A 72,089-nucleotide genomic window follows, 5' to 3' on the forward strand; every position below is an offset into this window, starting at 1 on the left:
GGCACAAAACAACAGAGACAGCATCTGAGATTAGGAAAAATATATACATTTGCTAAACCTGGAGACTACCCCAGCAGGTTTGAAGGCAAGGCAGGAAAAATCCCTGGTATGCAATATGTATGATATGGCTGATGTTAAGAACAAAAAGAATATGATATTTCAACTATCTATTTTGAGAGAGAGAGAGAAACATTGAAAAAATGTGGACAAATATTTTGAAACATACAGTAATTCAGTATTCTGGATTCTTTTCACAATATCTGGTATTAATAATGATGAATATTAACTAAAAAAGATACATGAATAAATATAGCATAAATACAAAAACATGTTAGTATGTTTAGCTTTTCATCACTTGGCAGACTCTCTTTGCCTACCTACCTGTAGTTCAGTAGAGACATTGCCAACTCAGGAATTTTTTTTTTGTTCTTTATTTCACCTTATACAATTTCTTGTATTAGGAATTTGTTAGTTCTCACATACCCCTTGGGGTCAGAGCGCAGGGTCAGCCATTGTACAGCGCCCCTGGAGCAATTACAGGTGAAGGGTCTTGCTCAAGGGCCCAGCAGAGTAGGATCTCTTTTGGCAGTGACAGGGATTCGAACTGGCAACCTTCTGGATACCAGCACAGATCCTTAGCCTCAGAGCCACCACTCCACCCTTAATTTTACAAGGTTTGTATCATTTCATTGTTAAATGACATTTTTAAAGCAAAAGTGGTTGGTTAGCAACAATATGTTGATCTTGTACGATGACCTAGTCAGTCTCTCGATCAGTGCTTTTTTATTTTCAAAAATTGGGAGTGGTCTCCTGCCATTGAAGACATTTACCTCCATCGGTGCTTGCGTAAGACAAACAACATCATAAAGGACCACAGTCATCCAGCACGCCAGCTGTTCTCCTTGTTACCGTCTGGCAGACGATACAGGAGTCTGGCTGCTCGGACTACAAGACTTAAGAACAGTTTTTACCACCACTCCTCAACAGCAACACCTGAACACTTACATACACTTACATGACACCTACATTGCATTACATCGACATTGCACTACTCACACACAAACTGTACCTGCACACACTCAGAATACTGACTGGAACATGCATCTGCACTTTATGGAATATGCATCTGTACTTATAAAACATTATCTGTGCAATAACTGTCATTTGTACTTGCTGCTCATTCAACTCATATTGCTCTATAACTTCTTTTAAAACGTACACATTTTATTTTATATAGCTAGTCTATTGTTAACTTGTAATTTTTTTTTTATTTTTAGCTTTATTGGATCTAGGCTGAGTGACTTGTTTTTCTCATCATACACATTTCATTGTATGTTGACCCTGTGTTAACCTATATATGACAAATAAACCTAAACCTAAACCTAGACTTTCTCATGTACTCAGATATGGGGATGGATATTTGAGGAGTAAACTGCAAGACAATGATTATATTATGTAAATTAAAGAACCATCAACAACAAATCAAATTAATAATATATTGATCAATTATTATTAAAATAAAGTTGATTAAATCAGACTCTACAGCTGCATAAAAAAATCGAGTATGCTCAGGTAAAGTACCATTTCTGGTTGATGGATTTGGCCCAAATGTTAATAGAGATCTATAGTTTGGTGTAACGACCACATGCCAAATTTCATCCATCTATCTAGATTTGTTTTTTTTAGTTTACACACACACACACATACACACAGACATAATTCCAAAAAACAGTATTTTTGGACTTGGGGAGGTCTAAAACGTCAAGATTCATCTAAATCTTGAGGTCGAATTTATTTCATGATTATACTTTCTCTATATAGTGAATTACTGTCAACAAAAAGCAGGCACCTGCTTAAACTGAAACGTTACTCACTCGTGATTTTTCTGTCCATACGGTAAAGTTTTTGTTGACCACCATATTCCAGTTTCAGGCGTTTGAATTACATCTTGATATACAACAAGTGCAAAGAAAGGTGGTACGTAAATCACTTTCTAATCCACACGCTTTACACGCGTATTCTGCTCGCTCTGTCACCGCAAATGCTGTGTGAGCAGCCGCCCTCTTTCACCAGCCGCCAGTCATCCATCCATCCATTATCCAACCCACTATATCCTAACTACAGGGTCACTGGATGAATATATGTGGGCGGCTCGTAGTGGATGACTTTCAGTTTTAGAGTTAAAAGTAATAAAGGTTAAAAGCTAACAGCAAGAATATTCATTCAAAAACGAAAACTAAAATTATCTTAGTAAACTATTATTTTATTTCAGTTAGTCTTTCCAGCTACTTTAATAGTTTTGTTTAGTTTTAGTTTTTAATTTCAGTTTTGGCGGCACGGTGGCACAGTGGGTAGCGCTGCTGCCTCGCAGTTGGGAGACCTGGGGACCTGGGTTCGCTTCCCGGGTCCTCCCTGTGTGGAGTTTGCATGTTCTCCCCGTGTCTGCGTGGGTTTCCTCCGGGTGCTCCGGTTTCCTCCCACAGTCCAAAGACATGCAGGTTAGGTGGATTGGCAATTCTAAATTGGCCCTAGTGTGTGCTTGGTGTGTGGGTGTGTTTGTGTGTGTCCTGCGGTGGGTTGGCACCCTGCCCGGGATTGGTTCCTGCCTTGTGCCCTGTGTTGGCTGGGCTTGGCTCCAGCAGACCCCCATGACCCTGTGTTCGGATTCAGCGGGTTGGAAAATGGATGGATGGATGGAATTTCAGTTTTGTTAATTATTTTATTTCAGTTTACGAAAATGTTTTTTTAATAATAGTTTCAGTTTTGATTTTAGTATAATAACTATAATAACCTTGGTTCTGCTAATCCACACATTTGCAAAACAAAAGTGGCTATTATTGCAGTGATAAGGAGCTACAAGTTTCTTGGTGTATTTCAGGAAAATATAGGAAGTCAAAGAAAACAAAAATAAATTGTAAGCTTCAAGGATTCTAGTGTTAATAGCATTAGCCAGTGCAATGGGAAGTTGATGCAAATAGGAAGGAATGAAGAATCTGCATGCTTTAGTGTTGTGTTTATTTGGTAGTAATGATAGTGAGTGAACTAACGAAAAAAAAACTACTTTTCAGTTAGTAAGGTGAGTGACTGCTGATGAATCTGTGGGGAGCAAAGCTTAATGAATTCATACTTCCTATCTGCAAGAAAAATGTTCTGATACTTATTTCTATTACTTTTTTTCAGGAAGGCAAAATGGCAATTTGGTTAATAATACTGTTGCCTCACAACTCTGGGCAAATTTTTGGCCACAATAATCAGTCCAGGATAGTTGGTAAGACATTTTCTTAGCTGTCAGGGACACTTAAAAGACCATCACACCATTATAATCCAGCTCATTTTCCATTTTGACTTTAATTAATTTCATTGAATTCTGCAAAGTTCCTAAACATTTTTGTGATTTTTTAACTTGAACTGAAGTGAATTCAGGGGGGATCGGTCATCACTACACAGAAAATGTTTTTCTGAGAACAAGCCATTTAGCCTGGCTATCAGTTTATAGACACTGATTTCCCAAACATAAACAGAATTCAGGCCTAAACATCCTAGAGGAACTGCTTTTATCCACATTCCTCATTAAATGCTTTCATTTGTATAGAGTTTCTACTGAGTTGTCTGTCGTTATTGTGAGTTACACATTAAAATTTTCTTCAGTTTTTTTGTTGTTCCTCCTCTTTGAGGTGTTAACATATGTTATAAACCTCAAGAAGATATAAAGAAGTCTAATATAATATTTGTAGTTTTTAGGTCACATGTCTTATGAGCTTCAAATCTTTTAAGGGCGCTTGGGGTGATTTTTCATGTGTAGCCTTAATAACTAAAAGCGTTTTGGATATTTTGAAACAGATAAGAGATCTCAAAAGCCTGATGTTTATTTTTTTTTAATGCTTTCAAATGCAATTTGGGGCAAATTTCTATAATTGTCCTCAGGTGAGTCTTCTCTCCTTGGTAACAGGAGCAATGCCTGCTAGGTTTTTTTCTGCTTTGATATTATTACAAAGGAAATGCATCAATGGGTTTCTTGCTTTACCAAACACCATGGGACTCGCAATGCAAATTGGCATTCAACCTATTGCATGATTTTATCTTCAGCCAAATTTAATTCTTACTGTTCGAGTGTCAATTATCACTAGTTCAAAGGAAGGAGATGCTTTGAATTAGATTTATTTGGATTGCATGGAGAAACAGATGCTTCTTTTAGCTAATATTAATTGTTTGCATAGAAAAAGCTTAAAAGTCTTAATTGATATGCTGGCACAATTAACATGGATTTATTGTGTTTGAATCATTGAAAACCAAGTGCATTAAAAATCAGTCTCTGTAGACAGGTGACATGATAGTGCATTTCAATAAAAATGCTAAATAATTTCCAGCTACAATTCATTTATGTTACTTAAAGAACCAGTGATGAATTAATATGTTTATTTAGTTATTAAAGATCCATGCACTGTAGTTTCATATTAGAACTTGTTCTTACTGTTTTTCTGGTGTTCTTTATTTTTTCATGGAACATTAAGAAAAATTCTAGCTTTCATAAATTCATTCTTGTTTATTGTGTTTGCATAAGCATATAGGAAATCATCTTGTTCTTTTCTATGATGTAAAGAAAAAATAATTCCTCTAAGTGATGGATGCTATTTTCTAAGTTTATATAAAGACCTCAAAATCTCATGTGAGCTACAAAATATTTTTAAGGTAGATTATGTTGGAACACTGTAACAAGCCAGGAGAAAACTGAATATGTTCATTCAATCTTTCATTCTTTACAGATTCCTGTGAAGGGTCAGAACCTATCCCAGAAACATTGGGAACAAGCAAGAACCAATCCTGAATAAGGTGTCAATCTATCATAGTGCACACTTAATAATAAGGGCAAAATTTAATACAGCCAATCAGTCTAATGTATGTTTTTTCAGATATGAGTGGAAACTGAAATGAATGGAGGAGAACCTATGCAGAAGTGAAGGATATCATGTGAACTGAACACAGAGAGCTTATTTCTGAAGAGGCAGGTTCTTTTTGCACAGAAATGTATTCATCTGGTTTTTGATGCAACTTCTGTCTAGTAGATCAAATGAATTTGGGTGGTGGAAGAAGGTTGCAGTAAGGTAGCTCTCCACCACAACTCACTTTTACAATTTTTTCCATTTCTCCAACCTCCCAAAATCTCGCTGACATAACTAAATGACATAAATAGTCATCAGCATACTTAATTCCTGTTGATTCTGATGAGGTCATGTGAATCAAGCAGATCCTATGCAAAAGTCTCCAACCCGGTGAAGAAGAATTTCTGCATCTGTATCTGAAGAAGGTTTGATTTATACAAGGATGTTTTCTTTGAAGAAATAAAGAATTCATATGTATCCAGTGGAGTCTAATAAAGTTCAGAACACTGTACTGTAGGCCTTCATGATAAACAGACTAAGATGCTAGAGTGATGGATTGAATCTTTGAGTGCCAAGTCAACAGAGTTGAAGGACAGAATTCCATAAACATGGATAAAAGAGAATGCTGAGGATGTTGACAGTTATCAATAAACTGTGGTTGTGTTTCTGACTTTGCATGATTTTTTTTCCAGCTATGAAGAAATGCCATAGAATTTATACATTTAGTCAGAGTCCATTCTGTTTGAGACCTTTAATACTGAATTTTCAATATACATTAACCACCAAACTGCTCTTTGTTATGATCAGAAAACTTCTATTGATCTTAAGATGATAAACAAAAGAGTTTAATCCTTAATTCCAACTCGGTAACAGCATAAGATAGAAAGATTGTACCTTCCAAGATAAACAAATCATGTTAAGTAGGCCTGCAACCTTTGTTTTTCTATCTGGCATGTCTTAATCACAAACTTTGGGAACATGACCCAAAGCATTAAGCTCATTGACATTTTCTAGCCAACAAGCACATTTTCCTTCTACAAAATGACTACTTCTGCACTTTCTTTACTGTAATACATTTCCCTTTTTTGTTTTTCCTGGATATAAGATAGAAAAGTAAAGATCTTCATTTCTGTTGATGAGAGGTCATTTTATTGCATAGATTATGGCCAGCCATCTGGTTTTGTTCTGCCATTGATGGTATTTGAGGTGGATCCCCCATTCTGTTTATTTTGCTGAAACTGACTAGTGGCAGGGGTGATTTCTGGGGTAGGCTGTTGCTGTATTATTGAATGTTAGACATCTTTAGTATCAGGTTGTTAGGTTGGTCACATTGCTGACACACCAGTGGATCAGCCACTTTGGAGTCAAATGTTCTTAAGCTTGGTCACTCCCTCTGTATTGTGCTTATTTTTGGTCATTATTAGGTGCTATTACAAATTTACATTCTTTATTGCTTATTTCTCAATATCTTCTTGAATGTATTTTATTAATAATCTTTCAATATAAAAATAAAGCTTTGTTTTGTTTTTGTAGGCGAAGGTTTTACAGTTTTTACATCTCTCCCATTTTTTGTATTTTTTTAATATTTAAAGAATTTCCCCTTTCTATTGGAACTGGGCAGGTCATAAGCCTGCTTCTAGAATTTGGGGTAAATCTGATTTTGGATAGTAAGCCGCTACAGAGTGATTGAGGCCTATTCTTGGAGGCAAAGATTTTTGTGAGTGTGAGAATCAGAACAGCTAGGACAATTGCCTCGTCACAGAACTGAGGCCAATGGGTGGTTTAAATTGGGTTCCATAGGTCACACTTAAAGGCCGTATTATATAAATAGCAGGAAAAAGGATGATTTCGAAAGATAAAATACTATATCTTGTAAGTTTTAACAAAATACAAAGAAGCGAGAAGGGGAAAAATACAAACTACTAAGCATTTAAAAAATAATGGTACAGTACTATCCTAGCAGCTACTCCTAATGCAGCATCAGCATTTCTGATTCTGTAATTTATTACTTTTATGGAAATCCTATCAGTTCTTGAAACATCTAAGTCCTTGGCTTAACATATTATAAGATAATGTGTGGCATAAAAGATTTGACATAGCTAATTCTTGTAGTGTAGTGAAATTATTCTCATACAAAGAAATTGCACTTCAGTGGTTTTGTGATCTGCAGGCAACCTTTGGTTTTGTTTATCTTCCAACCCCATATTACCATCTTTTCTACCATATTTAAGTAATAAACTCTGAATCTGAAAAGCTACAAAATTTTCTCGGTATGGATACATGATCTACGTGAACCCTTGAATATGACAAACTTCCTGACCTACACTTTGTTGGCTTTCTATGTAAATTTATTTCAGATTTAAATCTTATTGACTCTCTTTGGCTGCATTAAAGTAAATAAAAATATTAAAGTAAGTACAATAATATATTTAAATAAACATAAGATACACAGTCTTGAATTACAGGAAACAACACTACAAACAGGTTCTAAACATGGTATGATGTTTTTTAGAATTCCTGTTAAAAAAGTGCCAAGTAATGCATCACTGGGGATGACTGCAAAGAAAAAAGTCATAATGTGAAAAGTATAATCCAAAAACAAATTCCCCAAAGGAAGAAAATAAATGAAGATCCTTACTCTGTATTTGTTCCCAGGAGGAAGAAGCTCTTTCAATAAATAAATAAATATACACAAACTGTAGTCTGAACACACACAGAATGATTAATAAAGAAGATTAAAATGGAAGAAAAACTTCTGATTTGGCAGTCCCAGTCACAGTGCATCATTATGCAGATGTATTGCAGTTGGTATAAAGGAGCCTCAGTCGTGTTTTTTGACACACTTTTGCTGAATAATTCTTTGGCTGAAAGTCATCAGTGTTAGTGTGTCAGAGAGAGGATGTGCAGCATTGTTAATAATGGCACTCAGTTTTGTTTTAATTCCCTCCTTTTCTAATACCTCCAGAGGGTCCAGAGTGCATCTGTGGAATAGCAAGTTCGTAGCTTGGAAATTAGTGGTCCATTTTTAAATAAATGAATAATTGTTTGGTTGGCAGCTGTGGGAGGTTGGTGAGGTAATTGGGGCGAGATGCACCTACATGTGAGAATTAATTGGCTTTCTGCAATGCTTGAATGAGTCTCTATGCCCACGAAGGCATATAATGGGGAGCGGGCACAAGAAAAGAGGAGAGGGGAAAAAAGGAAAGGAAAGGAGGTTAAAGTAAGGAGAGCGAGCCTTTGCAAGAGTGAGTGAGTGAGTGAGAGGGGATGCAGGCAGCCATGAGGAGAGGTCTAGGAGGAGAGCATGCAGCTGACGCATGGAGCTGCTGATGTGGATTTCACCTGCTGAGTGTCTTATGGAGCTGGAGTGATGAAAGGTGCAAGTGACTCTTCATAGAAGTCCATGAAGCTGGCAGCAGTCAGAGACTCGGATTGTGAGCCTTACTGAGGTCCATGGACGGTAAGGACCTGAGCTTGGGTCTGGATTGGGAGCCCTGCTGGGAGCCATGGAAACAGCAGGGATCTGGATCTGTAGTTAGAAGGAAGGCTGTGTCTGTCAGAGGGGCATCTCCTCGGCTTCGAGAGAGGTGAGCAGAGGAGACGTCCGTTTTTAAAGGTTTGCATCAGGGCTCATGTTTTTATACACAGCTTCCTGCACTATGTTTTTAAACACGCTTTTAATGGATCTATTAATTGGAACTTTTGACCTCTACCAGCACCTTTTATTTCATGGATTATTTATTTATTGACTGATGGAGAACTGCACTGTTTGAACTTTTGTTTGGAAAGCACTTATCATTTTCACACCTACCCCTTGCTTTGTGTGTTTGTTGTGTCTTCATCCGCAGGCTCATATCTCAGGTATGTTACTGGCAGTAGCGGGTTTAAGAGGCTCCCCAGAAGGACTCAGTTTCATGGGGCTGCCCCGCACTGTCACACCGTTCCAAAACTGAGTCTGCCCTTTTAACTAGAATGTTGATTCGGTGGGCCTCTCCTAAATTTATGTTACCAGACTAGCACACCACATTATAAAAAAATCACAGTGGCCATGACAGAGTTGTAGAAGATGTGAAGGATGTCACTTCCCACATTAAAGGAACTCAGTCTTCTAAGAATAAAAAACCTTCTGTTCCCTTTCTTATATTTTTCCTCTGTGCTGTGAAACTAGTCCAACGTGCCTTTGATGTGGAACCCGAAGAACTTGTAGGAGTACACCACCTCTGCATCCACTCCCCAGAAAGTGTCAGGACATTGTGACTCTGTTTAACCAGTTCCTTAGTTTACTGATGTTTAGTTGTAGACAATTCTTTTTGCACCAAGAAACAAGTTCTTCACCTGACTCCTATATTCTGTCTCACCTATTTTATCAATACACCCCATAAATGCAGGATCATTAGAGAATTTCTGCAAGTGCCAAGATCTGGTGTTAAATTTATAGTGAGGTGTACAGAGTGAATAGAAAAGGATACAGGACTGTTTCTTGTGGTGTTCCAGTGTCGCTCATATTCAAATTAAAAACACAGTCCTCGAGTCTCATACTCTGTTGTCTGCCCGTCAGACAGTCCATTATCCAGGACACCACAGGCTCATCCACCCACATATCTCTGAGTCTACTTCTTAACAGGGATGGCTGGATGGTATTTAAGGCACTGGAGAAAAAAAAACATAATCATCATAGTACTATCAGCTTTGTCCAGGGAGATAGATTGCATCCTCCACTCCAGTCTTTATTCTATAGGCAAACTGGGTCTAAGTGGTCTACCACAAGAGGACTCATATAGTCCAGGACCAGCCTCTCAGAGGTCTAGATGATATGAGACAACTCCATCTCTGTATTCCCGGCTCCCCCATACAGGTAGCTTGCTCAGCTGCCGAAGAATCCAGCAGCCACATGTGTAAGACCTCTCAGAGTCAGTTGTCCTTTTGTCTTCCTTCTTGCACACCTGGCATTTCTTGGATCCCCTTGGAGGAATCCACCAGCATTGAATCTGCTACACTGATAACTGCCCCTAGAGCACCGATCCTTCACTCTTCCTCGCTCTGCTCTTTCTTACTTGCTGGCTCTGCTCAGACACCCGATACTGCATTCTCATGGTTTTCTCAGCTGATCTCGTTCTATGTTTTGAGCCTCCTCTCTGCCATGTGGGCTCTCTTATATTCTGTACGACTGGGTGTGAATGAGTCACCTGACTGATCCGCTCACATTTGCACGTGAATGCATGATCAGGCATGCACCCCAATCAACCTCAGAGTAATACAGGCATGTGCACACCTGGGACCCGATTATTTATTTCAAATCACACTTCACCATGGACCTCTTGAAATTGATCCACTTTGTCCACAATTGGGAACAATATGGCTTTCTTTGAGCCCAGCTTACCCTTTTTTTATTGGAATATAATTTGTAGGTTTGTGAATTTGGGTAGAAATGTACACGCATTTGAGATTTGCACAAACCAAACAGTGGATGCACAGTCTTGGCCTTTCAAGTGGGCACAACATACTGGTTTAAAGTGTGAATACCTTTCACCTGTTCAAAACAGCAATAAAAGCTTTAATTTTATATATAAAATCCCATGTAGAAGGTGTACTTAATCTAGCAAATGCCACTATATTGAAAACTACAACCAGGTACATGTTCTAGTCTAAGCTCAGACTTCAGAAGTTCTCATGATGGCTCCTTCTTTAGCTGTTAGCTATCTTACAGAACAATTCATCTTAAAAATGTAGTTTAGCTAAAGATGAAATTAATGATGATATAAGATATGAAAAATCTTAAGCAAACACCTTAAAGCCTGGTCCATAAAGCATAATATAATGAGGTTATGCCAAACAATAATGGGAGTGTGGCTGGATGGACATGGTACTTGCCAGTTTATTCTAAACAGGATCCAAATCCTTTTCTTATTTTTCACTTCAAAGCAAGCTCCTCTCTTGATGATCTGTCCATTGGTCAGCTATACAGTGTAGGTAGTCCTGGAGAGACTTCTCCTTATTGAAACAAATTCAGATTACAGATTTTAAAAAGTTTGCATCTGTTATCAATGATGGCTAAATGTTAACGTTAAAAGCTACAGCACGACTCGGCCGTTACTGGATAAACATAGTATTCACTGAAACAACAGTTTTCAGAAGATGACACTTTTATGTTCTAATCTGTAGTGTGGCCATATTCACGGACATTGAACTGAGCAGACCTTTTACATAAATAATGACACAGTAAATGGCCATTAATAATGTTAGCAAAGGTGTCTCTCAGATGATAATTTTAGGAATTTTCAGAAATCAGGACCTCAATCTCTAAGATTGTGAAATTGTGAATTTTGTGAAATTGCATGTGCAGTGTATATTGTTTTTTGAAAGGTCACTGACTTTCTCATTCAAAACCTTAATGTTATTCCTAAGAAGATTACAAACCATATCAAGAATACCAGGAATGCCCATCTGCCTAGTGTTTTTGATACCATGTGCAGCAACATTACAAGAAGATAGAGGTCCCAATTGTCATGCCTCTCATTAAGATATTTTGGTGGATTCTTTTATCCTGCACATTTCAAAAGTATTTACAAATGTTTAATAAAAAACATTTTTTAAGTCACCAGCAAATATGTAAAATTTCTTACAAGTTAAAGAAAGAGCATGATAAGCACTTGAGACTGCATTCTTTATTTTGAATGTTCATGAAGATGATCTAATTTAGCTGAGTGTGAATCAAAAACAGTAATATTTATGGTTTACCTGACAAGCTGAAGTTGACAGGTGAAAAGAATAGGGTATCAAGGTGTTTGATTGCTGCAATTAACAGTAATGAATGAAGCGCTACAGGGAAATAGAGGCTATTACCAACCATGTTAAGAATTTACACGGTATTTATTTGAAAATTTTGTTTCCATTTGTAAGTGGAAAGTATTCACTTTAATGGTAAGACATTGACAAATGTTTTGCATTATCCTGACCATCCCAGCTTTCCAATAATAGCTAATGACACTTCACTTGCAGTGTTAGACTGCTGAGGCTCAGAGTCTCTCTACTTAGTATAAAAATCCACCATGGTCAACACATACAGTATTTGTTTTCGCTTACAGTTTCAAATAGTTTGCCAATGAAGTTCAGGCCCACAGACTTCCAAGCTTCTTTAGCTGAGGATATATTTGTCTTTTCTTAGCAAAAGTGTAGCAAGTAATGACGACAGGATGTAAAACTGGTGAAACTGTCATGATAGTGTCATTCATCTGGAAGAGGTGACAACATCTAACCTTAAACAACTGAATAAAATAACATAATTGATTGATTAATAAAAAAGATTTGCATTGGGTGTGACGAGGATGGACAGGATTCGAAATGAGTACATTAGTGGGTCAGCTTGCTCAGGTTGGATGGTTAGGAGACAAAGTCAGAGAGGCAAGATTGCGTTGGTTTGGACATGTGCAGAGGAGAGATGCTGGGTATACTGGGAGAACGATGCTAAGGATAGAGCTGCCAGGCAAGAGAAAAAGTGGAAGGCCTAAGAGAAGGTTTATGGATGTGGTGAGAGAGGACATGCAGGTGATGGGTGTAACAGAACAAGATACAGAGGACAGAAAGATATGGAAGAAGATGATCTGCTGTGGCAACCCATAACGGGAGCAGCCGAAAGAAGAAGAAGAAGATTGATTAATAAAAAAGAAATGCAGCTTCTTGTGTAATTAAGAGTTCTACTATACAGTATGTCATGCATATATGGCACATAGTATACATAATGAAATTCTATTTTTAGCAGTGACAATAATACAAGACTAACAAAGACTCACACAAAAAGTATACACAGAATACAACATATACACACATGATTATATACAAGATGTATTTGTGAGTATGTGTTTGTGAGTGTAAATATAGACAGAAATATACACACAAAGGTTTTTATGTTACAGTGTTTGAATTCTTATAATGGGTTGTTAAGTAATCTACTAGCTTGTGGATACAAATTGTTCCTGAATCTACTGGTGGGTGTGCCAAAGGCCCGGTACCATTTGCCAAAAGGAGTGAGACTTTGCAGGATGGCTAAGGCCTTTAATAATACAGTTTGCCTCTATATATCCTTAAGGGTGGTGGTAATATTCTGTGCCACCTTCAACACCCTTTGTAGAGCTTTATGATCTTGAGTTCAGAAGGTGTCAAACCAGTATGTGATGAAATAATTTAGGATGGACTTCACTGCGTACCTGTACAAGTAGTTGTCAGTGTGGTTTGCCTTCTGCTTCCTGAAGTCTAAGACCAGCTCCTTGGTTTTCTGACATTAAGGCAGAGATTACTGTCCTGGCATCACAGTGTTAAAAGGCAAATCTCTTCTATGCAAGCTGTCTCATCATTCTTGGAGAACAGGAAAATGGTGGTGTTGTCAGCAGGAAACTGCATGATGGCCTTGGAGCTGTGTCTGGCCACACAGTCAGAGGTAAACAACAAGCACAGAAGGGGGTTCAGCATACTACTCTGTGAAGTGCCAGTGTTGAAGATCAGTGTGGAGGATGAAATGCTGCCAATCTGCTCATGCTGTGTGGCCAATTGGTCAATCCAAAATTCAGTCCCGTTTTGAGGAATTTGGTGATCAGCATTGGTGGTACGTGTTTAATTCCTGAGCTGTAGTCTATTAACACAGTTCTGGTGTAACAGTTTTTATGATGCATATTTGGCCCAGGATGAGTATAAAGGATATGGTATCCTATATAGATTGGTTGTGATATGAAAACTGCAGGTGATCATGAATATCAGGAACATTCTGTTTAATGTTTCCCAGCACTAGCTGCTCAAAGCACTTCATTACTGTTGTTTCTTAGGCACAGGTGGAAGTGGTGAACACAGATCCTCTCGGAGATACTGTATATTAAAAATGTTACTGAAGACTGTAGCTACTTCGTCAGTTACAGGTACAGGTATTTAAAACAATGCCTGAAATTCCACCTCGACCAGATGCTTTATGTATGTTAACTCATGTAAAAGTTCTTCTTACATCATACACAGAAACAAAGGATGATTCATGTGGAACTGTAGGCAATCAGATGGCAGGCTGCTTGTTATATGGATCAAGACAGGGGTAGAAGGTATGATTTTCACCAGGGAAAAGCACAAGAGACTGGATAACAGTTTACCTTGTTGCTTATAAGCATCTCTAGATCCTGTCATGGTTTGCATGAATTATTGTTCAGTTATCAAATTCCATCTGTAATTTATTCCCGTAGTGATTTTTAAACACTTTTGTTACAGTGCAGAAGAGTTTAGTATTTATTTATTTTTTCTTTTAATACATTTTTTTATGTGTAGATGTTATTTCCTGAGGTTAAGAATCTGAACAAATCTTTGGTATCATTATTTTATATAGTATTATCTTTTGAATGATATTATGAATTTTCATTTTGTTTTCATGTTTCTGCTACACCATTTTAGTTTTTACCATGGAAGCTATGGGTTGTTCCCACAATGCTTTGTGCAGTTGCCAGGGATGGAGTTCCAGAATAGTGAAAATCCAGGGTTTTGAGTATATAAGCAGCTGAGATTGCAGTTTCCTAAATCAAAAACCCTATTTATTTCCGATAGAAGATTGCAGTTTGCAAAATTTTGGCAAGCACCTATAGCTTAGCATTTTTGGTGTCTGATTTATTGATTTCCCACTATTGAGTCTCATAAGCTCACATTTTATCTCCCAATGACTTTACTTAAATAAATTCACTATGTTATGTTACAGATGAAACAACTTTGCTTTCCTGAGCTCATATCTGCATTTCTTATATGTTTCCACATTACCATTTGAAAATGCATTACTGTGTACCTTCAGTAAATGCCTGATATCACCAGTGATCCACTGTTTCTTACTACCGTAGGAGATATGGCAGTAGTAGGAGTAGTAAAAGGAGTACAAGTAGTAAAATGTGACCAGACTGTGTAAGGAGGGGATGCAGTCGTGGGCAGTAAGAGTCTTTTATTGAGGTGTAGCAGTGCCCCAGAGTATTAGCAACCCTTGTGGGGCAAGTAACATGCTAATATGTATGGTAGAATTTCCTTAATTTTGCTTTGTTGAAGTCTCCATCAACAGTAAATAATCCCCGAGAATGAGCACACTTGTATTTTGTAATATTGTTGTACGGATCATTCAGTGCATTGTTTGCATTGACTTTCAGAGAATATAAACAGAAACAAGAAAACAGCAAAGAACTTCCTCAGAAGATAAAACAGAGGAGGACCTGATCATTTAATATTCGGGTGAACAGCTTTTATAGATTTTAACACTCATGCACCATGTGTTTTCCACCATCCTTTGCTTTTACCTGATAGCCCAGTGTGTTCTTCACACTGTATTGCAGTCTAAGCAGTTAACCATGTTTCAGAGAAGCTAAAAACACAGCAGTTTCTGATAACAACTACATTTATTTATATAGAATATTTGGGGAGGTGTGTTATTGTTACTGCTTTGCCAAACAGAGACCAGAATTCAATTCTTTGCATGTTCTACCATTGTCTATGTGGGTTTCCTCCAGGTGCTCCAGTTTCCTGCCACCATCCAAAGACAAGCAGGTCACATGAACTGGCAATGATAAATTGGCTCCTGATATATGTGTGTGTGCTCACCTTGCAATTGGCTGGTGCCTTTTTCAGTGGTTGTTCCAGCCTTGTGTTCAGTCCTTGCTCAGATAGGCTCCAGCTTCCATACAATCCTGCTCTGAAGTGGGTTTGAAAAATAGTGTATCTCAAAGTTCTTTACAAAATACAAAAAAGTTAGAGTTACACAAAAACAAAATACAATCACATACATACATATTACAAATAAGTAATATAATTAAAAGAATCCCTTAAAATAGGTTAATATTAAGTAGTACAGTTTTGACATCTCTAATGTAGTAGGGTGTTGTATTGTGTTAGCCATTATGGATACAGTATGAAGTCAAGCAAAATGACACCTTTTATTGGCTAACTGCAAGCTTTTGAGGAAGCTCAGTCCCCATCTTCAGGCAAGATGTAATTGTAAAAGATTTTGCCTGAAGAAGGGGCCTGAGCTGCTTTGAAAGCTTGCATATTGTAATCTTTTTAGTTAGCCAATTAAATGGTGTAATTTTACTTGACTTCTCATTACATCTCTAATGAGTCTGATTGTAACGGTATGGGTCCTGCTCCCTCTTCCAGTTTTGGGAGCCTCTTGAACCCAAAACCGTCAATAACGTAACCGAATGAGCTGACAGATGGGGACAAATCACACTTGGAGCAAGGGGAAGGTGCAAAGTGTTCAGTGCTTTCATTAAAAACAAAAACCAAACAGAGATCCAAAAAGAAAGGGTAGTGCTTCAAAATATCTATAAATAAATAATCCTTAAAAACAATGAAAATCCAAGTGTTTAAAACCAGGCTAAAAATGAGAATAAAACCAGCAACAGTAATTGGGCCAAACAAGCCTTAACTCCTTACATGTCTCCCCAGCTCACCCATGGCTTGCTCAACTGGTGGAGCCTTCAGCAGCTGCAGTCCTCTCACTCCCGACCCCCTCCTTGGCTGCCTCCGTCGAGGTCTTCCAGACCACTTGCGGTCGGTTGTCCTCTTGTCATCTTTCACGCCCATGCAGTAATCCCTCAGATCCTGGAGAGGATGCCACCTCGATCTCACCCACTCCTCAGCACAATCAGTGTGTGTGATCCATCCCTAGAGCGCCGATTCCTCACTCATTCACGAGACTTCTTTTCTCTCTCTCTCTCTCTCTTTCTCTCTCTCTGCACCAATGCTGTAATCTCGTTCTGCAAGTCTCTCTTTTGTTTTTTTTCCCCTCTTTCTGTGCCAGCCCATACTTATACGGCTCTGTGGGCACAAAGCCTCAATCATGCACCGCAGGATGCTGATGAAGTAATTGAGAACAATAACACCTTCACATGCAGTTGCGTCTCACCCCAGTTACCTCATCAACTCCCTGCAGCTGCGTGAGTGTGCCACAGAGACTGACACAGGCAAACTGATTATTTATTAAAAATTGGCCATTCGTTCTGAGCCACGGACCCACTATATCACACTGATGCTATGGCCAGATGGTCAGGGAGGAGAGGGGAACCAAGGCCAAAAATCCACACAAACCACAATCACTATTCTGCTGTAACGGGTGGCCAGGTCCCATGGCTGGCCGGGATGCCCCTGCTGCATATGTTCCGGGGGAGCAGCCGTGGGCTCCTCAGTACCTCCCCCGGGACGTTTGGTGGCAGCCTCCCTGGGTGACATTGGTGCCTCAATTTCCCGCAGGGCTCCATGGGAGATGGAGTTCTCCACAACCCTGTGGGGATCTAGGGTGGCCGCCAGGGGGTGCTGCATGGATCCTGGAGCTTTTGTGGACACCTCTACAGCCCCACCCGGAAGTGCAATTAGCAACAGGTGATCAAGCACCTGGAGCACTTCCGGGTGGGCTATAAAAGGGCCAGCATCCACCGCTCAGGAGCCAGAATTGGGAGGAAGAGGACGAGGTTGCCTGGGAGGAGTGGTGGTGCCAAGGTGGAGAGAAAAGTGTTTGTGTGTTGGCTACGTGCTTGGTTTGGGACTGTGTTGTGGCTAGAGGGATTACGGGGAAGACGTGCCCTCCAGCTGAAGAAAAATAAAAAGTCTTGTTCTGTGCCGGGTTGGGCGCAATATAGTGCCTTTATCACACTGCAAAATATAAATATACTAAAGTAATTCATTATTGTTATCTTGCACCATCCAAGAAGGTCACATGTAGTGAGTCTCATCAACAGTTGTAGCATCAGCATGAATTCCAATATCAAAAGTGACTGAAGAGTACTTTGAAAAAAAAAAAAAAAACAGAAATTAGTTAGCGGCTAGTGGAGATCTTTTCAGTATGTGAATATAACGGGGTTCAACAAAGTTGCCATTTTAAGCACTGTTTAAAACCATACCACAGTGTGGTTAAGGCTTTGGACTTCAAACCCTGAGGTTGTGGGTTCAAAACCCGCTACTGACGAGCGTAGCAGTGAGCGGAAGCACCGAGCAGAAGCACAGAGCAGCGGCGTCTCCCACAGGCACGTAACCCTTCGCAAACACCCGAGCAAGTTCATCGGAAGTAAAGCCGGCAGCTGACCAGAAGAAATAACCGGCAGTGAGAAACTTGAAGCCGACGGTCTCTGAAGCAGAAAGCACTTAAGTAAACTACAGAAAACGGAGAAGATGACATCACCACTAAACGTAAGTTCCATCTGCGCTCTGCCCGTTGAGGGCACGTTTATATGTTGTGTGTCCTGCAGCATGTACAGTTCAGGTTTTCCGGCCGACATTGTAGACAGCTTCACCTGCCAAAAGTGTTTAGTTAATTTAGAGTTGGTCGGGAAAATACGCGAATTGGAGGACCGCGTTAGGAATCTGATAGCGATTAGGCAAACCGAAAATTGGATCGACTCGGTTTGTTTAGACAATTCGGCTACTTCTGATTCGGCTTCAGTCTCTCCTGGCCCCACTGTAGTCAGTGCACGGCCAAAGTCAGCAGCACCAATTCAGCCACAGGGCGAGTGGGTAACAGTAAGACGGGGGTCTAAGAATCCAAAATGTAGTCCCCCGGCACCCAGGTCACCAATTCGGACCCAGAACAGATTCTTAGCACTCCGCAGCGCGCCTGTGGAAACTGAGAATAAGAAAGTGCTCATAATTGGCGATTCCATAGTGCGGAATGTTAGAATTCCAAACTATGTTAAACCAGCAGTTCATGTTAAGTGCCTCGCAGGGGCCAAGATTTCTGGCATAGAGGCCGCATTGGACCGTGTCGCCGACGATGAAGTATCTACCTTATTGCTGCATGTCGGCACTAATGATATTTATTCACAGCAATCTGAGGTATTAAAGAGGAACTTCATCTCTCTTTGCATCAAAGCTAAAAGAAAATGTCGGAATTTAGTTGTATCTGGCCCCTTACCAAGATTATATAGAGGGGATGTGATTTATAGCAGATTGCATTCCCTTCACTGCTGGCTAGAAACCTGGTGTGCAAACAAAAGCATAGCGTTTGTGAACAATTGGGATGATTTTTGGGAAAGGCCTGGATTTTTCAGAAGAGATGGTCTTCATCCTAACTGGAGGGGATCTTATGTATTATCCCAAAATATGGCAGCAAAACTGCCTGGTTGACTGATTAGAGCACCATCCAGGCCGCAGTCATGTGATCTTAAATCACAGGCTGTTGTTTATCCCACCTGTTACTTTCCTGAAGCTGTTACCCATAATCCTTGTCTTGGGGCATCCAGTAAATTTAGTCTTGATACAAACCTTAAATTAATTGATAACCAAAAAATAAGGTGTATAATTAGACCAAGGGATAAAACCAGACCCTCCACCAGGGGCATCTGTAATAGAAATTTACTACAAATTAAAACAAAAAGTATATCACCAATTCAGAAAGAAGCATACAGCTTTAAATGCTGCTTATTGAACATTCGCTCTCTTGGCACTAAAGCTGTTTTGGTAAATGATATTATATTAAGTACAAAATCTGATCTGTGTCTTCTCACCGAAACCTGGCTTAGTAAATGTGACACTGTACCCCTAGCTGAGGCGTCACCAGATGGCTACTCGTTCCTTCATAAGTCTAGAGATTCAGGTCGAGGAGGGGGCCTTGGAATAATTCATTGTAACAAAATGCAAATCACTTCTAAAAATTTAGGTAACTTTACATCCTTTGAAGCATTCATTTTAAATATTAAAACAGATTCCAACACAATTATAGTGCTAGTCTATAGACCACCAGGGCCGTATTCATTGTTCATGTCTGAATTTAGCAACCTTTTATCTGACTTGGCTATAAATTATGATCACGTAGTACTGATGGGAGATTTTAATGTACACATTGATGTGGAAACTGACACTTTTAGCAAATGTTTTACTTATTTGTTAAATCCAGTAGGATTTTGTCAGAATGTCAAAGGTCCAACTCATAATCATAACCACACAATAGATTTAATTATAACTTACAAAGTTGAAATTCAAAATTTAATTATTACTCCATTAAATGAAGTTATTTCTGATCACTACTTAATTACATTTGATTTGGTCCTGCCCTTGCGAACACACTCCCAGATTAAAACAAAGACAGTGCGACATCTAGATTATAATTCTGCTTCAAAATTTATAGATACTTTGAGTAAGTCGAGTGTAATTGTGGAAAACCATTTAGATCAGTTAATATCAAATGTAAACACAGAAAACAATTTAGATGAGCTAACATCACATTATAATGTGACCTTGAGAGATGCTCTGGACACAGTGGCTCCCCTTAAAACAAAAGTGATCAAAGCACATAGAAACTCTCCCTGGTTTAATGAAAACACTCGAGCTCTTAAATTAGAGTGTCGAAAACTGGAACGCAGATGGAGAACAACAAAGCTACAGGTCTTTCAAATTGCATGGACAGAGAGTGTTAATAAATATAAAAAAGCCCTCTTTAAAGCTCGGTCAGAATATTATTCTACATTAATAGATAGCAATAATAAAAATCCTCGGGTACTGTTTAGAACAGTGGCTAAATTAACAAATGGAAATTCAGATCAACAGTGCAAAATACCAACAGACATTAGCAGTACAGACTTTATTAACTTCTTCAATGAGAAAATTAAAAATATAAGATCCCAGATCTCTGCATCACAGTACAAACCAAATACTAGCTTAGCAGACCCTGTCTCACATTGCACTCAGCACTTTAGTAATTTTAATCCTGTAACTGAGCAGGAAGTCTTAAGTTTAATTTCTAAAATGAAGCCCATTACTTGTTCCGTAGATCCAGTGCCAACAAAACTAGTAAAAAGTGCAATGGATGTTCTTGCAGCGCCTATCCTAAACATTATCAATAGTTCATTATTGCATGGCACAGTACCAGATGCACTAAAAGTGTCAGTCATTAAACCATTACTTAAAAAGTCAGACCTTGACCCACATATACTAAATAATTATAGGCCTATTTCAAATTTACCGTTTCTCTCTAAAATACTAGAAAAAGTAGTCGCCAGTCAGCTTCAGACACACCTTATGCATTACAATTTATTTGAGAAATTCCAGTCTGGTTTTCGCACTGGTCATAGTACAGAAACGGCACTAACACGGGTTGTAAATGACATTCTGATATCCTCTGATGAAGGAAACTCAACTGTAATTATGTTGTTGGACTTAAGTGCAGCATTTGACACCATTGACCATTCTATTTTACTGCACAGGCTAGAAAATGATGTTGGGCTTACAGGCACCGTGCTCGCTTGGTTTAGTTCTTACTTATCAAATCGATTCCAATATGTACAGAAATGTGCTGACAGTACTCCATCATTATACACAGAAGTTCAATATGGTGTCCCGCAGGGCTCAGTACTGGGACCCTTACTGTTTTCACTGTACATGCTTCCACTGGGATCTATCATTAGGAAACATAATGTTAATTTTCACTCGTATGCAGATGACACCCAGTTATACCTTTCATTTAAATCAAATGAAGTTTCTCCAATGTTGTCTTTAATTAGTTGTGTTAGTGAATTAAAGGAGTGGATGAATAAGAACTACTTGTCTTTAAATACAGATAAAACAGAGATGTTAATTGTTGGAGGGAATGATGCTGATCACAATAATATTTTGTCATCATTTAACTCAGTGGGAATCCCAGTCAATTTTACTGAATCAGCCCGCAATCTAGGAGTTATCTTTGACTCTAGCATGTCATTTAAAGCGCATATTACAAAGTTGTCCAAAACATGTTTCTTCCATCTTAAAAATGTTAGGAAATTAAGGCGCTTTTTAAATAAACAGGATTCTGAGAAACTAATTCATGCATTTATCTCTAGTAGGATTGACTACTGCAATACGGTGTTCACTGGATGTTCAAACTGTTCTTTATACAGCCTCCAGTTAATCCAAAATGCGGCTGCGAGAATTATTACAAGAACAAGAAAATACGAACACATAACTCCAGTTCTTAAATCCTTACACTGGCTCCCGGTTAAGTTTAGGGCAGATTTCAAAATCCTTCTTTTAACATATAAATCATTAAATGGTCGAGGTCTGGCTTACTTGTCTGAACTTATCATGACTTACAAACCAGAGCGCACATTAAGATCTCAAGATGCCGGTCTGCTTATGATTCCAAGGATTAATAAAATAACAGTGGGGGGTCGAGCTTTTAGTTACAGGGCCCCTAAACTGTGGAATGGTCTGCCTGCTACTATAAGAGATGCCCCTTCGGTCTCAGCTTTTAAATCCCGGCTGAAGACTCACTACTTCAGTTTAGCATATCCTGACTAGAGCTGCTAATTAACTGTACAGACTGCATCTCTGTTGTTAGTCATTAGCACTTAAACATAAGTAACATGACAGTTATAATTGTATACTAACCCTCACTTATTCTGTTTTTCTTCTCGGTACTCAAATGTGGCACTTGGTGCCATGGCCCACCTGCCAAGTTGTTTTGCCTGCCTAAGGAAAAGTCATCCCAGATGGAGGATCGCAGGAATCGTGGGAGAGAGAGGTCCTTTCATCGGATTGGCTGGCCCAGCACTGTTTCAGCTGTGGAATGGCCAAATGGGGGAGGAAGCTTGAAGGATGAGGTCTCCAGGACTCTAAACAAATACAAATCTTATTATGGGATATATCATTTACTGTTAAATTCTACTCTGTACTTCTAAAATTTATATATATATTTTTTTTTATTTCTTACTATATTGAGAAATTGTTCTGTGTACTGTACTGTATTGTATTGTATTGACCCCCTTCTTTTGACACCCACTGCATGCCCAATCTACCTGGAAAGGGGTCTCTCTTTGAACTGCCTTTCCCAAGGTTTCTTCCATTTTTCCCTACTAGGTTTTTTTGGGAGTTTTTCCTTGTCTTCTTAGAGAGTCAAGGCTGGGGGGCTGTCAAGAGGCAGGGCCTGTTAAAGCCCATTGCGGCACTTCCTGTGTGATTTTGGGCTATACAAAAATAAACTGTATTGTATTGTATTGTATTGTACTGACACTGTGCGACCATGAGCAAGTCACTTGACCTGCCTGTAATCTAATTGGAAAAACAAATGTAATGTAACCAGTTATCTCTCTGAATTATTGTAAGTTTCATTGGATAAAGGCATCAGACAAATAAATAAATGTAACATGCAAAGCCTATGTAATCCTGAGCAAGGACATGGGGAGCTGCAGCATGGGGTGCAAGTCAAGGACAATTCTTGGATAGGTTGCCAGTCCAGTGCAGGGTAAATGCTTTCACACACACACATACCCATACACTTAAAGGTTAATTTGGCACTGTCAATCCACCTAACCTGCATGTCTTTGGACTGTGGGAGTGCCTGGAGGAAACCAATGCAGATTCCACTCAGGGTGGACCTGGGATGCAAATCCAGGTTTCCTTACTATGTGGCAGCAGGCTACTACAGTTCTATGATGCCCAAGTACTGTATCACATTATATCTTATATCTTGAAACAACAAATTCTCTCCTTATCAACTGAAGCTTTCAGGATCCATTCCATCAATGGACCTAGATTTAACAGACAAACAATAGTAGAAAAATTTCCTGCAATTTTGTTTATATGTTTAGAAAATAGGACTGTCTCTTCAGGCATACCGCTGTGTTGTATTTACTTATATGTGCCCTCAGGGTGACTCTCCATGTTGTCAGTCTTGCCTGAAAATTGCCAGGTCTATTATCTAGTAACTACACATTGGCCAGAAAAATGCTTGGTATATAAGCTTGGTTGCCACGGTATTTGGCTCTCACTTGAATGCGCACCAGTTATTCTTAGTTGCCAGTTGTGCTGTTTGAGTATAATTGGTGGGAGTAGCTCTGTATTTAATACTCTAAAAGTAAAATTCTAAAAACTTGTTCCAATGTTAAAAAGGATCTGTCAATCATAGGTAATAATCATAATAACTAAGTGTACAAATAACAAAAATAACAAAATTACATACAAAAGATTACAATTTTCTTCCGCCTTTGGGTGCATCCTTGTTGCTTTTAAAAAAATAGTCAATTTGATAAGAGTTTCGGTTAGTGGCATCAGAACGGGAAGATGGCTACAGAATCTTAGGCCCCTAAACTACTGCATCAACAATAACAACAATACTTATTTATATAGCACATTTGCATACAAATGATGTAGCTCGAAGTGCTTTACAGGATGAAGAAAGAGACAAAAAACAAAATATATAAAAAGTAAAATTAGGCAATACTAATTAATATAGAATAAAAGTAAGGTCTGATGACCAGGGAGGACATAAAAAACAAAAAAAAACTAATAAAGAAAAAAAAAAGCAAAATCTGCAGGGGTTCTGAGGCCATGAGACCGGCCAGCCCCCTCTAGGCATTCTACCTAACATCAATGATCTCAATCAGTCCTCATAGTTTTCAGGCTTCACATGTAAGAATTAGATGATGATGGTCATATGGACCTCTGGGCTTCAATCCATCAATGTAGGGACAGCATGGTGCTTTGATCAGGTGGTGGTGGCGCAGATCACCAGCACAGAAAACCAAAAAAAAGAACAGCAGAAAAAGTAGGGGTTAGTATGGATTTCAGAGCCATCATGAATGACAGTGATAAATGCATATACAGAATATCAGAGCTAAACTAAAATGAAGCTATGAGAATGCCAAGTTAAAATAATGAGTTTTTAGCAGTTTTTTAAAGTGCTCCACCCTATTAGCCTGGCTAATTCCTATTGGCAGACTATTCCAGATTTTAGGTGCGTAACAGCAGAAGGCCGCCTCACCACTTCTTTTAAGTTTAGCTCTTGAAATTATAAGCAGACACTCATTTGATGATCTAAGGTTACGATTTGGGGTGTAAGGTCAAAGGCATTCCGAAATATAGGATGAAGTGAGATTATTTAAGGCTTTGTAAACCATAAACAGTATTTTAAAATCAATTCTAAATGACAAAGGTAACCAGTGTAGTGACATCAAAACTGGAGAGATGTGCTTGGATTTTCTTTTCTTAGTTAAGATTGTGGCAGCTGCATTCTGCATTAGTTATAATCGATTGATATCTTTTTTGGGTAGTCCTGAGAGGAGTGCGTTACAGTAATCTAGCCATCTGAAAACAGAAACGTGAACTAATTTTTCAGCATCTTGCAATGTTATATGAGGTCTCATTTTTGCTATATTTCTTAAGTGAAAAAATGATGTCCTATTAATTTGATTAATATGTGATTTAAAGTTCAGGTCCGAGTCAATAATTACCCCTAAATTCTTTACCTCTGTCTTGACTTTTAATCCTAATGGATCAAATTTATTTCTAATACCCTCATTATATCCACTTTTGCCATTCACTAAAATTTCTGTTTTCTCCTTCTTTAGTTTGAGAAAATTACTACTCATCCATTCAGAGCAAAGGCACTGTCTTTTTGTCCATTATATATGATCTAATGCCACTGATCAATGTTATACTAGTGTTCAAACACACGGGACAGCCCAAGGTGGATCACACTCTTCAGATTTATGTATGTGTAAGAAAGTGTGCAAAAACCCATGATGGGACTCCCTTCCAGCCTTTGATTTTAAATATGTGTAAGAATGTGTGTAAAGGGGGATAACACCCTGATTCCTGCAAATTGCTTTTTCTGTTCAACCCAAAAGTGGACAGAACAATACTGCTGCATGTACTGTTTGGAAGAACAAGTTAGAAGTCCCAAGCAACAGAGGTTTTATTTATTTGTTGATTGGCAGTTATTTTAAAAAAGGGTGGAGCAGAGGAATACATAACAGAATTTGTTACATAGAATTCTTATTACATAAACATAAATTCAAAGTTTAAGTCAAAGCACAGAAAAAAAATCTCAAACCAGAATTTTTTTTCCCTAAGAGATTATTTGCTTGCTAGAGTGCTAAATTTCACATGAAGGCCATTTTGTATGAAGCCTTAAAGCAATACTTCATGTCCTTCACAAACGTTCCTAACACTACAAGAGTATGGTGTTTCACACCCACGGTTTTTCTCACTGTATTTTGAAGCAAAAATTGTTTTTGTATACTTGGCAAACTTGAGTTAGTTTAATCTGAGCATTAGACTCTGTCAATGGCGTGTCTTGTATTCTGTCCTGTCTTGTTAATTTAGTTGTGATTTTCTTAGGGGGGACATCATGGCTCATCCACCAGGAGGGTTACGTCTCTGCTACGTGTAAATGTTACTGTCCTCTTGGTACCCTACTGTGATCACAGGCATGTATTGGGTTGACTATTAGCATGTTTCATTCTGAGATTTCTGTTCTTCTTTGAAAAGAGTGTCTTGTGCTTTGCAGGTAATGGGGGAGCCGCTGCCGCATAGTGGAGGTCAGCTATGGCAGGGGTTTGTTTAAAATTAGGATGAAGGTAATTGTGAAACTGACCTTGGTAGTGAACAAAAAGTGAGTCCATGGGATAAAACCTTTGGCTTACCTGTCAGTTTACATCTCCTTCCTTAACTAAGCTCTGAACAATAAGCAAAATAAGGTGAATGTGCTTATAAATTGCTGTTATTAAGAGTCCATGCAGGGTTGCTGGGCTTGCTCTCCATGACAAGGCTAGAGGCACCAACAGTACTAAAGGACCTTGGATTAGAAACACTTCCTCTAGTTATAGGGCGGAACAACAAGTGATTGTTTAGGCATACAGCTAGGATGCCCTCTAAACAATTTCTCTGGTGGTTGTAATAGGCACAACCCCCCAGGAGAAGACACAGATGTAGATCCAGGAAATGTTGGCAAAAATATTCTTCTTGCCTAGAATTTCTTCATTATAAAATTAAAATGTTTGTTAAGGATAGTGTGTACTGGACAGTTAATCTTGGTTGGTTGCTACATGATCTTCACCAGGAGAAAATAAATTAATGAATAAATTAATTAAAAATAGTCTGAGCAAGTATGCCTGAGTTTCATAATAAGTATGAATATCTTATTCCATTTTCATATTGTTTGATCACATTATATTTAACTGTTGTTAGGTGAATAAATGTAATAATTTGTTTTAGTTCTAGAAATATCAATGGGACTCATTCAGACATTACAGTAAAACCGACAGGGGCATTCAGAGGTGCTGTTCACAGTAGATTCTTTGAAGAATATACCCAGCAAAGATTTATTGTGATTATCATTAATAATATTTTCTTTTTAGTTGATACCTTCACTCAAGGTGTCTTCTAGAAAGCAATACACATGAGGTCCACTGCTTTGTTTACATGTGAAGAAGAAACAAAGCAAAACTCATTTTAAAGAATTGCAGAAACCTAGCTCAGATATTCCCAAGACAAGGTGAAAGTTAGAAGCCTCACCAGACTTTTGTTTGTTGACTGTTGATAGGGTCAGTACAGCTAAGCCAGCTGTCACAATTCATAGTAGTGTGTTCCTGCATGTGTCATATTCATTACACAATACAAAATAATAGAGGAAAAAAGAGACAGTAATATAACACATTGTACTGCACATAGCAAAATAACTTTACATTAACTCTAATATGAACATGATCCTCTATAAAAAACAAATTGTGTTTTAATGTAAAACACCATCAGCCTCCTTATCGTCCATGTACACAAAGTTAAGCCAGCTTGACATACCATTAGAAAGTAGTTGGTAAGTAATCTGCTTAATGCAAAACTGGGGATAGTTAAGGTAGTGGAGCCAGAGCACATCAGGCACAAATTGGGAACCAGCCCTGGAAGGAGCATAATCCATCACTGGGCACAGTAATGCACACATTCACCTACCTGGGTAATTTACTTCTGAAAAATAAGATACACACCTCACTGATTTTTATACCAAAATTCCCATGCAGACGACTGGAGAAAGTTTACAAAATGCACAAACAGAATGTGACTGAACAGAGATTAAGAACCATGAGGCAGCAGCATTGATCAATTAATGGATATGTTCATGCTTTAATGCATATTATGCAATATTGTAAAGTTGATTACCACAATGGTTCCTTTATTAAAAATTGTAAATTCATCCATCCATCTATCCATTATCCAACCCGCTATATCCTAACTACAGGGTCACAGGGGTCTGCTGGAGCCAATCCGAGCCAACACAGGGCGCAAGGCAGGAAACAAACCCCAGGCAGGGCGCCAGCCCACCGCAGGGCACGCACACACACACACTCACACACCAAGCACACACTAGGGACAATTTACAATCGCCAATCCACCTAACCTGCATGTCTTTGGACTGTGGGAGGAAACCGGAGTACCTGCAGGAAACCCACGCAGACACGGGGAGAACATGCAAACTCCATGCAGGGAGGACTTGGGAAGCAAAACCGGATCTCCTAATTGCGAGGCAGCAGCGCTACCACTGCACTACCGTGCCGCCCTAATTATAAATTCATTTAATTAAAAATAACAAATACTCGGATAGCATTCACTAACAAAACAGTAACCATAATTCAAAAGTGCATGAATACTCTAAAACCACTTTAATGTAAAGAAGTACTATATGTAAGCAAAAAGAAATACTGATCACCATTTAAGATGGGCAACACTAACTACAGATGGGATAGCATCTTGTTTAAATTTGTAACATCACATCCAATAGGCAGTAACATATAAAACTGCATGCAATCAAGTATGGGCCAGTAACATCACTTCAAGAGAGGCCTATAAAATCAAGAAGTTAATTAAAAGGGCAGACTCAGTTATGGGATGCACTCTGGAATCCCTAAAGGTAGTAGCAAAGGAGAGAATTAAAACAAAACTGGGGGCCATTATGAACAATGCTGCACATCCTCTTTCTGACACACTAATGCTGAGAATTTTCAGTCAATGAATTATTCAGCAAAAGTGTGTCAAGAAACACAACTGGTTCTCCTTTACACCAACAGTAATATGCCTGCATAATGCCTCACTGGGACTGGGAATGCCAAGTCAGAAGGTTTCTTTCTTTTCAGTCATTCTGGTGTGTCTTCAGACTATATTGTGTGTGTGTGTGGGTGTGTATATATATATATATATATATATATATTGTGATATGTGGCCAGCCTTTCATCCCGGCCAGGTCAGGTGAAGCCCTTCCTGCAGCATGGAGGTGCCCTGAATGCCAGCAGGGAATACTGGACAATGTAGTTTTTATTCTCAGCCTTGTTGGATACCTTGGGGCCCGCTAAAGAACGCTGGGAAGTTTCTTGAGACTATTAGCCTTACGACCAGGAAGTACGTCAGAGTCACGTGGACAAAGGGAATGATGTGCTTCCTGGGTGAAGAAAAGAAGGATTTTTTTATCTGACCCGGAAGTGTTCCAGGTCACATGGACATAGAGGGTGAAACGCTTCTGGGTCAAGGACTATAAAAAGGACAGTGAAACACCAGAGCATTGAGCTGAGCTGGGTGGAAGGGTGGCAACGCGTATAGGAGTGGAGGATTGTATTGATTGCTTATTATTGATTATTGATTTGTATTGTGGAGTGTAGGTGCTTTGTGCACTTTATTATTGTCCAAATAAATAATTATTGGACTTTTACCTGGTGTCTGACGAGTGGTCAGAGGGTTCAAGGGGTCGAGAGGACCTCAAACTGTCACTATATATATATAAAATAAAAAAAAAATCTTGCAACGAGACGTCATCTTCTGAAGAGAGACAGAGAGACACTTGAGAGGGGCAGAGACACTTTCACTTCCCGCAACACGGTCAAGATCACGTCATACTGACATCCATTAGAAGCATATCTCGTGAGACAGTCACCTACGCAAGGAAATTAATAATCAGCCAGAACAAGTGGAATTGAAAACCTTGCAGGTCCAAACAGGGTCAGAAATAAAAGACAAAGAGTAAAAGACACAGTAGAACTTCATAAAGACGTTCAAAAACCTTGGCGCGATACACATGTAGAGCAAGTTCAAAAATATGACAGTACTAAAATTCGAAGGTGTCAAACAAAAGAGACTACAGATCGCATTCTCGCAAACAAACATAAATTATTACTAGGTGAAATAATGGAACAGCAAAAAGAGCTCAAATATATGGATATAAGCGATATGTCAGAAGTATGTAGATATTGTAAGGCTTTAACACTAAAATTACCAGAGCCTACAAAAAAACTTGTAGATCCGTCCCACCTTAATTCGCTTCTTAAATCTGTTCACACCTCTCCGTCATCGTCTTTTGTCTTCTAAATGTGCAGATAAAGACAAGCTGCAAACAGCCGACTATTCCATCCCCCCAGCGACTTAGAACGTGCACGAACTTCTCCCAGCTCATGCCTTGATTGATTATCTGGGAGTGAAGTGGAGTTTTAGAGTGGAAATAATAGATCGTTATTTGGAACACACGCATTTCATGTGTGTTCCGTTTCTACAGTAATCTGTGTAAACACATTTTTAAAACAGAAATGTTTTTCATATTCTAGTAGTAAATGACAAAATGTAGGCATAAACTATATAATGTATGAAGCCTGAAGTCCAAATATCAAAGAAACACTTTCACGAAAGGTACAAATATAACAGAACAAGTGCGCTTTTATTCAAAAATATAACTGCAGAAAAAAAAAGCCGCCTTAGTGTGCGACACTCATTTACTATGATGGCCCTGTGGAGCAACAGTATCAGTTGCTGACTGGGAATCAAAAGGTCACTAGTTTGATCCTGCACAGCTCCTTTTTGAGAAGTGAACTGGTCTTATTTTTACTATTTTAGAATAAAAATATACATTTAGTTAGATAGATAGATAGATAGATAGATAGATAGATAGATAGATAGATAGATAGATAGATACTTTATTAATCCCAAGGGGAAATTCACTATTCATTTGATTTCAGTCTGTAACAGCCGGTGTAATTTATGATATTTGTAAAGGTTAGCTTTGTTTTTTTTTTTTTTATTCACTTTTCATTCACTCTCAGTCATGTTCGGGATCCTTCCCTATCCCATCTGACACTGCTGCTTTCACATAAAGACGCGCTATAGCTCTGCAGTGTATCACGATACATACGACCGCGTGTTTTTTTTCCCCCAATCTTGCCATCTCCCCCCACATGTTGCTGTATGCTGTTTCTTTTGTACTCCAGGACATGCAGAGGAAAACATAGTAAAGAGCAGTAACTTCAGCGCTATATGCAATCATCAGACACTCCCCATCTGACACTGCTGTTTTCACATAAAGACACGCTATAGCTCACCCAAGGAGTGCCCTTCCTACATTTACGACATGTGTACTTGTTGCAGTGTACACACCTCTCTGTGCTATGGTTCCTATTACACTGAACAAGCACCTGTAATTTTCAGCTCTTTTCATTATCTCAAAACAAATATATGTGACGTTTTGAAGAAATCATTTTATGACGCGAATACAGTGATCCCTCGCTATATCGTGCTTCGCCTTTCGCGGCTTCACTCTATCGCGGATTTTATATGTAAGCATATTTAAATATATATCGCGGATTTTTTGCTGGTTCGCGGATTTCTGAGGACAATGGGTCTTTTAATTTCTGGTACATGCTTCCTCAGTTGGTTTGCCCAGTTGATTTCATACAAGGGACGCTATTGGCAGATGGCTGAGAAGCTACCCAACTTACTTTTCTCTCTCTCTCTCTTGCGCTGACTTTCTCTGATCCTGACGTAGGGGGTGTGAGCAGGGGGGCTGTTCGCACACCTAGACGATACGGACGCTCGTCTGAAAATGCTGAAAGATTATCTTCACGTTGCTATCTTCTGTGCAGCTGCTTCCTGAAGCGACATGCTGCACGGTGCTTCGCATACTTAAAAGCTCGAAGGGCACGGATTGATTTTTGACTGTTTGTTTTTCTCTGTCTCTCTCTCTCTCTCTCTCTCTCTCTCTCTCTCTCTCTCTCTCTCTCTCTCTCTCTCTCTCTCCCTGCTCCTGACGGAGGGGGTGTGAGCTGCCGCCTTCAACAGCTTTGTACCGGCGGTGCTTCGCATACTTAAAAGCCAAACAGCCCTATTGATTTGTTTGCTTTCCTCTGTCTTTCTGACAGTCTGTGCTCCTGACGCACACTCCTTTGAAGAGGAAGATATGTTTGCATTCTTTTAATTGTGAGACAGAACTGTCATCTCTGTCTTGTCATGGAGCACAGTTTAAACTTTTGAAAAAGAGACAAATGTTTGTTTGCAGTGTTTGAATAACGTTCCTGTCTCTCTACAACCTCCTGTGTTTCTGCGCAAATCTGTGACCCAAGCATGACAATATAAAAATAACCATATAAACATATGGTTTCTACTTCGCGGATTTTCTTATTTCACGGGTGGCTCTGGAACGCAACCCCCGCGATGGAGGAGGGATTACTGTAGTACCAATTAGAAAACATCGTCGAAGTAATGCAATATTATTTGAAAACGAACAGCGTCAGATTGGGTGTGATTTATACTGGCGCTGTTACTTAGAGTCAGATCAGAAGCTGAATAAGCTGAATAAGCTCCTGTTCTGACTCTAAGTAAAAAAGCATGAATTAATCAACAGAAATAACCGCGATCGACATTTTAAACTTAACGATTTACAGTGCATACCAATTTATAAATTTTATGTCTATTTGAGGCTACAAAGAAAAAAAAAACACTCCCTCCCCAGCGGGGACTCGAACTCTGGTCTCTACAGCACGGCAGAGTCAGCAAATCTCAACGTTACGCCATGGAGAGTGTTGTTACATCCTTACACCTTTTGTGAAAGTGTTTATTTGATGTTTGGCTGTCAGGCTTCACACATTCTATAGTTTATGCCTACATTTTGTAACATTTATTACTAAAATATGAAAAACTTTCTGTTTTAACAATGTGTTTACACAGATTACTGCAGAAACGGAACACACATGAAATGCATGTGTTCCAAATAACGATCTATTATTTTCACTCTAAAACTCCAGTTCAGTCACTCCCAGATAACCAAACAAGGCATGAGCTGGGAAAACTTAGTGAATATTTTGCGATGGTGGGGGATGGAATAGCCGGCTTTTTGCTGCTTGTCTTAATCGGCACATTTAAAAGACAAAAGAGAGGTGAGAACGGTTTTAAGGTGGGCCAGATCTACGAGTTTTTTCGTAGACTCTGGTAATTCTAGTGTTAAAGTTTAAGTCGGAGGCTTGTAGATCATCTAATTTGTGTTGCCATCAGGGAAAAGTACTGCTGCTTCCCAATGAAGAGGCGTTTCCGCAAGAATTAAAAGATTTGTTGTTTGGTGAAAGTGAAATCTACAAACACTACAGGCAAAATATACGCATCTACAATAATCTTTTTGCGTTAGCATCATTCAATGCACAAAACTTTGAATTACACAATAATGGAACATAAGCTATGAGAATCTGTGTTCCTGCAACAAGTTTAATTTCGAACAAAACACATTTTGGTCAGGTGTATCTTTATGATCATGGAGAAGCGTAAGAGTTAAATGATCCGACGTAATAGAAATTATACAGCCAATAAAGGATACAAATCCGTACGTCCAAAAGTACCGCACTTTACACGAAATTTATCAGCAAAACACGGACAAAGAAATTTTCTTGGATTTCTATATAAATCCAAAAGATCACAGTCACATTTATAATAAACCCACATGTGACCAATTGTCAGAGATAATAATTTCAAAAGACGGAGATATCAAAGACAGAGTAGATATTCGTGTACATCTAAAGGCAAAGTATGATTCGTCATTTATGTCAAATACATCTCCACATGCCGACCATTTACTCTTTCCTTTGCTTTTCCCAGATGGCGAAATAGGATGGTCATACAATATGAAACAAACACATTCAGAAAAATTAATAACACCCACACAATATTTCGGGTCAAAATTAGCGATATGTTCCCTTGTATTTAACCCACTTATATCATCTCAACGCTGTAAAAGTCACAGCTCTTCTTTATTAAACGAATCAACCTAAACTTAGAATGGAACATATGCAAGGGTGTCATTGATCACGTTTAAAATTTAAATATCAATAGTTCAGACAAATTCAAAACAGGTAAAGCAGTAATATTATCGTCATCATATCAAGGTAGTCCAAGAGCATTGCAAAAGTTATATCTAGTTATATATAGTACTATCGGTCGGCCAGATTTATTTCTTACAATGATGTACAATCCACCATGGCCAGAAATCTGCAGCTTGGTGAGAACAATGCCACCGGCTACAGCGGCACTGGATATTCCTACTTTCGTAACAAGATTGTTTTATCACAAAGTCTTATTTTTATTGCATGAACTCGAAACGGTGTTCGGGCAAAAAGAAGATCTTGAAATGCCATTCGTATTAAACCATTTACAGTTTCCCGTGAGAATAGCTTTTGCAATTACAACAAATCACAAGGACAAACATTTGAAAAAGTCGGTTTATTTATAAGAGACAAAGAAATGATATTCACTCACGGCCAGTTATACATTGGATTATCACGCTATAAGACCAAACAAGGGATCAAAATTCAATGTGATCTTGAAGAAAAGTTCATTCCAAATATTGTTTTTACTGAAGTTTTAAAATAAAAAGTGAACATAATACATATTTAACAATTCCCATGAAAAAAAACACTTTAAATTGAATTTCCACAGGACCAAACCTGGAGGTTGGCGAACAAAGCGAGCAGGGGGCAGAGCCCCTTGATATATATCAGGGACATGCGGTCAGGGGAGGAAGGTGAGGGTCATCATGAAAAGTAAAAAAACTAATAATTATAACATAAAATAAATTTGTCCATTGGTCTGTGCTATTAATTTGTTTTCTGTATTATTCCAATAATTTTGATCATTTCTATAGTCAAAATTGCTGAATTGGCGCATTTCCTGTTCAAATACAGCAGAGAAACACAAGGTGCGACGAGCCTCTCCTCACATCGGACTGCGCTATCCCTCACACACTGGGTCGATGCATGCAATTGGTGCGTGCCTGTTGCATTCTCTCTGTATGTCGCAAATATAAGGTTTGCAGACACTTTTATTATACACCCTGACTTTCCACAGTCTGGCTAATATCTTTAATCAAAGTATGTGACATATTTAGTCTTGCTGATCGATCATAAAACCGCAGTGAAAAGGCACAAGGTGAGGCAGACAGTACCATGCCACACTAAAGGGGGTGGATGTGAGCCCAACAGGTGCTCATTGCAGCTGTTCTTCTACGCAGAGGAGCCAATAAGTTAGCAATATCAGAAAGTCAAATGCACTGCAGCACTCCATTTATTTTTATTTTTTGTTTCGACTCACTGCCAAAATGGAAGATTAAGACTTTTAAAAGTCAGTGTGTAGTGCTGCTGCCTCACAGTTAGGAGACCCGGGTTCGCTTCCCGGGTCCTCCCTGCATGTAGTTTGCATGTTCTCCCCATGTCTGCGTGGGTTTCCTCCAGGTACTCCAGTTTCCTCCCACTGTCCAAAGACATGCAGGTTAGGTGCATTGCCGATCCTAAAATTGTCCCTGGTGTGTGTGTGTGTGTGTGTGTGTGTGTGCGCCCTGCAGTGGGCTGGTGCCCTGCCCGGGGTTTGTTTCCTGCCTTGTGCCCTGGGATTGGCTTCAGCATACCCCCAAGAAATTGACAGAGATTTTTGTGGGGAAAGATAGGCATATGGATTTCATTTACAAGTAATACATATGAAGGATGCAGAGGAAATGTGCTCTCTCCGCTCTTTCTCTTGCCTCTATAAATGTAACGTTCTTTCTTAGCCAAATGTGTACCTTAACGATGTGTGTGTAAAGAATGCTGATGAGATATGAAACTACTCTTTTGGGTTCATATATTTGTAAATCTCACTCTGAAGGAGTCACCAGCCATCAACCTCATCGCACATCACTGATATACTGTATATACTGTATATGTTGTCACACACGTGCGAGATGGAGGCAGTCAAAGAGCCTAAAGGTGAGTGAAATATCGCGAGACAGAGGGTCATCACGTGGTGTTTACCTGAATCTCTTTTCACCTATAGAACACCTGAAGAAAAATAAGAATCTCCATTTCCGGGTTCAAAATGGTCGTGATGATGTCACTTCCGGCTCATCATGATGATGTCACTTCCGGTTCCACAATCCTTTGCTTCCCGTCACAACCTGCCAACCATTTCCTGTCCCATCATTCACTCTGTTATAAAAACGCCATTTTGTCTGCAGTAAAGTGTTCAATGTACTTCAAAGTCATATGAATCAGCTACTTTATTTATTGTCTGGATGACAATATAAGGGGACGCTCCCCAAATCTTTATCTGAAGACTCTCTTCACAATTGGCATAGCCGGCCGGATTTGTTTTTCAAGATGTCAGAAGAACAGGACCTCAATACTGTACTTGGTACTATTATGGGTGATCTCCAAACCCTAAAGATCCAGATGGGAGAAACATGGACCCAACTGGCAGAAGCCGAGGCTCGTTCCCTAGCTGGTGTTCGGACGGAAGTCGCTCGGTCACAGCCGATTCTGTTGACTACCCTGACTGAATTGGACGATATTGAGACTTATTTTTTGATTCTTGGCCGAGGTCGGAATGGGCAAACCAGCTGGCTCCCTATTTGAAGGGGACGGCGCAGAGGGCCTATTACGACTTAACTGAGGAGCAGGCTGCCAATTACGATGCTCTAAAACTGGATGTTTTTAAGCACTATGGCGTGTCACCGGAACAGCAGGCGAGAGAATGGCGGGAGTGGCAGTTTGATCCTGAAAGGCCATTAAGAACTCAGGGCTTTGAACCCTGGGGAAAGGTGTCTTGCTGGCTAAGGCCCGATATTAACACCTCACATAATTTCGAGGACATGGACTCCTTGATAAAAATAGCGGAGTGTCATTCGTCGGCCTGTAAATCGGGGCGGTCGGAACGGTTCGCTCGTCAAACCCAACATGTATGTGGGGCAGCTCCTGAGCCCACCTGACAGCCTCCCAAACCTGCCGTCCGTAGAAGGGACAGACCAGCCGGTCTTTCCCGCTGTTTCAAGTGTGGGAAGATTGGACATCTGTCTCCGAACTGCACTTACGAGCCTATGGGTTGTTCGTTAGTAAGGGGAGAAAGGTATTGTGCCACAGTGACTAACCCTTTGTCTCTTCCATATACAGGTGCAGTTATTATAAATGGCAGGAAGGTAAGGGCAATGTTTGATTCCGGGAGTAACATTTCAATTGTTGCTGCCCGTTTCGTTTTACCACAACAGTGGACTAAAATAAAAACTAGTCTAAAGTGTATTCATGGGCACATCCGGTATTATAAAACAGCCAGATGTGTGGTATCGGTGAATCAGAAACTAACTAGTATGGCTATGGCTGTATTACCGGATCCCCCTTTTCCAGTCATATTAGGAAGAGATTGAAATAAAATTACCAGCGGTAATAATGTAACTGTACCTAACAAGAATTTGGGCTTAGTAATGGATAATACTGATCCGACTGCCTCCACGCCATGTCCCACAGTAGCACGGACCCACACGGGTACCCAATGCGAAGAAATCGATGTCCCATCGTCCTCTGCGGGAGCTGGTTCAGTTGACGTAGAGGACGTGGAGGCAGAAGCCCCTCCCATTGAGCTCGAAAGAGATCCCATTCAAGATTTAACTGCCAAATTCCTATTAACACCGTCATCCTTTAAAAGAGAGCAATAGAATGACGATTCCTTAAAATTTGCTAGGAATGCAATAGTATCCACCGAGGGTTATACAACCCTAGATCCCATGCCACCGATGCCATTCTTTGTAATTAAAAATGAATTATTATATAGAGTGGCAGAACACAGGCGTGAAGTGCGAACATTGTTGTTAATTCCACATACTTTTTGGCGAAAGGTATGTGAGTTAGCCCATGCTCACCTTCTAGGAGCCCATTTAGGCTCTGATAAGACATTGGAGAGGATAAAACTCTGATTTTATTGGCCGGTAGTTAATGAGGAGGTCCGGCGATTTTGCACTTCATGTCCCGAGTGTCAACTTCGCCAGATTCCAAGAAGGACTAGAGCTCCTCTCGTTCCCCTTCCCCTTATTGACATCCCTTTTGAACCAGTTGGAATTGATCTCGTAGGACCCCTAGAACCCTTGTTAAAGGGCTTTAAATACATTTTAGTCCTAGTAGATTATGCCGCTCGATTCCCTGAAGCTGTTCCTTTGCACTCGGCTAATACTAAAAATATTGCACGGGAATTGGTAGGAATATTCACTCGTGTTGGGATCCCCAAAGAGGTTTTAACAGACCAAGGGACTCCCTTCACTTCGGAAACATTCAGGGAAGTCGCTAAATTACTCAGAATAAAACATCTGAAAACGTCAGTCTACCATCCCCAAACTGAGGGGCTGGTGGAACGTTTTAATCAAACATTAAAACAGATGTTACACAAGGTAGTTAACAAGGATGGAAGAAACTGGGATCAGTTACTTCCTCTCATTTTGTTTGCCTATCGGGAAGTTCCTCAGACCTCTACGAGGTTTTCTCCTTTTGAATTGTTGCATGGAAGACAAAACAGAGGGCTTTTGGATATGCTAAAAGAAGGATGGGAAGAGGAGGTCCTCCCTACTTCAAATATTCTTGAATATATCGCGCAGTTACACGATAGATTAGAGAAGATTAGACCTATTCTAAAAGAGAATTTGGAAAAAGCACAAGCAGCGCAGTCCTGTTATTACAACAGAAACACCACCATTCAGGAATTTGTCCCGGGTGATCGTGTGATGGTATTAGTCCCAACCTCACATTCAAAATTGTTAGCACAATGGCAAGGCCCTTATAAAATTAAAGAAAGGAAAGGACTCATTGACTATTTAGTTAAACAAACTAATCGTCGACCGAGTGATCGAGTTTATCATATTAATTTGCTGAAGCCGTGGAAGGAAAGGGAACCTGATCCCTCCTCCGGACAGCCTAGTTCACTTTTTATGTCCTGTGCCCATCTTAATTTTGGTCCCAATTTGACATCTGAACAATGACAAGATCTCGAAATAGCTATCTTGTCTGTACCTAAAGTTGTGGACGAAATACCTGGCCGAACTGCGTTGATTGTGCATGATATCATTACTGACCCTGGAGTGTTTGTCAGAGAGAGACCCTATAGGCTCCCGGAGGCAAAGAAAGCGGAAGTAGAGTTGGAAATTAGACGAATGCTGGAATTAGGGGTTATTGAAGAAAGCTATAGCCCTTGGTCTAGTCCAATTGTCTTGGTTTCTAAGCTCGATGGGTCATGGAGGTTCTGTAATGACTTTCGTCGACTTAATCAGGTCTCTAAATTTGATGCGTATCCCATGCCGGATGATGATGGATGATGGATGATGGATGATTTACTCGATCGACTGGGGAACGCTCAATTCCTAACTACTCTTGACATGACAAAAGGGTATTGGCAAATTCCCTTAACGGATTCCGCTAAAGGAAAAACCACTTTTAGTACACCCAGTGAACATTGGCAATACAGGGTTCTTCCTTTTGGTTTGCACAGGGCACCAGCTACTTTCCAGCGTCTGGTAGACACACTGCTACGGCTCCACAATTCATATTGTGCCGCCTACCAGGATGACGTCGTCATTTATTCCGGCACATGGAAGGATCAAGGATATGGCAGGTTCAAACAGTACTCTCCACGCTAGCGTCAGCAGGGCTTCGTATTAATCCAAAGAAATGTTTCTTTGGATTAAGAGAGGCCAAATATTTAGGCTACCTAGTGGGTGGGGGTGTTGTTAAACCACAATGTCTTAAAATTGATGCCATCATGAATTGGCCCCGTCCGATAAATAAGCGGCAGGTACAAGAATTTTTGGGATTGGCAGGTTACTATTGCCGTATTGTACCACATTTCTCTGAAATTGCTACGCTTTTATCTAATTTAACAAAGAAACGAGCACCTTTAAAAGTGGTATGGGATGAATCGGTCGATAAAGCATTCAGTGACTTAAAATTGGCACTTACGTCAGCACCTTTATTGAAATCTCCTGACTTTTCTATTCCTTTTATTCTCCAGACCGACACATCGACCACAGGATTGGGTGCCGTGCTGAGCCAATGTGTTGACGGTGCTGAACACCCCGTTATGTATCTAAGCCGGAAACTGCTAGATCGGGAGACCAAGTATGCTGTGGTGGAGTGGGAAGCCTTGGCGATTAAGTGGGCTATCACGTCATTATGGTACTACCTATTGGGGCGTGAATTTACTCTGGTGACAGACCATGCCACTTTACAGTGGATGTCTCTTCATCGGGAGTCTAATCCTCGAATCACTAGGTGGTTTTTAGATCTTCAACCTTATCATTTTAGTGTTACTTATCGTAGAGGTTCCTTGCAGGCCAACGCAGATGCTCTCTCCTGTGTCCACAACCTCTCGGTGCAGGTCGCCTGACCTGATGGGTCTGGGCTGAGGGGGGGGTCATGTCACACACGTGCGAGTTGGAGTCAGTCAAAGAGCCTAAAGGTGAGTGAAATATCGCGAGACAGAGGGTCATCACATGGTGCTTACCTGAATCTCTTTTCACCTACAGAAAACCTGAAGAAAATTAAGAATCTCCATTTCCAGGTTCAAAAATGGTCGTGATGACGTCACTTCCGGTTCGTCATGATGACGTCACTTCCGGTTCCACAATCCTTTGCTTCCCATCACATCCTGCCAACCATTTCCTGTCCCATCATTCACTCTGTTATAAAAACACCATTTTGTCTGCAGTAAAGTGTTCAATGTACTTCAAAGTCATATGAGGGGGCAACCGCCCTGGTGGCTTTTTGGGACCACAGGAACAGAGCTTAGAAGCTCAACCCTATACGGGCCTGTGGTTATCTCCAGAGGGCGCCCCGATGCCTGAGGAGCCCTGGCCCTCAGCACTTCTGCCACATCCGGAAGTGCTGGGGGGAAGAAGACCAGGGACACCCGGAGTGCTTCCGAGTGCACAGCCGGCACTTCCGCCACACCAGGGCTCATTGGGAGGCACCTAGAGCATGTCCGGTTGATTATGAAAGGAGCCGCCTCCCTCCATTCGATGGCTGGAGTCAGGAGGAAGAAAGACGGAGCTCGGGAGGAGAGAAGTGGAGCCGGACCAGAGAGGAAGGCATTGGTTGAGAGGCCTGGACTTTGGGGTGAAAGTGGGTTGTGTGCTGTCACTTTGTAAATAGTATGTACAATAAACGTGTGTTGGGTTTTGTACCTATGGTGTCTGTCTGTCTGTGTCCAGGTTGTTTACCACAATGCACATACACACTCAGTAAATACTGGAAATATTTCCACATTAAAGACTTGTTAAGTTAGCCACAAGACAAACATAGTGGCCATTTTGAGCCCTGCAAGAGTTACAAGGCTTTAGTGACAGTTCAATAAACACAGTGCAACTCTCTCTGTAATTTGCAATCTTTTTCTCTCTCTTTCTCTCTCTCTCTGTCTGTCATACACAGACAAGAAGTTGATGTTTGGCACAAACCAGACTGGCCACATACTTAATCAAATAAAAAGCATTTCTACTTTAATGAATATTATTATGTTAATTCAGCTTAGCTTTCAATAGTGTGAACATTAGACCTTCATGTCTGCAAAGGTCTAAATACAGGTCCAATTTCAATACTTCACACCAGTTCATGCTTTATGGAAATTGTAGGTGGTCCATTAGGCCTGTCCTTTGTTATCATACTGTGGGTATCATTCAAAATTTCCACCCCTTGTAACTTTAGCTCCTGGGCAATCTCTGTTTTGTCCATGATGCAGGTGTTATCACTGGTCCTTAGAGCAGAACTCTGTACACTTAGTGTTGCTTATAGTGAAGTAAAGTTTATAGAGGAATAAGGACTCAGCTATGATGGATTATGATCCTTACTCAGGCTGAGACAAAGTAATTTTAAAATGACTGCTCCTTTAACAATGTTCTCTTATTGTATTTGTAGCCAGTGAAGCTGCACTTCTATGTTGATGGTCAATCTTTTACCCCACTGATAATAATTTGCATCAGTGACATAGAGTCAGGAGTGGTCTGCCTTATCTAAAAGCAACCCACTTCCTCAGCCATTTCATTATTTGAGGGAGCTTTGGAAGGAGAACATGTTCTGCCTTCAAATTCCTAACAGGTCTCATTTAAAGTGGTACATGGGGCCACCGCTCAGGTGTTCCTCCAGGCAATTGCATAGTTTGCCTATGCAGGTGGGCCAACGCTACCAACAGGAAGAGGTCTCCAAAAGGAATATAGAAGTTTACTTTGATACATTTTTATTCTGTAGACAATGTCAAGAAAAAAAATATGAATATATTGTTTTCCTTTAAAGAATATAAATAAATGACTGTATAATTCCCTAGTAAGTTCTCATATAGCATATGTTATTCAGTTTTGGTCACAGGACTAGAAAAAAGACACAGCTGCTAGAGAAGCTATGCAGGGACTATTAGCCAAATGCATCCTGAGAATAAAGTCTTGTCCTAATATAAAAGGCTAGGTCAAGTGCAAAGCAAATCTAGGTCTTTCAATTTCTCAAACATAGCAGTAAAATTGATCCATCAATATTCAGTTAAAAAGTTAATCATATTGTCACATCAGTACAAATTAATGGAAAGTGCACTTAATATTTAAGCCATGAAGCACTTCCTCTCACAAATAATTGTGTGAACTGGGGACAAACTAATCATGTAGTTGAAGTAGACACCTTGAAAGTTAAAAAAAATATCTGGATAAGAAATTGGAACAACTTAGATATTAGCTACAAATGAGGTTGGTGGACTGAAATGCCTTCTCTCCTTTGTCAAGCTTATGCTCTTTTGTTAAGGAGATACACTACTGAGTTAACAACACAAAAAGTATAGCTCCTCTGACTCTGACCAATGGCATATCATCTCTTTGTGGGGGATGAACTCCTCATTTTAATGAAAGGTGTAAGCTTGCAAGTGCTGTGGAAAGGGTCTAAACATTTCCTTCAAAGAAAATGGCTGAATACACTGTTTATTACATTTAGAGTACTGAGAAAAGCGCTATATAAATGTAATGAATTATTATTATTATTATTATTCTGAGTACATCTTTGTGTTGTTTTCATGATGCTTTGCAAGGTACGTTAGGCATACTCCATGAACATTTTAAGAGGAAAGCAGTGATACTCCGATTGATCAGCCACCAATTGAAATTAGACAATTGTCATCCCCAAATAACTTGATTAGAAAAACAAAACTATTTTTAGCCTCTACTTTCCTAAGCATTATGGTAATAAAGTTGTAGTGTTCCTTTAGGCCAAGTATTACGGTATTTTAGGAAGTGGCCATCTACATTAGAACATTAGAACAATCTAGGCAAGAACAGGCCATTTAGCCCAAGAAAGCTCGACAGTCCTATCCACTTAATTCTTCTAACATAACGTCAAGTAGAGTTTTGAAAGTCCCTAAAGTTCAGCTGTCTACCACACTACTTGGTAGTTTATTCCAAGTGTCTGTGGTTCTCTGTGTAAAGACAAACTTCCTAAAGTTTGTGTGAAATTTACTTTAACAAGTTTCCAGTTGTGTCCCCGTGTTCTTGATGAACTCATTTTAAAATAACAAGTCTTAATCCACTGTACTAATTCCCTTTATAATTTTTAACACTTCTATCATGTCACCTCTTAATCTTCTTTTCTTTAAAGGTTCCACTCTTAATTTTTCTCCATAATTCATTCTCTGAAGCATTGGAATCAGCCTAGTTGCTCTTCTCTAGACATTTTGTAGTGCTTCTATGTCTTTTTTGAAGCCTGGAGATAAAAACTGCGCACAGTACTCCAGATGAGGCCTCACCAGTGCGTTATAAAGCTTGAGTATAACCTCCTTGGACTTGTACTCCACACATCAGGGTGCTATATAACCTAACATTATGTTTGCTTTCTTAAAGGCTCCTGAACACTGTCTGGCAGTTGATAGTGTAGAGTCCACTGTGACTCCTAAATCCTACTCATAAGGTTTACTTTTGATTTTCAAACCTCCCATTTGTGTATTCAACCCTAACAGTCTTACTTCCAATGAGTAATACTTTACATGTATTTACATTAAATTTCATCTGCCACAAATCTGCCCAAGCCTGTATGCTGTCCAAGTTTCTCTGTAATGATTCAATGGATTCAAGATTATCTACCAGTCCACCTATAGCTTCGATCATCTGTAACTTAATCAGCTTGTTATTTATATTCCTATTTAAACAATTTATTTATATTAAAAATAGCAGCGCCCTAGCACTGGCCCCTGTGGAACACCACTCTTAACATCAGACAATTCTGATATGGTTCCTCACACCATCACCCTCTGCTTCCTGTGTCTGAGTCAGTTTTACTTCCATCTACGCACAACACCCTAAACTGTCATTTATTTTATTTTGATGCCCACCCTATCATGTGGCACCTTGTCAAATGCTTTCTGTAAGCTTTATGCAGCTCGTAAACAGAAAGCAGTTGGGCAATGTTTAGAATAGAGTAGATCAAAGTATTGGCTTTCACATTAAAGAAAGTAGAGTAACAAGCTGAAAATCAGGAAGGTGAGGAAGGGCAGGCAAGTCTGTTGAATAAGCTTAACAGGTGAAAGAAAAGAACCCCACAACTGACATGTGTTTTCCAATAAAATGAAAAGAGAATCTGCTTTGATAAGTTCAGAACTTTTCATTTCTCTCTATTATAAAAAAAATCTTGGAAGGAGACAAGACATGATTTTCTCGGAGAGACACTTACACATCCCACGAGACGAGTCTTTGTGCCAAGAGATTTAACCACGGCCACAAAGAGTAGATGACAAAGTAGAAAGTTGTAAAGAATTCAAAAATGTTGGCGCGGTACACATGCAGAGCAGATTAGAGATAATGGAAGTACGAAAATTCAAAAGTCTCAAAAAAAGGATAGTAAAGTTTGCATTAGTGACAAACAAACAGAAATTATTACTCGTTGAAATAACAGAACAGCGAAAAGAGATAGAATATATTTTTCGGATTTAAACTTTAAGTTGGAGACTTGTAGATTGTCTAATTTGTGTTGCCATCAGTTCTTCCCAATGAAGAGGCATATCCACGAGAATTAAAAGATTTGTTGTTTGGTGAAACTGAAATCCCCATGAGAGCTAATGCAAAGAGATTTGAAAAAGTTCTGCTCACATAACCACACACTTGGTTAAATCATTTCTCATTTGTGTGAAAGCTATTGTCAGACACATTTCTTGTAGAGAGAAAGAAATGATATTCACTCATTGGCAGTTATACGTTGCATTGTCACGATGTAATTCCAAACACGGAATCAAAATTCAGTGCGATATTGATGAAAAGGTAAAAGCAAAAAGAGATTGCATATATGGACATAGGTGATATGACAGAAGTATGTAGATGTTGTTTGGCTTTAAACTTTGAGTTGGAGACTTGTAGATCATCTAATTCGTGTTGCCATCAGGGAAAAGTAGTGTTTCTTCCCAATGAAGAGGTGTATCTGCGAGAATTAAAAGTTTTGTTGTTTGGTGAAAGTGAAATCCACATACGGGAGCCACAGAGACCTGAATTTGCTGGTGCAAAGTGCAGGTGGGGGGGAGGCTGGCGAGCGAAGCGAGCAGGGGGCAAAGCCCCCTAGTTGTTCTATAATTAAAAATGACTCTCTATGCTTCTGAACAGACTGTCTTAACAATACAGCAGTGTATTAATCAGTTAGAAAGTGCCCTTTTTGCATAGTAAATGATTGGCTTGTTAGTTTGACTGCCTGCACATAAAATTGTTAGCCTTCTGTCATATTAGGAAACATGTATTTTATTTGAATTTAGGGTTCAAATTAAGACAAGCCTGTTTTTTTGTTTTAGCTTTGTTTTTGTTAATGACATATGTACAATATATGCCAGACGCAAATGTATCATGGATACATTTTTATATACAGTATCTGCACCAACAGTAAAAAAGAAAAAGGCATTTATGTTAAGGGACTTTATTTTAGTAAAAAACATTTTATGTGATGGTTACTGAACAATTAAGCCTACAATATTTAATTTCATTAAAATGAAAAAATAGTACTTAATTGTAAAAATACCAAAGATAACACTAACATGGGACAAGAAGCTTATGCAACTCTGCTTATGTACAAACCTTCGTGTAAAAACATTTTTAAAAAGACATAAAAAAAGATCAATATCAGAAATGATATTCTAATTACATTATTTACAAAAACCTGATCGGAGCATCCACAGAGGAAATTTCTTTTTGACTGGATGACTTTTTCTGATGAATTGCACATATGTGTAGATTTATAATAATTTATTTTAAAAGGATTTTGGTTTGTCTTTTTTTGAGAGAATATAGGGAAACCACAAGTGGGGACTAGGCATAGAAAGTGTCATTTATCACTGTAAACATTATATCCTGTGATAATTACTAAGACCAATACGTCATTGAGATAAATATGATACAGGCTGAAAGAATTGCATTTTGCAGGGGAGCATCTGTATCTTTTTTACTATAATTTTTATTTCGTGAAATTTAAAAAGGGTTGAGGTTTATTCTTATTTTATTATTGAAGGCCATAAATATGCAGTTGATTAAAGCATATAATATTGACTTGAGATATTACAGTCAATGGCTCCTCTTCAGGGTGGCAAAGGCTGGCCATGGCCACCATACAACAAATACTGCCACCCCACTGACAACTACAGTTTACTCCCCAAGGGACTCTCGGTTTTTAGCAGTTTCATACTGTCAGTTTTTACTGCGTATCAGCTCACATCACACTTGTTCAAACTACCACCACCCCCCATGTAAGCCTTTGATTAAATGATATTGGATCAGGGTTCTTTAAGCTCCCACTCCCCACTTGTCAGTGTTGCACTTATGCATATACACTTCAGGCAAGTCTGATAAACTGACTGTGGCAGCACCTTTGAGGAAATGGTTGCAATATTTCTAGCTAGATTTCAAGAGTGAACGTTTCCTTTGCCTTCACACCCTCCTCTATTACTTGTTTCACAATGCTGTGAGCACTGCTAAAAAAGCTTCTTCTGAGGAGAATTTGCTTAATTGTACTTACTAACTAAGTAATGCAATACCAATTTACCTAACTAGCTACACTTATCTAGTCTTTTATTCTAACTGGCAAGCTAAGCTTAGATACATTACATTAATTACATGCTGTAATATAACTGTATCTAATGTTACTTTGTATTCAACCTCTTTTTCAGGAATACAATAATTAGGACAATAATTAGGACTTTGCCAACTCATTCATACTAGCATGAAGGGGAAATCAAGTGCTATTGACATAGCAAATGTCTTCAATTAGAAGAACCCAGCAGGGAAGACAGGAAAGGTGATGAGGGAAAAGGGAGAGAGGTGATAGAAGACCATAATAGTGTTTGAAAAGCTGTGGATAACAAAGAAGAAGGTGATAATGAGCATGTCAGAGAGCAGGATGAAAATCCAGGTGTACTTACATAGAAGCAAGTGACAGATAGACAGAGCAGGTCAGACAGCAAGAGGAGCCAGGAGTATCCTTCTTCGCTGTTGGCCCAATAGGTATGGCTCCTGTAGTATATACACTACCAGCTAAATGCAAGCCATTTTGAACATTTGTATGTCTACTTGCATTTTTCATTTTGATTTAAATGTTTGTTTTGGTGTATAAACTTGCTAGGTTGCTGTACTGCTAGTGAGTACTTAAGTAAATGCAATTGAGAGGGAGGGTGACAACATACCTATCTGTTTAATGTTAGTAATATATAAATGACTGAATTGTCCATTGTTTCCTTTTTTGTGTGAGAGATATCAGAGTCAAAAGCTGATGGACTAATAAAGCCAAACTGAACATTTTCACAAGAGCTATCCAGGGGGACAGAGCATGGAGGTTCGAGGCTGTATTTTATAGCAACCATAAATGGACAGAGTATTCTCAAAATAGAGACTCTCTATATTGTTATGCCTGCTAACACTTCTGCCTCTCTGCCTTTGGTGATTTAGTGCTTACATCCGAATACTTCAGAAATTAGAAGAAAGCTATGTTTAAAGATGGTGGCTTTGCAGTCCATGATAAATCATAAGTGCAAATTAATGCAATGGTCAGAATATGAAAATAAGTGAGTTATGTTTTGAATTCTCTTAATGCAGAGTACAATAGGTCAGTGAAGGAAAATAGAGAATATAGCAAAACAGTTGGCAGAATCTTACTTAGAATATGACTCAAAGAAGACACAGAGAGACAGAGACAGAAGAGATGAATAAGGGTAACTTGCTTGTTATAGTAAAGTTTATTGCTAGACATGAGCCCAACATGAAAAAAAACAACAAAATGCACTATACACAGGTCACCATACACAAAATGAAATATTAAATTGTCTAGCTGATATGGTCCATGCCTCAATAATAAATCAAGTCAAAGGGAGCAAGTCTTTCAGCATAATGGTAAATGAGACAAAAGATCAAGATCAAGATGGAACAGTTGTCATTTGAGCAGTTGTGTAGTAAGATATTACTACAGTGGTGCAGTGTGTGAAAGTCTCTTACATTTTGAGACAACTGAGCATCTGGATGCTGCTTAACTTTCTGAGAAAATATTTAAAATAATACAGAGTTACGGTCTTGACTATAAAAATGATCTAGTCAGGAAAGGCTGTAATGGTGCCTCAGTTATCAGTGGGAGGAAGCAAGGGGTATAAGCACACATTAAAGAGAGAAAACCCGTGGAGTGTAATGCACACTGCTTAAATCTTGTGCTTATAGACATAGTTAAAACAAACCCACATGCAGATTACTTTTTCTCACTTTGTTTTTACGTCAGGATCATATGTTCACCAAAAGTGGTTGGATGTTAAATTATACTAAAAATAATAAATAATTCTTTACTTTTTTATAGTGCTTTTCTTTTGACTCAAAGCACTTTACATATTGAGTGGGCAGCCATTTCAACCGTCTCTTATATGCAGCCTTCATTTTACGCCAGTACTCTCACCAAACATTAGATAGTTAGCTAATTAGAGAAAGGGGGAGATTAGGTGGCCAGAATGACCAGGCTGTAGTGGGCAATTTAGCCCAGACAATGGGATACAGGCTGCTCTTTATGAAGGATGTCCAGGGAGCTTTAATGACCACAGAGAGTTAGGACCTCGATTTTACGTCTTAACCGAAGTGCAGTGCCATTTTTATAGCACAGTGTCTATGTCACTGCACTGGGGCATTAGGATTCACATTCAGATCACAGGTAAGTGCCACCTGTTGGCCTTGCCAACACATCCTCCAGCAGCAACCCAATTTATTTCTTGCCTGGTCTTTTCAAGTACTGGTTGGGCCCAAATATGCTTAGCTTCATGCGGATTACCTGTTCTGAAGTGCATGTGGTATGACTGCTGGCTGTACAGAAAGTACCTGATTCAACTCTTATTGGGCAAGCAGGTGTTAAGCCTATAGGGTTTTTAGAGAAAGACTACCATCCATCATCCAAGTGCTTCAGGAGATAGGTCCAGGTCACAATGAAGAGAGAGTTGTGGATGTATTGGGCTTGTTGGGCCAAATTGACATTACATTTGTTGGACTTTTTGAAACCTTCATCAATGCTTTTGTAGATACAAAACACCTGTTAGATATTTTGTAGTAACCGCAACTGAATTTAGGAGCTGCAGCTGCCCTTGTAGATTCTTTCATAGATAAGTTTAGTAATTATAAAGATTAATAATACTTTGTGGAGATTTTGGAGAGCATTTTGGCCATTGCCCAAAAGTGCAAAATTCCCACTGTACTTCCTCCCAAGCTAAGATGGGCATAATATCACAACTCCACTTGTAGAAAAAAAGACTGAGGTGGAAAAAGACACATTTTGGAAAAACATATTCACCCCTATCCTGGATGTTATGCTGTCTCAGTTAAAGAAATGATTATCAAGACAAAAACCTGAAACTATGCAGGCATCCCAGTTTTAAACCCTTCCAGTGATACATTTTGTGATAAAGAGCACATAATTGAATTTTCCATGCAATACAAAAATGATATTGAAGATTTGATTCCTCACCTAAAAAGAACACTTCTGAGACAACAGAAAAATGGTTTAAATGTACCTACAGATTTACTGTACTTTGTCTCACGGTATTTATGGGACCACATAAGAAAGTACTCCACAAGTTGTTTGGACTGTGGATGTAAACACTGATTTTCTGTGCTTAAGATAATCAAGACCCACTTAAGAAGTACAATGAGCAATGGAAGATTAGGTAATGTAGTGGTTTTAAGCACAGAGTGAAGAGGTGCTAAAGCCATCAATCTTGTGGATGTTGTGGATCTGTTTGCAAATAGGCACAACAACAGAAGAATAAACCTGTATTGAGCCTTTTTACCAGCATGTAGCGTGTGTGTACATGTCTGTATGTGTGTGAGTGTGTGAGAGTGTGTGAATAAGTATCTACTAAAGTGACAGGGAGATGTACAGAGAACATAACTATGTGTGTATATTAAAGTATGAATGTATGTTAGTATACTCCAGTTACTCCTCTGTAAATGTTTGGTATGTTTTTACTATGATTAGCTTACTGTGGAAAAAATTAAATCGTTGTCCCTTTTTAGTTGCTAGACCAGGAGTCCTCAATCACGGTCCTGGAGGGCCGCAGTGGCTGCAGGTTTTCATTCCAGCCAGTGTACTAATTAGAACTCAGTTCTTGCTGATAATGAAAGTTGGTGTTTAACTCTATCCTTGTTAGTGCCTTTATTCATCAAAGACACATTTTAGTTACTTTGTAGATCAGAGGTCCTCAATTACAGTCCTGGAGGTCTGCTATGGCTGCAGGCTTTCACGTTAACCAATTTCTTAATTAGAACCCTTTTATTAACTACTAAAGCAATATGTTTTTTGGCCTTCATTTTAGTTCTCTTGCCTGTTAACATTCAAAAACCTTAATTGGCTATTTTAGATTTTAGCAGCTGCACTTAAGATTTATTTCTTGCCGGTTTTCTTAATCAGACATTAGTTAATAATGAGATGCAGATAACCAATAAACCAGCAGCTCTCCAGCTAACGTGCGTATCATGAAATGTAAGTGATAAAAAATGTTTAAAAATGAATGAGAGGGGAATTGGAAGGACCATTAAGTTTAAATCTATTCTGATCCTCAAAACACTTGGATAATGTTCTCAAAGAAGGAAACTCTACAGTGCAATTAAAATTTCTTTTGGATGAATGAAAGCATTAACAAGCCAAACAGTTCAATATCAAGTTTCATTATCAGCATGGACTGTCTTCTAATTAGGAAACTAGTTAGAATAAAAACCTGCAGCCACTGTGGCCCTCCAGGACTGTGATTGAGGACCCCTGTGCTAGACCATTAACATTTTGCAGTTCTTAATTCACTCTTAATTATGTAGAGAATAAATACTCCTGTCAGCGTCAGATTGTAGGTATTAAGGCTATTGCATATGATTCAAATTAGAATTTGGGAAATTGGTATTTCATAAGCCAATGAGTGATCTGTTTCTGCCCTCTTTGATATAATACTGCTAAAACATAATCCCGCTATTATACTGATAGCTGTTATACCCTGTAATTTGTCTATGGTGTAGATTGGCACTATCTGGTCACCACACTAAAAATGTTCTGATGGCAAACCAATTGCAATATTTGAGAATGTTATAAAGAAGTTAATAAGTTCATCTTGATCTCTAGATAAAAAGAACGTTTCTTTGTGCAAGCTCTTTCTATGCTTGGTACTTTCTCATTAGGTTACAAGCATGGCGATTTATCTTCCTCAGCAATCTGCTTGTTGAGTTCACATTCTTTAGGCTAACAGAAATAAATCAAAAAAGGTCATGCTCCTTCGAAGAGACATGCCATTCTGTCACTTAAAAAGCAAAACCCACCTGAGCCCTGTGAGGCTGCCTGGTTGTTCTTTTTCATTCAGTGCAGCCGATTATTTCTGACTGGAACCAATTAAAATTCCACTGTGACAAAATTTGTCAGAGTGAAAGCTGGTGCATGTATTGCTTCACCAGTCAACATTTTAAAATATTTTCTGTGGATCAACATCTGTTGGTATGCTGTTCAACTTTCATTCAATTATACTGATGACAAAACACAAACTTATTTGTAATTCACATAAAAATATGCTGAAGTACAAGCAAAACTAAACACACCCAGATCATTGTTATTCTGTAAAGTGCTAATTGATATTTAAATTATTTGTAATATGTTACTGAGTCCAATTATAATTAAATTAAACAACCAGGAGAATTTTGCTTCTGTTCTGAAGTTTTGACATTTTGCCTAGAAACTAAAGTTGTCATGCTTTATGGGATACCAAAAAAAACCAACTTATCTTTAAATAGCAATTGTCAGCAGCGTTTGAAGCCACCTGGGCTAATGAATGCTTTTTCACTTCAGCTGTACGGGGGCCTGAAGCTTCAAGTTCGTGTCACAGGAAGAGGGAGATGGTGAGTGGCACGCTGTCACTGACTCCACACCACCTTTTATCTAGGAGATTGCAGAAGTTAAAAATATATTTTTATTGAGTAAGATAAAGATATGGGGATGGGGATGGGGATTTACTTGCTGAGTCAACAACTGATCAGCAGCCACAAAGGAGACTTAGCTGTAACAAAAAAATGGACTTGGAAAGGGAAAGTTTTTATGTATTGGAAACATTCAGGTGTGTTGGAATCAGAGCATAATATTAACACTTCATAAAATTAAACTTTTAATTTCTTAAACACCGATACACCCATTTTATGTATGCTTATTCTGATAAGGTGCTGCAAGGCAGGAGAGCTGGAATTTATTAAAGTTGTGTGGGGAACAGGGCAGAAATTAACCATGAACCCTTGGAAATATCTGATATAAATTATTTCAACTGCCAATTAACCCAACATCTCTGTATGTACAAAACTTTCTGTTTTAATCTATGCATTCATTGAAAAGATTTAAACATCACAACTTGTAGTTTACAAATAATAATACAGTTGTAAGGCTGTTTATAATGTGATGCAATTATTTTGTTAAAGTTTTAAGGACTCTTACAAAATGGCCCATGTTATTTCCCTCTTTTTTTACATTTGCATAAATTTTAAGCAACTGAATTTTCTTTGCCCACATTTTAAAAGTTCAGTATTACATTTATGGGCATCTTTAAACTTACCTTGTAAGGCTTCAAGCAACAGAGGAAGTGTGGCTTGTACATGTTTGCATAATAAGCTTTCGCTAAATTTTTATAAATGATTTGCTGACCTAATTTGTTGACCCTGAGTGACTATGAGGGAAATTGGGGAAAAATAGAAAGGGTGGGGACTGAGAGTGGACAAGCATGGTTATGTGTTGACTCGGGATGTTGCACTACTGAGAACAGAGAAACAGAATTACCCTGGGTCACCTTCTTTTTGTTTTGGGTATGGTCAGCCAAATTTGTATATCGGCTTTCCTGGTAGGAAGCATTAAGGATTAAGAATGATTGGAGGAAGAGAGAGTTAAACAGCAGAGTTGGATGACTTGAAATTAGCCTCATCTTTATTTTAGTGCTTAAAGGAATATTCTACCCAAAAGTTAAACATTTTCATCTACTTCTTATCTCATGTTGTTTGTAGTAATAGTGGAAAAATATTTTTTATCTTATATTTTAATGGAGAAAGTAAATAACAAACATTCTGGTATATGGTGCTTAAATGAGGATCAGTAAAGGACAGTGCTGAGCAGCAGCAAAAAATATTAGCAATGAGTATGAAAAAATCACAATCTACTTATCAGTTATCCACTCATAAGCTCACAACATACAAAAAACAAAATATTGTTCAGTAAATACTTCAGAAAAATGAGATTGGTGCAAAAAAGTGTTTTTGAATGGATGACAGGTCTCCTGACTAATGAATGAGAAGGGAGATGTGTTTAAAAATTGTTTGTTGCTATTCAGCTTTGGCCCCACTTGTCTCAGTTGAAGTCCACTGTATCAAAAATTTGTCATTTCTTTTGTCCTTAGAAACGTGGCTGTCACTTCAGACAGCAAGGGGTAGGTAAGTCAGACTTTTCCTTTAAATGTTATTTATTTATTTCTCTGTTGCATTTTTACGGCTCTGGCATATCAACTGCCTATTGTTTTTTTTAAGTAGCTAAATTTCCAAGGTAAATCAAAGTCTAGGTACAGAGATTTGTGTGGGATGTCTTCATTTGACCATCTAGGTGTTCCTTCTTTCTTTGACAGCATATAATTGGGAAATAAGGGAAAGAACCCCAGTTTATCAGAGTCCACAGAGACGGTGACTGGGCTGAGATTTCAACCAGCTCTCCCGGGGCATGAGGCATCATGGTTAAATATTGCATCACTGTAACATGCTTTCTTAAACTTCTCAAAATTCTTGGGCGTTGGTGCAGCACTAGGCACAAGGGCACTAAAACTTGTACACTCTCATTCATGCTTTCTCATTTCAAGTTTAAGTTCAAGTTTATTTGTCATTCTAGCCATATCTACCATACAGTGGGACAAAATTGTGTTACTCAAGACAAGAAAATGTGCAAAAAGGGGATGGGAAAAACCACAAAAAAGTACAAAAAAAATTAAACCACAAAAAAAAAATATGAGTCACATATCTTAAAATAGATTTTTATTCCTAATCTTTCAACCCCTACTAGTTGTCATCATCAGAGGTAAATAATTAGACATACAGGAATCAAAGACAATATATAGCAAATTAGGAAGGGGGTGGTAGCTTGGGGTTTGGAGGGTCTTGGTTATAAAATCTTATTTAATATGTGGATAATTCTTCCTGTTAAGCCTGCATATGCTGGGTTCATGTCCAAGTGTCTGTTAATTATGTTTCTCGTTTGATACACACGATTCAGGCAGCTCTCTGGGACTTTTATTTTTAGCCTTAAATTTTACTTGCACCTTGTTCCAGTTAAAATTGTGTCCAGTCGAACTTATATGTGCACATATCAGAGACCGTAGGTCCTTCATTCTGAAATTCTTTTTAATGCCAAAAGCAGGAAATTACCAGCAGAGACAAGGAACACAGTATACAGTAAACCATGTAGTATATGTCCGGCTGTATATGAGGGACAAACATCTAAAACACTCAAAACATGTATATAGGAGCATTGCAATGCTGTCAGAAGGAAGGATACACTGTCTGTGTTAACAACAGAGGTTGTTTGTAATCAAATACCTATAGAAGGAAACTGGTTTAGCAGTACATGTAGCATTTCCTTCTCATAGTTTCATTTTAGTACCTGTTTTGGTTATTGCAGTTTTATTTGGTGAATTTCCTCTGGTAGCTCATGGTAATTTCTGTTTAAAGACATGCAGTTAAGGTGACTGAAAACTCTAAACTGGCCCTGTGTGAATGGAGATGTTTGTCCTTTGTAGCAGAGCAAAAGCCAAATGCTTGGGATGCCAACCAATAAAAACCCTGTTTAATTCAAATAAAAACAAGAAAAAAGTAATGAAAATACACACGCGTATGAGGTCTTTGCTAGAGTCAATTCCCTTGAATCAATGCTCTCTCTGAGTTTCACTCTCATTCTTTTCTGTTCTTTTAGAATTCATTATCATAGTCTGGTCCAAAATGAGATGCCACCTTCTGGGAGCCTTATATACCAGGCAAACTGGAAAGGGTGAGGCTTTCTTTGCTTCTTTGTCCTCAAGAGGAGTTTCATGAGGCTGTGAAGGAAAAAGGACATAAGACTGTTAGCAACAGCACCCGGTCTTGTGGAAGGGTGGTACCACATATCTTGGGAGAGTCTGGACAGTGACCCTCTGGCACACATGCGTGTCGCCTATCATTACATTGCATTCATTTGAGGACTGGGGTCAGCTGTATACAGTATGCTCTAAATCTTTGTGATATTATAATTGAGAAAGGGGTTAGACAGAATGATGAAGACAGTTAAACTTGAGAAAAGTATTTTTGTAGACAGCTGAACATTTGAAAGGTTCAATTAATGTCTGCAGTATGCAAAACTGAAGTACAATTTTTTGCAAAAAGAATGATAAAAATCACCAAAAAATTAGTTAAATAAATGGTTCCACCATTCTGCTCATCAGACTAAACAATAAGTTGTAATTTGCTGGACTGCAAACATTCAGTCACAAACAGTTTTAATGTTACACATTTTCTCCAAATAGTAAATCAAAAACAATATATTCTGCTTAAAGCACAAGAATTTCTTGCAGCATTTTTCAATCTTCTCCATCAAAGACTTCTGGTTACTAAGGATGTTTTAAAGTGTCCATAATTACAAGTCCAAAAATGCATGCATTTATTGGTGCATACGTACATTTTATCTAAATGTTGCTAATTTTTTTCCTATAAAGATGGCAATTACTTCATTGTTCATTTTGATAGAAGTTTAAGAGAAATTGCCCTCTTCAATTAAGTAGCAATGTGCATTAAGCAATGGGATGCTTTCAAATGATGTTATCCATTCTCCTGGATTTGTTATTCAATTGCCAAGTCAGGTCTTTCAGAATATTCAGCCTGACCTGGTAGTTGTAACAGATTTTTTAAAAAGCTGTTAAGGTTTCCATTTCAGAAATGTGACTTGGTAATTTATTACTGATTCTTAAACCCTTTAGTAGAGAAACTTTCTTTTAAATGCACTTACACTTCATTTCCACCCAGAAGTATGTGATTCATTATTTAAATGAATTAATTTCTGCTAGATATGCTATATTGATTTCCTAAATGAATATAGAGGAATCATGCAAAGTCCATGGAGAAGGCTCAACAGTATTGTTGTGAACATGGCTACAAACACCATTGCTCACAGTTCCATCAAGCAAGTCCAGGAGAATATTATTATGTATTGAAACAGATTTTTCTTCATTTGCTAGAGTTAAATGGCAGAGAAGCTCAGGATGCAGCATTAAAATGTCTACTTGTAAACCCTTGGAACCGAAAAATGGTACTTTTCTACTGGGGCTTCCAGAGGGACAGATGTGGAGCAGTGAGGGAGAAAGGGGACACTCACCTAGCTAGCCAGATCAGCCGAATCAACCCTAGCGATCAATGGGGTGGCAGAAGTCGCAGACCTTTAATGACCTCTTAGGCACAGCCTTCAGTAGTGTGTCTGTCTGTGGAGACAATGTTAACCTTGTCAAGAGGTTAACTTACTTTGGCAGTGACATTCATGTCTCTGGTGACTCTTCCCATGAAGTCAGTAGACGGATTGGGAGAGCATGGGGGGTCATGAGGTCACTGAAAAGGGCTGTGTGGCACTACAGATATCTATGCAAAAGGACGAAGGTCCAAGTCTTTAGAATTCTGGTGCTTCCTGTCTTGCTATATGGTTGCAAGACATGGATGCTATCCAGTGACCTGAGATAAAGACTGGACTCCTCTGGTACTGTCTCTTTGGAGAATCCTTGCGTACCACTGGTTTGACTTTGTGTCGAATGAGTGATTGCTCAAGGAGTACTGAATGAGGCACATTACCTGCAGGGGTGATCTGGCTTGCAGGATCCTCATTGTTGAGGACCCAAGTGGCTGGACCAGGCCATGGGGATGCCCACATAATACCTGACTGGGGCAGATAGAGGGTCACTTCCAGAGGGTGGGACTGGACCGTGTGTCTGCCTAAGGGGTTGCCAACCAGGATCCCAAGCTGTTTCGTCATGTGGTGGGTGCGGCAATGCACTGTACCAGTGCATGCTCCCCAACCTGACCTGACCTGTTAGGAAACTAACCGGTGCCAAATGTAATTCTAGCTCTCCAGTCAAAGTCGGACAAGGTAAACTACTAGTGTATGCCGGAAGAACAAGGTGCCCGTTGGGTAATAGTAAGGAAATATTGAAGCATCCTATGCCAAATGAAACTTTTAACTTTGACGATGTCTCTAAGCTTTGTGATTTAAATGTTAAAGTTGACACGATTCACCAAAGAAGTGCACCAAGTCATTCAGTCTATGAAAAATGGTAAAGCTGTAGGCCATGACCAGATAACAGCCAGATTGTTAAAGCATGGAGGTTCCTGTGTTGTTTAATTACTAACTGATTTGTTTAAGAGCTGCTGGCAGAAAGAACGTGTACCTGGAGAATGGCAACAAGGCATGATAGTTAAATTACCAAAAAAGGGTAACTTTACAGATTGCAACAACTGGCAAGGCATTACCCTTCTGTCTATCCCTGGCAAGGTGTTTTGTACTGTGTTACTTAGGTGGCTGCGTGATGCAGTGACACAAAATTACCAACACAACAAGCAGGATTTCGATCTGGTCAATCATGCTGTGAGCAAATATTTAGATTGCATAAAAAATTGAACAATGCCTTGAATTCCAGTGGTCACTATCAATAAACTTCATTGACATTAAGAAGCCCTTCAACTGCGTGCACAGAGAGTCACTATGGCATATTGTCAGACTGCAGTATATGGCACTCTACAACACTATGTAAATGAATTCAAAGATCTGTACTGAAACTCTAGCTGCTGTGTGAAAACCAATATTGGCACAACTGACTACTTTCCAGTTATTACAGATGTGCATTAAGTCTGGACATTATCACAACTTGTGTTCTTTTTGGTGATTGATTTTGTTATGCATCAAGCAGTAAACGGTGCACAGTGTGGTATACAATGGAATTGGCATTTAAGGCTGACAGACCTTGACTTCGCTGACAACACCTCACTGCTTGCAGAAACAAAAAACAGTCTTCATAATGTAACAACTAATTTAGAAAGGGCTTCAAGCAAGGTTGGCTTACAAATTAGCAGTTATAAAACTAAGATCATGGAAATCAGTGTTAGTCAGCCAACAACAACCCAAATCATGGAAAATCAAACACCAGTTGAAGAGTTTAACTGGTTTACTTACCTGGTTAGTATTCTGACCAAAAATGGTGACATTGAAGTTGAAGTTAATCTCAGGATTTGGAAGGCTGCAGTGGTCTAACAGCGAATGCATTCAATATGCTCAATGGCAAGTATCAACACCAATATCAAACTACATCTGTACGACACTATCGTCGTCTCTACTCTGATATATGCCAGCTAAACATGAAAAGTCATCGTGCAAATAGCTCAAAATCTGAATATTTTCCATCAGAGGTGTTTTCTGCAGAATACTCCACATTAGCTACACTGATTATGTTCCAAATGAAGAGCTTTTTTCCATAAGGCTGATTCCAAAAGACTGCAAGATATTATCGTAGAGCGAAGATTTTGCTTGGCTGACCACATCTTGCACCTACCAAATGACTGACATATAAAGATAGCCATGAGTTGGACACCAACAGATGATAAAAGAAAACCAGGATGGGGGAAAAATACTTGGTGAGTACATTCCGTGAGGTTCTGCAGAATGCGGACATCAAATGGGAAAATGCTGAAGAAACTGCAAGGAATGGAGAAGAATGACAACTGATTGCTGCCCGATGTGCCCAGCAGCACTAGAGTCTAATTTAAAGATTTGTTTACATTTCCACATCTCAGTGGTTGTATTTCTTACGTGCATGATCAGTATACTTAATAGGCCTAATTAAAAATGTTTTTGTGAATAATCCCCCCTCGGGAGGAAAGGTGAATAATTGCACTGTGTTCTGTTTGCGGTTTTTACAGAAAACTCTAAGAAATTGTATATAAACAATTATTTATACTATTAATTATACTATAGTTAATAGTATACTAAATAGTATATAATAGTATACTAAATTAACTATACTATGGACTGACCTTTTAAGCCTTCTGAAAAAAATGCATCAGACAAATATACAAAAATAACACTTGTCACAGAAGGCTGGGGCTCTTACCCAGCCGGGATGCCTGGAAGGACCAGAAGGTGGCATTTATATCTTTCGGGCCACGAGGAGCCAACCGCCCTGGGTCAGGAGAGAACCATGGGAAAGGAGCAAAGAGGTTCCAACCCGTTGGGACCCATGGCCACCACCAGGGGGCGTTTTAAGCCTCATGAAACCCGGGAAATATTTACTTCCGCCACACTCGGCAAGATGGACGAAGATCCTTCCAGGGATGCCCGGAGTGCTTCTGGTGCAAAGGGCAGCACTTCCGCCACACCAGGAAGTGCTGCCGGAAGAATGTCATAAGACACCTGGAGCACATCCGGGTAGAGATAAAAGGGGCCACCTCACTACAGTCTGGGAGCTGGAGTTGGGAGTGGGAGTAGGACAAAGCTCCCCATAAGGAAAGGCGGCCACGGACTGTGAAATAGAAGCTCGGAATAGGGGTGATTGGAGCTGGGAGCACTGTGTGTTGTGCGGGACTGTGTTATTTGTGCTTTAAATAAACGTGTGCTTTTATAAAGAATGTGGTTTCCGACTGGTGGTGTCCGGGCAAGTCTCACACACTGTATAACCATAGTAATGATAAGTTATTTAACTTTATATATACAGATTGTTTTAAGAATGCTGTAGTTAAACCCCTACTCAAGAAAAATAATCTTGATTCCTCTGCTTTGAAAATTTTAGACCTATTTCTAGCTTGTCTTTCTTAAGTAAAATTCTAGAGAAGGCAATCATTATGCAGCTTAATGATCACCTCAATAAACATGCCATTCTTGATAAGTTTCAGTTGGGTTTCAGAACAAATCACAGTACAGAAACTGCACTCGTTAAAGTAGTAAATGACTTGCGGGTAAATGCAGACTAGAGGCCATTTATCTGTTCTCATCCTCCTAGATCTGAGTGCCGCATTTGATACCATTGATCACAATATTCTTAGAAATCACCTTAGTCAATGGGTGGGCCTCTCTGGCAGTGTCTTAAATTGGTTTGAATCCTACCTGGCAGGTAGAAAATTCTTTGTCAGTTGTGGTAATTATACTTCAATGACACATGATATTCTATATGGTGTTCCACAAGGCTCTATCCTGGGTCCGCTGCTCTTTTCGATTTACATGCTTCCATTAGGTCAGATTATCTCGGGGCGTATCATGAGCTACCACAGCTATGCTGATGACACGCGACTGTACTTATCAATAGCACCTGATGACCCCGACTCTGTTGATTCACTGACACAGTCTTACTTGTGTTTCTGAATGGATGAGTAGTAATTTTCTCAAACTAAATAAAGAGAAAACTGAAATTTTAGTGAATGGCAATAATGGATATAATGAGGTTATTAGAAATAAACTTGATGCATTAGGATTAAAAGTCAAGACGGAGGTAAAAAATTTAGGGGTAACTGTTGACTGTGACCTGAATTGTAAATCACATATTAATCAGATCACTAGGACAGCATTTTTTCACTTAAGAAATACAGCAAAAGTTAGACCTCTTATATCATTGAAAGATGCTGAGAAATTAGTTCACACTTTTGTTTTCAGTCGACTAGATTTCTGTAATGCACTCCTCTCAGGACTACCCAAAAAAGACATAAATCAATTGCAACTAGTGCAGAATGCAGCTGCTAGAATCTTAACTAGGAAAAGAAAATCCGAGCACATTTCTCCAGTTTTGATGTCACTACACTGGTTACCTGTGTCATTAAGAATTGACTTTAAAATACTGCTTATGGTTTATAAAGCCTTAAATAATCTTGCTCCATCTTATATTTCGGAATGTCTGACACTTTACACTCCAAATCGTAACCTTAGATCTTCAAATGAGTGTCTTCTTATAATTCCAAGAGCTAAACTTAAAAGAACAGCCTTCTGCTGTTACGCACCTAAAATCTGGAATAGCTTGCCAATAGGAATTTGCCAGGCTAATACAGTGGAGCACTTTAAAAAACTGCTGAAAACACATTACTTTAACATGGCTTTCTCAGAGCTTCATCTTAGTTAAATCCTGATACTCTGTATATTCAATTAATTATCATTATTATTCATGGTGGCTCCAAAATCCATACTAACCCCTTCTGTTCTTTTTCCAGTTTTCTGTGGTGGCGATCTGCATCACCACCACCTAATCAAAGCACCGTGATGTCCCTACATTGATCCAGTTCTTCCATGTGAACCCTGAATACAATGAGGACTGATTGAGGTCATTTATGTTGGGTAGAATGCCTAACGGGGGCTGGGCGGTCTCATGGCCTGGAACCCCTGCAGATTTTATTTTTTCTCCAGCCGTCTAGAGTTTTTTTTGTTTTTTCTGTCCTCCATGGCCATCGGACCTTACTTTTATTCTATGTTAATTTAGTGTCCTCTTATTTTAATTCTTACTTTGTCTTTTTTCTCTTTCTTCATCATGCAAAGCACTTTGAGCTACATTATTTGTATGGAAATATGCTATATAAATAAATGTTGTTGTTGTATATGGAATATTTTGTTTTTATTAAGGTAAAATGTCAATAAAGGAAATAAAACTATTAGGCTTACTGTACATATCTCATTATATTTTATAGAGTTAATGAGTTTGTTTTTTAAATTGTATCACCTTGATACAAAAATTGTTTTAAAGCATTAACTACTAGTTGTCTTCCAATCTTTAAATCAATGAATGTTCCGCATATAAATTTTGAGATTATTTCAAGCTATTACATGTCAGTTTTTTTTTATTGGTTGCATAGATGACATTAATCTTAAAAAATGGTATATTCATAATAAAATGTATAGCCTCAAGCATCCTCACTGAGACAAGGTTAATCGCCACAATACATATCCTGTATATGATAAAGCGTGGGTGGCAGTCTCTAAAATGAGTCCCGATAAAGACTATTTTGATTAAAATGCCAATGACAAGGCAGTTAATCAAATCTACTTTTTTTCAAGGATTTTTTTACACTGCAGTCCACAAGTTTGAAGGCTTTATTTGTGCTTGCAAAGGATATCACTGAGACTAAAAAGCTAAAGTCAGACTTACTGGTTTCAAAGCACAAATCGAATGCAATGTTCTTTTAGTGAATGAAATCTCTCCCTCACTGTAGAAGCTGTGTTTTGGCTCAGAAAGACATTAAAAGATCTATTTCTTATTTTTCTACATAATTTTATTTTCTGTTTTATTGTACTCAAGTAACATATTTTAATAGAATTTTTTTAATAAAGAAAATCAATTCATCCATTTCTTCAAGTTACTTATTCCATCACAAGATAAAAGGGAACTGCAGCCTATCCTGGAAGCACTTAAGTCGAGGTAGGACCCAACCCTAGAACGGGTGCCAGTTTAGAGTTCCCAGTCATGCTAATATGTAAACCTTATGTCAGCACTAATAGTTTATGATGACCTTTGATCATGAAAAAGCCATTGTATTAAGGGGCACTCAATATCATCATATTGTTATATGCAACTTAGGAAGCAGCCAGTAAACAGTTTCTTTGTTTAAAATGGTTTCTTTTGGTTTTTTTTAGATTGCATCGTAATCCTCTTTTACACCATCACTCAAGACATAAAGTTTCACATTGCTGTACATTGCTTTATTGTATTTTCGCAGGTTACATTGTTACCGTGTAAACTAGGCACAACATTTAACTTTTATTTTATCTCAACTACTAATTATTATTGTATATGTTGCAAATGTCTTCACCCAAGGTCACTTAGAAGAAAACAATACAATATATTACACATTTTGTTTCTTCTATTTTTAAATTTTAATTGGGTCACAGCTACTTATATAATTTGCTCATGGTCACAAAGTGAATTACAAGTCGGGTTTAAATAGAAGCCTTGTGTTTTAAAGTCTAACGTCTTAAAAGGTTTTCATTATAAATGAGTTCAAGTTTTTTCCACAGAGCCTTCTGAGGCTCATCTCCCACTTGACATCAAACCTTTTTCTATCTGCACTACCACAGTCCAGACATATACAGTAAACTGCCTAAACGGTCATCATTAACAACCATTTATTATCAGTAGCTCAAAGTATCACACTTGTTTATAGAATTCACTCACTCTGAGTAGATGTTGTAGTGGAATCCTGATGATCTTCTTGTGGTATAAACTAAGAAAAACCCAGTTTGCCAGAATGCTAAAATTATTAGAAAACTTGCAAATACACTCACCACCCAGTGTATTAAGCACATCTTGCTAGTATTCCCTTTAACCTTCAGAACTGCCATAATTCTTTGTGGCATAGTGTTGTATCAGAAATAGCAGTTCACACATGTGTGATGCTTAAATATCTTTTCTTTATTTAACATCCACACCAACAAGCAATACTTCCATTTTTCTCCTACAACCCCCCACGTCCGCTTCTGCACAGACATCACATTTCCCCTCCCTTTTTTTTAAAAATGAAGGCCTACTTGGTAACATGGTCCTTAAGCCAAAAGGGAGGTCTTCTGTGCCTGAATGAACGTGAAACTTCATTGGAAACCCGTGGGAGTGATTGAGGAACAGCCAGTCCATTTCCAGCCACTGTTTGGGGCTCCCATGCCATCAGGCTATGCATCTTTGGGCCCTGATGAAGCTGACTTGGTGATGTGAGTTTTCTCAGGATATTTGCGTGACACCTAGAACCATCTTGCAGAAGAAAAGTAGCTGGTCCAAGCTGCCGATTAATTTTCAATGGATCTGACCAACGGGGTCTCATCTTATTGATACGGCAAGGAAGCCACACACGCACCCAGTCTTGTTCCTTTAGTAATGGCAGTTTTGATTTTCTGGACTGACTGAAATGCTGCTGCATACGCTGCTGTTGAGAGGAAACATGGGCCTATGTCTGTGAGAGTGTTGGTATAGGTAACGATTTACCAAAAGAAAGATGGTCCAAAGGAATAGTCAGCTCTCTACCTAACATTAAGGAAACAGGTGATACCCCTGTTCTGGTATGTTTTGTTGCTCGAAAATGTAACAGGGTCTGGAGGAGAGCTGCCTCAAACTGCCAACCTTCTGTCAGGTATGCCTGGATTCCATTTTTTATCGTGTGGTTGAGGCATTCGACCCCGCCATTCGATTCCGGGTGATACACAGCAGTTCTAATGAGCTTAATGGCCTTCTCTTCCAAATAGTTATGAAATGCACCAGAAGTGAACTGAGGCCCATTATCAGTAGTTATCATGTCCGTCAAACCCCACTGAGCGAAGAGGTAATCCAGGCTCCTAATAATGGATTGGGTAGTCACAGTTGCAAGAGGCAGGGCTTCTGGCCATTTGGAATGGAGATCATACACCATCAAGAGATAGCGAGCGTGGTGGCACCAAGCAATTCACCACAAATGTCGACTTGAATGTGCTTCCAAGGAGCAAGTGGCCATTGTACAGGAATGAGAGGAGCTGGTGGATTAGGTGGGGATTTGCCACTGAGGAGACAGGCAGCCAGTATCTCAACATCACGGTCTATATTAGGCCACCACACTATATCCCTACAATGCTGTTTCAGCTTAACAATGCCCAAATGGCCCTCATGTGCCATTCGCAAAACTTGTGCTCGTAGCAATGCTGGTATGAGAGTACTATGGCCTCAAGCAATACAGATATCTTCCCAACAGAATAAATCATCCTTAGCCCTATAGTATTGAATCAGTTCCTGTTCTATTGTGGTGGGCCATCCATCCCTAATAAAATAGCGAAGTTTGGAAAAAATAGGGTCATCCCTAGATGCTTGGCGCAGCTGGTCCAAAGAGATAATAGAAGAGAGCAAAGCATGCAACATAAACACCAGGTCTGGCTCCAGGTCACAAATCTGCTGTACTGCAGTAGGCACAACTGCTCGGGATAAGATGTCTGCTAATGCATTGTGCCTACCCAGTGTGAATTCAAGCTTAAAATTGTACTGGTGCAAACGGTCTGCCTAACGCAGCAACCTGAGGGGCTTATGACCAGATCCATTTGTGTGTAACAGTGTTGTAAGGGCCTGGTGGTCAATACGGAGAATAAAAGTCCTGCCATATAAGTAGAGGTGCCAGCATTCACAAGCCCATATACAGGCCGAAGCTTTTCTTTCTCCAACAGAATATTTATGTTTAGCGGGAGACAGTGCCCATGAAGCATAAGCAACAGGCCTTTCTACGCCATTGTGTACGGGAAAGGACTGCTTCCAAAGCTGCAACAGAAGCATCACATGTCACAATAGTGGGAGCTGTAAGACTAAAGTGGGCTAAAATAGGAGAACTGGTGAGCTGCTGCTTAAGTGTCTCCATTGCCTTCTGACAGTCTGCTGTCCAATGCCAGGAAACATCCTTCTTAAGGAGATGGCGTAGAGGTGCTGTTGTTAAGGCAAACTGTGGGAGGAAGTGAAGATAATACAGTATGTCACCATTCCCAAAAAGGTTGCCAGTTGTGAGGATGTTTGAGGTTCAGGAAGAGAGTGGATGGCATCCACATGCAACATTATAGGCGTGATGCCTTGCCCAGAGAGCCTATACTCCACAAAGTCAATTTCTTGCACCCCAAAAATACACTTTTCCGAGTTAAGAGTGACATGGCAACGTGAGAGTTGGTGAAGCACCTGAGAAAGGCGTTCATCATATTGGCCCAGGGTGGTACCATGCACTACGATGTCATCCAAATAAATGGCTACATCTGGAATTCCTGCAAGCATGAGAGACATGACCTTCTGAAAACAGCTATGTGCTGAGCTGAGGCCAAAAAGCATACTCTTGTAACGGAAGACACTGAGGTGTGTCACAAAAGCTGTTAGATCTCTGCTTATAGGATCAAGGGGAACCTGCAAATAGCCATGATTTAGGTCCAGTTTACTGAACACTGTAGACCCATGAAAATGTTTGGTCAGTTCCTCGGCAGTTAGCAAAGGGTATTTATCGGGAATAATTGCTTTATTTACAGAACGCAGATCAATGCAAATACGCAAACCTCCTGATTTTTTCTTTGACACAACTAAATTTTAAATCCATGGGGAAGCATCCACTGGTTCAATAATGTCCTCTTCCAGGAGGTGGTGGAGCTCAGTCAAAATTTGGTCTCTTAATGATAATGGCACTCTGCGCCGCGGTTGGATAACTCGAGAAATTGTTTTATCCACTGTGGGTCAATGGAAGAACCCAGTAATGCAGCCCAAATAAAGTAAATAACATTGGGAAGGCCTGTTGCCATTGTGATGTCACCTGCATAATGTCAGTGCCACTTGAATCACACAAATGAAATTGTAATCTGTGGAGCAGATCCAAACCCATTAGATTTGCAAAAAATGTAAAATCAAAAGGCCCTTGGTCTTTATACTGAACTGCAAGACAAACAGTGCCCAGAACTGGTATGTTTGAATTACCATATCCTGCAAGTGGTACTGAGGTGTGTTGGAGTGGGACATGAAAGAAGTGTCTCTCATATGTCAGTTTATTCAACAAAGAAACCTTGGCTCCTGTATCAATGAGTAAAGGGAGAAGAATGTTGTTTACATAACAGGCACACGTTTTGAAAGGGTTGCCTGGTCTGGACGCCAAATTAATTATTGCTGAAGATGAAGGTGTCTCAGAAGGGGGTGCATTTGGAGCAGAGCAACACCACCGAGCAAAATGGTTCATTTTTCGACAATTTCTACAGCGCTGGCCAAGAGGAGGACAGTCTAATGCTTTGGTAAAATGTCTGAAGGAGCCACAGTTTCTACAACGCTGTTGGCGGGCCTCCGGGGCATTCTTTACAGCTTGCACTGGCATTGGCAATGATGTGTCAGTAGGTGGTGCTGTTGCTGTGCCTGACAATTTAGATGCGGCCACTATCGCTGCTTCGACTTGTTTTCCAATCTCTACGGCTTTACTTAACGTTAAGGTATCCGGTTCCAATAATAAACGCTCTCTCAGCTGTTTACAAGATGTTTTCTCAATCAGTTGGTCCCTTATTAACTCGTCTTGTAGTGTCCCGAACTTACAGTGTTGCACAAGCTCACGCAACGCTGAAACAAACTGTGTGATTGACTCACCCGGCTGCTGAGCACGCTGACAAAACTGAAAGCGACTCAGGAGGACGCTTTGGCTTGGGCCGAAATGGCCATCCAGTGCTGCCACCGCGGCTGCAAAAGACTCATCAGTCAATTGCGAAGTAGAAAAAATGTGCTGTCCTTCCACTCCCAAACAGTGTAACAGAAGCACCCTTTTCCTTGTTGTCTCAACGTTATCCAACCCGGCCGCCAACACTTACGTCTTGAATGAACGATACCAGTGTCTCCAGGGAACTAGCTGTTCACCAGGTACTGACAAGAAAAAAGCTGGAGGAGGTAAACCAAACTCTACCATCCTCATCGCCAAACTGTTGTATCACACGTGTGATGCTTAACTATCTTTTCTTTATTTAACATCCACACCAACAACCAATACTTCCATTTTTCTCCTACAACCTCCCACATCCACTTCTGCACAGACATTACACATAGATTCAACAAGATGCTGGAAGCATTCCTCAGGGATTTTGGCCCATATTGACGTGATAGTATCACGTAGTTGCTGCAGATTTGTCAGCTGAACATCCACGGTGTGAATCTCCTGTTCCACCACATCCCAAAGGTGTTCTATTGGATGGAGATCTGGTGACCGTGGAAGCCATTTGAGTACAGTGAACTCATTTTCATTTTCAAGAAACCAGTTTGAGATGACTTGAGCTTTATCACATTGAGTGTTATCCTTCTGGAAGTAGCCATCAGATGATGGGTACACTGCAGTCATAAAGGGATGGACATGGTAATACTCTACTCTACTCTATAGGCTGTGGCATTTAAATGATGCTTAGTTGGTACTAAGGGGCCCAAATTGTGCCAAGAAAAATATCCCCCACACCATTACACCACCACCACCAGCCTGAACCATTGATATAACGCAGGATGGATCCATGCTTTCATGTTGTTAACACCCAATTCTGACCCTACCATCAAAACAGGAGTGACACCAGGTGTGGTTTCCTGCTGTTGTAGCCCATCTGCTTCTAGATTAGACATGCTGTGCATTCAGAGATGCTCTTCTGCATACCTTGGATGTAGTGAGTGTCACACACATGTAATTAGGAGGAAGTCAACAAGCCCGGAGTTGAGTGAAATATCGAGAGACAGAGGGTCAATCTGCAGTACTGACGCTTCTCTCTCTCTTTCTTCAGACAAATAGAAGAAAATTAAACTTATGTTTCTTCCGGGTTCCAAGATGGGCCACTGGAAAGTCACCTCTGGCATCATCTGACGACATCACTTCTGGCTCCAACCTAAGACAACACTTCTGGTCTCCAGTCGATGACGTCACTTCCACCCATACATCACTTCCGGTCACTTTTGATGACGTCATATCTGTCTGTCAGCTTCAACATCATTTCCTGCCAACTCATTTCCGCCTGCCACCTTTGTTTTGTATAGAAGCCACCATTTTGTAAAAGCGGTTGTGATGTACTGCAAAAGTATTTTTGATCACTATATTTTTGCCTATTCATTTTCTTTGTCCCGTGGACATTATACAGGGATGGTCCCCAACTCTTTTTTCAGTTGTGGAAATCATTTTTTTTATCACAATTCTCATATGACCTCTGGCATCAACATGGAAATTTTGCCCAGAGAACTGCCACTCACAGGATATTTTCCCTTTTTCAGACCATTCCCTGTAAACCCTAGAGATGGTTGTGTATGAAAATCCCAGTAGATCAGCAGTTTCTGAAATACTCAGACCAGCCTGTCTGGAACCAACAACCATGCCACGTCCAAAGTCACTTAAATCACCTATCTTCCCCATTCTGATGCTTGGTTTGAACTTCAGCAGGCTGTCTTGCCAATGTCTACATGCCTAAATGCATTAAGATGTTGCCATGTGATTGGCTGATTAGATATTTGTTTCAACAAGGAATTGAACAGGTGCACTTAATAAAGTGGCCAGTTAAGGTACATTTAAGTGTAATACATATTCTGTTACAAAATGTGCAAGTCTATGCATGCAAAAGGAAAACGGAAAAGTGATTTTATGTTGTTGTAGTAATGGTAGATTTGCATGAAACGTGTGTAATAAGTGAGCCTACCCTTTATTACCTTAATATTACCCAAAGTGCAGTTAAGCCTTATTGGTGAGTGCAAACAGGAAGATAGGACAAGAACAATCAACTTTTTGTGCTCTGTTTGCTTGGCGGTGACACAGTGAGTGAGTGAGTGAGTGAGTGAGTGAGTGAGTGAGTGAGTGAGTGAGTGAGTGAGTGAGTGAGTGAGTGAGTGAGTGAGTGAGTGAGTGAGTGAGAAGCTGTACTTTAATCATTTCAAAAGAATTGAACACCTGCTATCATATCCATTGTATTAGCAGAACAATAAATTTAGAAAGATAACAGATGTATCATTGTGTATAGTTACTTATTAACACATTTCTTAAAAAACATGTTTCAGTATACAAAAGGTCATGCAACAAGATCATTTCCCCTCAGGGATTAATAAAGTAGTTCACATCAAAAATACATTATACTTATATGTACAGAAAATGTCAGATTTAACCTCACACAGACTAGGCAAAAATACACAGTTACCAGTGCCCATATTTATCAAGCATCTCAGAGTAGGAAAACAGTCCTAACTTGCTCAAAAATCTGAGTGCAAATGTAATCCTACAGTTAGGAATAGGAGTAACAGCATTTTATCAGTTTTTCTAATTTAGGAAACTACTTCTAACTTCTCTGGAATTTAGGAGAGCTCGTGAGCTGGCTTAACTTGCTAGGAGCTGCCAAAAGATGGTAGAGGTTGTCACACACATTCTTGGAAAGGTTTAATGTTTTGGAAACGCTGGACTATAATGAACTCATAAAAAGATATTGATTTGATAGAAATGGAATAATAGCAGATCTTATACATCACATGATCGATGTACTTACACGAAAAGCCATTCATTGAAAGCCATGATAAAACTATTGGTAACATTACCCTTTTTGGCCATGGAGCAAATACAGCTTTGCAACAGTAATTGTTTTGATATGTCACATTCAACCATTTCTCAGATTTTGAACTAAACTTTAAAAACTATTACAACATGTGAGGGGGTGGCGCAGTGGGTAGCGCTGCTGCCTCGCAGTTGGGAGACCTGGGGACCTGGGTTTGCTTCCCAGGTTCTCCCTGCGTGTAGTTTGCATGTTCTCCCTGTGTCTGCGTGGGTTTCCTCTGGGCGCTCCGGTTTCCTCCCACAGCCCAAAGACATGCAGGTTAGGTGGATTGGCGATCCTAAATTGTCCTTTGTGTGTGTGTGCCCTGCGGTGGGCTAGTACCCTGCCCAGGGTTTGTTTCCTGTGTTGGCTGGGATTGGCTCCAGCAGACTCCCGTGACCCTGTAGTTAGGATATAGCAGGTTGGATAATGGATGGATGGAGTGAGGTGTAATTGAGAGGAGAAGAGAGGCAGGTATATTTTTAGATTCATTTCAGTTTCTGGGCAGCACGGTGGCGCAGTGGGTAGCGCTGCTGCCTCGCAGTTGGGAGATCTGGGGACCTGGGTTCGATTCCCGGGTCCTCCCTGCGTGGAGTTTGCATGTTCTCCCCGTGTCTGCGTGGGTTTCCTCTGGGCGCTCCGGTTTCCTCCCAAAGACATGCAGGTTAGGTGGATTGGCGATTCTAAATTGGCCCTAGTGTGTGCTTGGTGTGTGGGTGTGTTTGTGTGTGTCCTGCGGTGGGTTGGCACCCTGCCCGGGATTGGTTCCTGCCTTGTGCCTCTGTTGGCTGGGATTGGCTCCAGCAGACCCCCGTGACCCTGTGTTTGGATTCAGCGGGTTGGAAAATGGATGGATGGATGGACAACATGTGAGGTAATAAATAGATTTCTCCACCTGAGGTATTAAAGAAAATTACATTCGTGCAAACAGCTGTTTTTCCTGGATCTTTTGCTGTGATTGACAAAACACACAGAAAGATCATTGCCCAAAGTATGGATGAGCATGCATATGTGAATCGCTAGTGATATCAACACACAGATGGTAATGGACACAAATTGTAATATTCTTGAGGTTCTTGGTCCAGACCAATACATGACACTAGAGTACTTCATGGGCATAAATACTTTTATTTGAATGTAATTATGTTCACCATGAATCTCCCCTTCTTTGAGATAAGGGATACCATCAAACAAGATGGCTGATGGTTCATAAGCAATAGCTCCTTTTTGAAACCTAACAGCCAGTGTTTGATCAATATACCGTATATACTCGCGGATAAGTTCTCCCGCGGGTAAGTTGGGGCTTGATTTTACAGTATAATTTCTGGTATTTTATAATGTCAGTCGTATAAGTTGAATGCGGAAAAGTCACGCTATTAGTACAAGGGATTATGATATGCTAACGGCCACCTGAGAGAGTAACCATAGAGCACACTGCCTTTTTTTCTATGTGGGTGCGGCAATGCGCTGTATCAGCGCATGCTCCTAACCTCTCTCTCTCTCTCTCTCTCTATTGTGCCTACGTGACCACACGGTAATATCCAAACTATTCCGATGCAAGGTTTGCACTGATTTGTGTTTTTTGTATCTCACACCCTCATACACCTTTATCGTAAGAGCATCCCTTATCTATGATGGAGCGTTCGATGAGAAGAAAATATGAAGCTGGTTTTAAATGAAAAGTCTTTGAAGTAGTGAAAGAAATTGGTAACTGCGCTGCTGCAACAAAATTCGATGCATCTGAGAAACTGGTGCAAGATTGGAGGAGGCAAGAAGATATAAAAAAAAAATTGTCACATTTTTGAACAGGTATATCAAGAAGGTGTCTGAT

The sequence above is a fragment of the Erpetoichthys calabaricus genome, chromosome 1 (genome assembly GCF_900747795.2).
Source record: "Erpetoichthys calabaricus chromosome 1, fErpCal1.3, whole genome shotgun sequence".
Lineage (NCBI taxonomy): Eukaryota > Metazoa > Chordata > Cladistia > Polypteriformes > Polypteridae > Erpetoichthys > Erpetoichthys calabaricus.